Source organism: Pseudonaja textilis, chromosome 12 (assembly GCF_049901715.1).
Source record: "Pseudonaja textilis isolate UNSWEBS1 chromosome 12, rPseTex1.2, whole genome shotgun sequence".
Taxonomy (NCBI): Eukaryota; Metazoa; Chordata; class Lepidosauria; order Squamata; family Elapidae; genus Pseudonaja; species Pseudonaja textilis.
In genome coordinates this window covers 8504331-8575681 of record NC_142001.1, presented here as the reverse complement: position 1 = coordinate 8575681, position 71351 = coordinate 8504331, and the positions used below count along the sequence as shown (strand labels likewise).

Here is a 71351-nt window from a genome sequence, read left to right as displayed (position 1 = left end):
TATGCTTAATGCCTGCATGTCTCCATGGGCCACGCAGGAGGCCACGCAAGCCAGATTGAAGCACCCACCCCCACAGGCTGGATCCAGCCCATGAGCCTTGAGTTTGACACCCTTGACCTAACGGATCTGTGGAGTAGCAGACTGGAATAGCTGAATCTATCCATTGGCAAGTTTGACTTAGTCCCTCCTTTTTTTTTTTCCTGGTGTCCGTTTTGCCTCTAACTCCTTTCTGGTTTCCTGTTTTCTTTTTCCAAGGATGCAATTCAACGCTAAGGCTTTCTACTTGCCTTTGTGCATTTGAAAAGAAAAGAAAACATCTTAATCAAGAAGATAATAGCATGTTGATAAGGGTTCTGTTTCTTATAGCAACACAACTTCCTTCCTCTCCATGCAACATTCCCAGTTTCTACACATTAACCTTTTCAACCTCCTGGCATCTTGGAGCTAAGAGCAAAATACAGGGTGTTATAATAGTAACATTTCATTTTATCACCATTTAAAGGAGTCATGAATTCCTGACTCATGAATGAAACAAATGGTTTAGTTTACGTTGTCTCTTAGGTGGTTTTTTTTCTTCTTCCAAAGGCAACTGGATTGTTGTTGTTTTTCCCCTGAGAAAGAAGAAGAAAACATATCACTTCTCATCCAAGAAGCTTCATCAGTTGTGATTGCTGTGTGTGTGTGTGTGTGTGTGTATTTGTGTGTGTGTACTGAGAGTTGAGACTGGATGGTAGGGGGATAGAAGTATACCTTCTGATAGGGTTGTGGACGATGGAAGGGTTGTATTTCTTTGCAGTCATCTGGTCATTAATACTCTCCCTGGGAGCAGAGTAGAGTAGAGTAGAGTAGAGTAGAGTAGAGTAGAGTAGAGTAGAGTAGAGTAGAGTGGAGTGGAATGGAATAGAATAGAATAGAATAGAATAGAATAGAATAGAATAGAATAGAATAGAATAGAATAGAATAGAATAGAATAGAATAGCAGAGTTGGAAGGGACCTTGTAGGTCTTTTAGTACAATCCCCTGCTTTGACAGGAAACTCTACACCACTTCAGACAAATGGTTATCCAATATCAACTTCTGGAGGCAAGTTGTTCCGCTGATTAATTGTTCTAATTGTCAAGAAATTTCTTCTTAGTTCTAAGTTGCTTCTCTCCTTGATTAGTTTCCATCCATTGTTTCTTGTCTGCCTTCAGGTGTGTTGTGGTTAGCCAGCAGCAGGTGCAGATGGCTGGGGAGGAGCGATGAATCTGATGAGGGGCCAGGACCATCAGGGAGTGGACTGCTGCCTTCAGGGATTGTGGGGGCTGGCAGCAGTGACGAGGAGGTTCCCGAGGAGCCTGTGCCAAGTGCGCGTGAGCGCAGGATGATTCGTAGAAGAGAACAGCTGGAGCAGCACAGGCGACTCGGGAGTAAGAATTGCAACATAATGGCCCCTCCCTCCAGGGAATATAACCCTGGTTTTAAAAGGTTCTTGCTTTTGCAGAAAACAAAAACGTTCCAAGGATCCAGCATTGTGTGTAGAGACTCCTGCATATTTGAAGAATTCTGTCAAGGTTTTTCTGGTTGGACTAATTGGCTACAAGCCATCTTTTATCCACAAAGAAGTTTATTTGTAGATTAAAGCTGTGAAGGTTTGAGTTACTGAGTTTGTTTGAGATTTTCTTGCTGATAACAGGGTTGGGTCAGAACAAGGTGTTTTGGAAAAAAAAGCTTGAATCCTTCCTCTCTGTTGCAGCCCCTGAAATATTGAAAGACTGCTATCATGTCTTCCCTGGTCCTTTTCTTCACTAGACTATCCATGCCTAGTTCCTGCAACCGTTCTTCACATGTTTTAGTCTCCAGTCCCCTAATCACCCTGGTTGCTCTTCTCTGCACTTTTTCTAGAGTCTCAACATCTTTTTTTACATTGTGGCAACCAAAACTGGAAGCAGTATTCCAAGTTTGGTCCTACCAAAGCACTATAAAGTGGTATTAGCACTTCACGTGATTTTAATTCTATCCCTCTGTTAAAGGCCACTTTGGGGTTTATCTGTGTCCTCAGGGTCACCTGAAGCAAGGTACAGTTGGTTCTGGAATCTTCTTGAAACTGCTACAAGGGTTGCATTGTAGACTGGAGATGGGTGCTGTCTTATTCCTCCCTCTCTGTTGAGGGAGGGGTGTTTAATTCTAACATAGATGGTCCTCTCTGTCCAAAATGTGGACGTCTTTTCTCTTCTTCCTCAAGGCAAAAACAGTCTGGTTCAGGGGTGAAATTCAAAATTTTTCCCTACCGGCATTGTGGGCGTGGCTTGGTGGGACTCAATCTCCAAAAGGAAGAAGGCGGTAAGCGTGGGCGGGGCCAACCAATTCAAATCGTCCCTACCGCCTCTCCCAAGGTGGTACGAGGTGGTTGAATGTCACCCCTGGGCTGGTTGCCTTTGAGACAACTATGATCTGAATGACTGAGGATCTCCATAGAATTTAACTTGCGTTCTGTATTTCTTTCTGTATTGATTCCCCAGAACATTAAAGTTGCAAATACTCTAACACTGGAAGTTTTAAAGAAGATATCGGATAACAATGTATAGGGTTTCTTGCCTAAGCAGGGGGTTGGACTAGAAGACCTCCAAGGTCCCTTCCAACTCTGTTATTCTATTCTATTCTATTCTATTCTATTCTATTCTGTTCTATTCTATTCTATTCTATTCTATTCTATAGTGAGGGCTTTTTTTCTCTCTTTTTGCTAGCCATGGCAGTAAAACAGCAGAGTAGCCCATTTCATGTTCCCTAAATTCTTCAATCACACTGACCGTTTATAGATTTTCAGAAAATGTTTGCACTAGTGGTAGGATTCAATTTTTTTTTTACTACCAGTTTTGTGGGTGTGGCTTGGTGGGCATGGCTTGGTGGGTGTGGCAGGGGAAGGTTACTGCAAAATCCCCATTCCCTCCCCACCCCACTAACCTGCTTTCCAGCTCCATTCTCCTGAGCAGGGCAGCCAAAGAAGATCCAGCCGATCAGCTGGGACTCAATGGGAGGCAGAGAAGAGATGAGGTTGGCGGGCCAGTCAGAGGTGGCATTTGCCGGTTCTCCGAACTACTCAATTTCCACTGCTGGTTCTCCAGAAGTGGCCAGAACCTGATGAATGCCACCTCTGGTTTGCACACTGCTTTATGCATTCTGTGAATCTTTTTCTGAAGGTATATAGTTCTGCATGCTTGAATGCCTCCGGTGGATGGTGATAAGTTTTTTTTTCCCTTTAAATCCCCTCCCCTTATCTTTGCCGATCTGTATGCATTTCCTCAGATTGTTTTTTTCAAGTTACAAACTGTACCGCAAATTTTGACAAGTGTTGCAAATAAGCACCCTTCTACTTTGATCTCTCTTATCTGTCTGATGGATCTGAAAACATTAAATTCATGTAAGGAATTTGACAGAGCGGATTCCTTAAACTCTGTCTGTATTATAGGATGTTGTTCTTTTCCGTTCTTAATGCATTTGCCCCGTTTAAAACACATACACACCAGAGGTGGTATTCAATCGGTTCTGACAGAACCGGCAGTGGAAGTTTTGAGTAGTTCGGAGAACCGGCAAATCCCACCTCTGACTGGCCCCACCCCCATCTATTCTCTACCTCCCATTGAGTCCCAGCTTATCAGTTGGGTCTGCTTTGGTTGCCCTGCACAGGAGAACGGATCAGGAAAACAGGTTAGTGAGGTGGGGAGGAATGGGGATTTTGCAGTAACCTTTCCCTGCCACCCCACCAAGTCACACCACACCCACCAAGCCACATCACATGCACCAAGCCACGCCCACAGAACCGGTAGTAAAAAAATTTGAATGCCACCACTGACACACACCAACCTTCTTGAGGTTCAAGGAAATTAACGTTGTTCTTGGGATGTCTGCAAGCTCCAATGTGCTTATGGATTCCCGTTGAGGACCTCACAGCTTCTCTGACCCACCTGATTCATGTTTAAGATGTGTTGCAAAGCAAACCCCGGGGATCTCACGTAATCTGTGGCTGCAGCACACATATCATAAACTAGGTCCAAGAAACAGAGGTTGGTTCTAAAACTTAATTCATTGGATGTTCCATCAAGCAATGGCCACATGGAACCATCTGCTGTGAATCACCCTGAGTAGGACTTCCATCTCACCCATCAACAAACCAAATAAAATTCCTTTTCAACAGATCCAAATCCATATATCCCAGTGGTGGTATTCTACCGGTTCAGCCCAGTTCAGCCAGACCAGTAGTAAAAAAAATGCCATCTCTTCGGCCCAACCGGTATTTCCAACTATCAGCTGGGCAACCATCAGCTGTGTTGCATGATTTAGATCGGCTAGAAAGCCGGAAATCATCGGATTTCTGGCTTTCTAGCCAGGGGTGGGATTCAACCCATGTTACTACTGGAAAGAAAGAAAGAAAGAAAGAAAGAAAGAAAGAAAGAAAGAAAGAAAGAAAGAAAGAAAGAAAGAAAGAAAGAAAGAAAGAAAGAAAGAAAGAAAGAAAGAAAGAAAGAAAGAAGAAGAAGGAAGGACCACAAAACTTGGCACTAGATGCAGCTTCAGAGGATGCTGTGAAACAGCACAGAAAGAGGGAGGAATGGGAGAAAGAAAGGGGGAGGAGAGAAAGAGAAAGAAAAAAGAAAAGAGAGAGAGAAAGGAAAAGAAGGAAGGACCACACCTTGGCACTAGACGCAGCTTCAGAGGATGCTTTGAAACAGCACAAGAAACCAGGACTGGAAGGTGCCTGGAGGTCATCTAGTCCAACCCTCTGCTCCAGAAAGTGAGTTTCTATCTTTTGACCCCCAGTCATATAACATGTAGCCATGCCCACCAAGCCATGCCCACAGAACCGATAGTAAAAAAAATAATAATTGAATCCCACCACTGATATAGCCAGCCGAGAATCATCAAAATGCAAGGAATCAAATGACAGGAGCTCATCTGATGTGGACCCCTAGGCATCATTTATTAGCTAAGGAGACAGAGTGGGCACCGTGCTCTCATTTTCAAGTCTTTGAGGCCGAAAGGGTCGAAAATAGGCCATTAAAACATTCTCACTTCTCTTCCCATCCTCCTCGTTGTCCTCCTTGGCGGTGGAAGTGCTGTTGTCTAAGTGTTGTCTAACAGCCCTGCTGTTGTCTAAGTGGACGAACCGCTGCAGGAAGGCAGCCCCGTTGTGTCGGAACAGCCTTTGCTGAAATTCTGACGTCATGAAATAGTAGAGAATTGGATCCAAGCAGCAATTGAGGCTTGCAAGGCACAAAGAAACGGTGTGGATGTTCAGGACGCGGCGATGGACCAGGCAGCTTCCAAAGACACCTTGTTTGACCATCATAAAGATCGGGAGGTTGACGTGGTAGGGGGTGAAGCAGATGAAGAAGACGGCCGCGCAGCCCAGGATCAGGCGCCAAGCTTTCCGCCTCTCGTCGGCCTGCTGCAACGGAGCATGAGAATCCCGCAGTGACTGTCTCATCTTCCACGTGCAGTAAAGAATGATTGCAAGAGGCAGCAGGAACCCAGAGATTTCGGCTACCACCATCAGCGTCACAGAGGCTCCCCGCGTTAGCTGCTTCACTCCAAGGTCGGCAAAGCAGGTATTGGCATTGTTGGTTAAGCTCGGGCTTCTCAGGATGGGGAGGGGCAAGCAAGCAGCCCCCACCACGATCCAGACGATGGCACTGACAGCGACGTCGTGCCTGTAGTTCCAGCTCTTGGTTCGGAAAGGATGAAGGAGAAAGAGATACCTCTGGATGCTGATGCAGGTGAGAAAGCAAATGCTGGCGTACATGTTGAAGTACTTCAGGTAGAAGCAGGATTGGCAGAGGAAGCTCCCAAAGGGCCACGTGTGGTTGATATAGTAGTACATCCTCAAGGGCAAGGAGAGGACATGAGCCAGATCAGCCACGGCCAAATTCATCATGAAGACGACCGCTTTGCTTTCCCTCCTCATAAAGCAACACAAAACCCACAGAGCAAGGCTGTTGCCCACCAGACCGGGGATGAATATAATCACGTAAGTTGCTGCATATAAGGAGGCCTGGAAACCCATGGAAGGATCAGAACAGTTTTCAGAAGAATTGTCAGCCGGCATCTTGGGCCGGTCAGTTGACTTCCTGAACACAGTGGGCGGACGAAAAGATCCCTGTGAAGGACAGGAAAAACAGAGGCAAACACTTATTTCCTTCTACGGAAAGGCAGATTGGTCAGCATTCCAGTAACCCCCCCATTCCAACCAATAGCTCCGAGGCAGACATCTTCTCAAAAGTTCCTTTTATTTGGATAGTAACTGGCACGTCTGTGGAATCCTGAATCTGAAAGTTCCAGGCTTCCTTACAACAAGTAAAAACTACAAATCCATCCCCTGCACCCATCATCACATCACATGGCCCAATCACCATCCATCCTCTCACTATGCGCAACACGGCCTGACCTTGAACCAGCAAAAGAATTTTATTTTGTCTAACTAGATATACTCCAATGAATTCCCTTCTCTCACTTTCTCAGGCTCCATTGTGGCAGCGTGGAAGCAATGAATCTCAATATGGCTTCCAAAGCTGACATAGGTGACAGTGAGAAAGGAAGCCTTGAACCACACATACCAAATTTATTGGTCAGATCATAAAAGTAAAGGTTCCCCTCACACAAACATGTAGTCCTTTCCAGCTCTAGGGGGTATTGCTCAACTCCGTTACAAAGCTGAAGAGCCAGCGCTGTCCGAAGACGTCTCCATGGTCATGTGGCTGGCATGACTAAATGCTGAAGGCGCACGGAACGCAGTTCCCTTCCTACCAAAGGGGTCCCTATTTCTCTAATTGCATTTTTACATGCTTTCGAACTGCTAGGTTGGCAGAAGCTGGGACAAGTAACGGGAGCTCACTCCATTACGCGGTGCTAAGGATTCAAACTGCCGAACTGCCAACCTTTCTGATCACAAGCTTAGTGTCTTAGCCGCTGAGCCACCGCGTCCCTTGGTCAAATCATATGGTACCTAAAAGAAACATAGAATCCTAGGGCTAGAAGGAACCTTGGAGGTCTTCTAGTCCAAAGGCAGGACTCTGTCAGACCTGCTACAACTTAAACCTCTGAATAGAAATGATCCCTGGCTCCATTTGTTGAAACAGGTATGGTTTTTATTAGAAGTCAACTGTATTACAGTATTACAAAGCCAGAACTGAGACTCATGCACCAAAATCTCAAAGTTTTACTTTCCCTCCCTTAATTATCTCTCATTATCCACCCCATTGTAACCAAATAGGTTCAGGTAAGATGCTTTCATAACAGTCAGTCCAAGTGTGGTTTGGTACATGGCTCCCTCCTTCTTCCATCTGGGTGATCTTGAGGCAGCGTCTTCAGGAAATGCAGAATTTACTTTCATTTTCCCCAAGCCTTGCCACCTTCATCACCACTCCCTATGGTTCATGGCAGTCTATCACTGCATAGCAGTGAAGCACAAGGAAGCATAAGGTGGCAGCTGACATTATCCTTACACCATCAGCGAGACCAGGGGTGGGATCCTCCCAGTTTAACAACCGGTTCGGTGATTACATGCTTTGCACGTGTATGCAGCTTTCAAAATTACTTACCTTCTATGTTACTTCTAGGGAGTAACACAGCTAAGATGCAGTGATCCGCTTTGCTGCACGAATCAGCTTATATTGGTAAGTACAGCGCAGGGGCAGGTGGGAGCAATTCTGATTGTTGGAGAGAACTGGTTCACTCAACAGCTGATCGTCGGAGCTAGAGGTTCCCCCAAACTGGTCTGAACCAGGAGAATCCCACCCCTGAGCCAGACATACCTTATTACAATCTCCCAAGCTAGCTGGGATCTTCATATTATACCGCAAGTTGGAATCCAAGATATCTGAAAATCGAGAAAGCTATAATGCTTACCCAATTTTGTTTTGAAGGTGCAGTTTTCTGGCTTCTTTGCTTCTGCAGGCTCCATGGATTAAATCACACGGAGGAAGGGAAAGAGTGACTAACATAGGAAAAGGAACCTAAGTTATAATTATTTTTAACCAGGGAGTTTAAATCCTGCTCTATGTCAAGGGGTGGATTGACATGAATGGGAGGCACGGCCATTCATTTCCAGATGAGCCAGCTTTGAATGAGTTCTCTTCCTTCCTGTCTGCTGATTCTAAGCTGCTGTAATGATTTTTCCTCCTGGGGATACTTTAACTGTGAATATGGAAAGCAAACTCTCAACAGAAGCCAGCAGAAACTTCTCAGACCCTCCTTTGCCACTGAAAAGCTCCAATTTCTTTCCGCTTTCCTGCTTAAATGAGATTATTATTATATATCCTACGGCATGCTCACATCATATTTCAATCAAAACACAAGAGATAAAGATACAAAATATAAAATATAAATGTATGCCTAGTTTTTTTACCTGTTTCACTCCAGGCAAGCTGCATAGCTCAATATTGGCAGCTGGGAAATTATCACTCATCTTCAGGTCACTAAATGAATGGTTATAAGTCAAGGACTACCTGTATTTGTGTGCCTGCCTCTAGAATACAGAATAGTAGAGTTGGAAAGGACCCCAGAGGTCTTCTAGTCTTCTCCCCAGTGACATTTTGCCCTTCCCATAGGCCTGGCTGAAGGACAAGTTGCCCTTCCCATAGGCCAAGGAACTTCATTTGGCATGATTAAGAAAGAGAAACTTTCCTTGCCATGTCCTCCCTCTCTGGCACACTATTTCCCCCCCAAAGTATGAGTGGTCCCTACCCTGCCAGAACATGGACAGCATCTGGCCATGATGCAAACTGGGAAATTTGGAAATCACTAAATAGATTATGCCAGGGGTGAAATGCTACTGGTTTGGCCCAGTTCAACTGAATGGCTGAACTGATAATAAAAATAAACTACGACGATCAGCTGAGAGGAGAAAGAAGAGAAAAGCACAAGATCAGCCCTCCCACCTGCCCGTGCGCTTTTCTGTTCTTTATCCTCTCAGCTGATTGGTGAGGCAGATTGGTGCCTCAGCGGGTGTTTGGAAAATTGCATGCGTGCATTACATGAGCACTTTACACTTCACAAACGTGAAGTGCGCGATCAGCAAACCGGTAGGGAAACTGGTAGAATCTCACCACTGGATCGTGCACAGGAACAGCAAGATCAAAAGATACCTTGAATAAATGGGGACATTTGGTGACTTCTGCCTACTGTGAATAGGGAGATTTGTAGGCTACCACAAACCTGTCCTATCTGCCCTGCTCAATGTACTCTTGGGAGCCTCATAACAATGCAACAGAATGCAATCAACGTTGCGCGTTTCTGGGCAAACACCACCTAAATTAGGCTTTTACACATTTTAAAGTTCATGCTCTTATGTCTGTATTTAGAAAGGTAAAGGTTTCCCCTGTCCAATCATGTCCATCTTTAAAGGGCAGTGCTCATCTCCGTTTCCTAGCCAAGAGAGCCAACGTTGTCCAAAGATGCTTTCCGTGGTCGTGGCCAGCATGACTGTATTCCCAAGTGCACAAAACGCCGTTGCCTTCCCACCAAATTGGTACCTATTTATCTACTCACACTTTCATGCTTTCGAACTGCTAGTGGGCAGGAGCTGGAGCAAGGAACGGGAACTCCCTCCATCATGCAACACTCAAGTCTCAATCCTTTCCAACTAACGAACTCAGCGTCTTTAACCACTGAATCAACATGCCCGTCTGTTTGTATTTATACCTACGTTTAAAATTTTAAATTTTATTGATGCGTCTGACACAAATAAATTAAAAAATCCTCCAGCCTTTCAGAAGACCGTCAAAACTTGGATGTATCATCAGATCTGGGAATACGAAGGAAGTATGGAGACTATTAAATGGTTATATTATATATAGTTCAAGTGCACCATCCTCTGTCTTTTCATTATTGCAATTTTAAATGCAGCTTTTGACTTTTTAAACATTTGTTTATTAGTGGTCAAAAACTTGGGTTTTCTTTGTGTTTTAACAATGCATGCTGCCCAGAGTCCCGGGCAAATGAGATGGTTGGCCATATAAATTTAATAAATAAAATAATATGCAACTGGAAACAGAGGTTCTTCACATAGTATTTGTTGAAATCATCTAAGTCGATCCATTTCTATTTTGGGTCTGTTTGTTTACTTTTATACTTTCATATCTCAGCTGCTATGTGTGTATGGGAGAGGAATCTAATGGTTCAACATGTCCCCCTGTTCCTTTTCTTCCTCTTACTGCTGATTCATCCAAACCCTTCTAGAGGAAAGTAGCCAAAGTTGGGTGTTGGCTTAATGATTATTTAACTTAAAGGTCATCCACCCCTTTCCTGGTTGATAGCCCAACATTCTGATGTTTCCAAGCTGCTGTTTTAGCTTTGAAAGTTCTACGGATGGTTTTCATTTGTTTATATTTTTAGCAATGGGATGTTTTCCATTGTACCATTTGTAGGGCCTTTTCCCCTACATGCCTGCTCTGGGAGAGAACTTCTCTTCCGCAATGTGGGGTTATGATCCTTTCCAAAAATATGTAAATAAACAGTCATGTACCCCTTCCTCCAAGAAAACAAAAACAAAACATGACTCCCCTTCCAGGAAAACGATGGGAACTTGGTGGACCTTGACCTAAACTCAGAACTCATAAAACAGTGCAATTTCTATCTAAGCAAGCACGCAAGGAAAGATTTTTGAGTCTAAAACTACATTTATCAGAAGAAATGTTTATGGAGATTCTCAATCAACCAGTTCATGGTTGTCCCAAAGGTGCCTTTTTTTCAAGAGGGAATAGAACTTCCTTGGGGTTTTTTTCTTTAAAAACGTTTCGCTTCTTATCCAAGAAACTTCTTCAGTTCAGAATGGATGAGAAATGAAAGATTTTCAAGGAAAAAAACCTCAAACAGTTCAGTTGCCTTTGGGGTTTATCAGAATTACTACAGTAACAACGTCTTGTAAGTCTGAATTCCTTCTTCTTTCTTTACTCTTGATGAGAATTAAGAGTAATAGGGTGCTTTCCAAAGCGCAAACCACTTTCTTGATCTAGAGCCTAAGCCACGTTTATCTGATGATTGCCATGGAAACAGTTCTTGCCTCTGTCCTTCTACACTCTCTACAGCTCATTACAAAGGCAAAATGAGCATCAGCAGCGAAGGTGCCCCAAAGTACATGCCATAATTTTTTTTTTTTGCTGGTTCACAGGAGAAAAAGTCCTAACTCTGTAGTATTTCCGGGTACTTTCAGACTCCTTGATCATTCCAGAGCAAAAGAAACTCAAAAGAAAAAAAAAAGAGCATACTCAGAAGTGCCATTTTTGCACATTTGAGGAAGAAGCAAGCTGTGGGAGATATTCCAACGATACAGCAGCTCCTGGAGCATTTGAATTTAGGAGATCAAAGCAGTATGGCTTGTGGTATTTTTTACTTAAGGCTGTTATCCTCAGGGATCAACCTTGCAAGAATGAGAAGTCTTAGGGCAAAGAAACCACACCCGGACTACAAAAAAAATCCAGACAGCCACTAAAGGAGAAGGGGAGAAGAGAATACTCTTAACATTTGTTTCATTTTAGAGTTGTCTAATATTTTCTTCTGCAATTTTTGCACCCCAAATCTGGTAGACGTTAGATCAGAGGTCCCCAAACTTGGCAACTTTAAGATTTGTGGACTCCCAGAATTCTCCATCCGGATACAAGTCATAAAGTTGCCAGGTTTGGGGACCCCTGCCTTAGATGCTCACAGACACACATGCCCAAAGTTTAAATTAACACTGGCTGCCAAGAAAGGAATAAACCGGAATTTGACTCTGATTGTTTCTAGAATAAATGTCATTTTCCTTTCAGGTGTCACAATTAGCTATTCAGTCCAACAAAGGAAGGGATGGAAATCTTTCTAACGATTTGGTAAAGGTTTCTCTTTTATTTGGTTAAGTGCTTTTTTTCCACCCATTAGAAAAAAACTGAAAGAGATCTTAATGATTACAGTGATATAAAACAAGATATTTTGAAGTTAAAGAGTGAAATGTGGCAGTTACTAAAACAGGCAGTCTTTCTGAAGAAAAGAACTGAGCCTCGCTGCTGAATTGATTTTCCTCGGCAAGAAAACCTTGTTTTTCTCTTTACATCTATGATACGAGTGCAATTATTTAAAGGTGGGGCTAATTCGCAAAGCATTCAGAAGTGCCTGAAACCCGTTTCTGTATATTCCATAACTGAATTCTTTCATGCAAATTCACTTTGAAATCTGGATATAAGGGTGTCCCATTTTGCAGGTTTCCCCCCTCCCCACTCCAGATTTTAGGAAAACAGCCTTACCTCATAGCAGTTTGCATTCCTTCTAGAGATGATGACCACAGAAAGGCATAAACCATGGAAAGCCGCAGAAGCTTCCTTTGAACATTGATGTTCCCCTCATTTCAGTCACAAGATTTCTCATGCAGTTTCAACCTAATCTCGAAGGCTGAAGGTGGTCTTGAAATGTTCTTTCAGAAAGACGAGTGAAGGTCCAGATTTGTGACTGTACGGAAGGAAATTCTGGCTCTCTGTTTCTCTGCTCCACTTAAAATACAGCCACCGCTTTCTGGAGAGATGCCAAAACAACAGATGACATCACAATGAATAGTGTGGCCTTGAAAAACTGCCCACTTCCTCACACAGCGTCCAAGTGGGCCGTATCTGCCTATTAGCTTTATTTCTTTAACTTTTTAGTGCAAAATCAGGGGAAAGAGAACAAAACAAAACAAAACTCAGAAGTGCAGAAAGAAAGCACAAGAAGGAATAGTTTATTGATTGATTAGTGTTATGACCATGTCAAAAATATAACACAACAGTAAAATATAGATATTTCTTGACTTACAATCACAACTGAGCCCAAAATTTATGTCGCTAAGCGAGACAGTTGTTAAGTGAATGTCCCCCCATTTCATAAATATGTGTCAGTTATAAATTGACAATATCGACAGCATATAAAGAGAACTTGTTTAAGATGTTTTATAGATGGCACTTAGCGCCTGCAAAATTAGCAAAAACGTTTAAAGATAAATCAACCAAATGTTGGAAATGTCATCAAATACCAGGAACATATTACCATATGTGATAGACTTGCACAGAAGCTAAAAAGGTATTGGACTAAAATGCACACAGGGTTGGAAAAATGTTTAAACAACATATAGATTTGAAGCCTGAAATATTTCTACTAGGAATGGTACCAGAAGGCTATAGTAAAGAAAAGACCTACTTAATTATACATGTTTTAACAGCAGCTAGAATTGTATTTGCTCAGAATTGGAAAAGTGACAAGATACCGATAGAGGGAAAAGTAATTGAAAAAATATTTGAATGCGCAGAAATGAATAGATTGACATTAGAAATTAAAGGAAAAAAAAAGAATCTGAATATTATATGTATGAGATTTGTTTTATTAATGGTTAGAAAATAGAACAAATTAAAAGGGATTAGATGTATTTATAGAGCAATAAGAGAAACTAGTGTAATAGATATATTGGACCTCGTCTATACTATATATATGGGAATGCGATTATTGTTGTATTGTTAAGTTGTTAAGAAGATTATTAATAATTGTTAAGCAATTGAAATATGTTCCTAATCAATGCACGATTGAAATGGAATGGATTTCTTGTATATAAAAATTATATATATGTGTGTGTGTGTGTGTGTGTGTGTGTGTGTGTATGTATATATAAATAAATATGAGTCAGTTGCCAAGTGTCCAAATTTTGATCACGTGACCATGAGGATGCCTCAACAGACATAACTGTGAAAAATGGTCGTAAGTCACATTTTTCAGTGCTGTTGTAACTCTGAACTGTTGTAAACTGAGGACTACCTGTACAGGTTATAAGTCCAGGGTAAAATAGATAAAAGAAAAGTTCAGGGACAAAATACATTAGTGTTAAGCGGGGGTGGGAGTCTCTGCCTGGTTGCTGGGTGGGCGTGGCCATGGTGGGCATGGCCTAGCTGGCCTCCTGCACCATTGCGGGGGGGGGACATTTTTGCCCTCCCCGGGCTCCGGAGGCTTTCCTCGAGCCTCTGGGAGGGCAAAAATGGCCTCCCTGTGCTCCGGAGGCTCTCTGGAAGCCAGAAATGGGCCCATTTCCAGCCTTCCCAAACTTCCAGGAGGCCCGTTTTTCGCCCTCCCCAACCCTCCACATACCCCCTGCATTTACTTGCACCCAAAACGGGCCACGTGGGGACTCCTGGGAGGGGAGGGGAGGGGTAGGCAGGGCCATCTAAGAGTAGGATTTGGGCGTTCTCCAAACTGCACAGAATCTTAGGTAGGGGGCTCTTCCGAACCCCCGTGAAGCCCCAGCTGCCCAGCCCTGAGTGTTAAGTATAAAGAATCAGCATTCAGGTAAATACACTGTCTTTACAGAATACCTCATTCTGTTCATTACAACGGGTCCTTTGGTGATTATTGGAATTAATCTTAAAGCCCCAGGATAAATTGTCTTCCACATGGATGGCACTTTCTTTGACAACCTAAGGGTCTATATCACTGATACAAGTTTATTATATTTCTATATTTAGATATAGAATAACAGCAGAAGCTATAGGAACAAAGAAACGACTAAATACAGAAGGCATCTCAAATGTTTTCTGGAATATTTCAGATAGTCAATGTTACATATCTGCTTAGATTCTAGAAACCGAGAGAAGTAAAAGTAAAATAAGAAACTAGTTTTGAAAGCTGAACCGTTTCTCACTCTGCTGAAATGTCTATTTTGATCAGAATGTCAAAACAGAAATTTGAACATCCGGTAAGATGTGGTGGAAGTAGTCAAATTTAAAGAGAGACAGAGAAAGAGGTGCTTCTGAACTTTTGCTCATATTGTCATATTATGCTAAATTGATCGCTGGAGAAAATTTATGTTTGCTAAGGATCAACATTGACCGGATGGCACATAATCAACAAACCAGTCCATGCTTAATTTATATCTATAAGTTTAATTTATATGTTTCTTGTAACTGTGGAATAGTAAGAAGAACATCATCAGTATTTTAAAACTTCCCCAAACTTCTTTCTTTACCATGTCCTCATCCCGAGCAAGTAAAAAACATCAAAGTATCAGCAGGAAAAAAGAGAAACACCCCGCCCCGAAGTGTATAAACAATGATTTCCTTTGGCTGGGCTTTTATTTTCAGCGAGGACCAAGAAGAGGAGAAAAATCAGGAATATTAGGATTTTTTCCCAATGGTATAAAGGTAAGCTTTGATTAACAAGATCACACAAGGGTTTTAAAATATTTCTTAAATACAGGTAGTCCTCGACTTATAATAGTTCATTTAGTGACCATTATAACAGCACTGAAAAAAGTGACACAACCATTTTTCACACAACCGTTGTTGCATCCCCATGGTGAGGGGGTGGGATTCAGCCGGTTCAGGCCAATTCGGGCGAACCGGATGTTAGATTTACATCTGGTTGGCTGAACTGGTAGTTGAACTGACTGGCTGGCCCCACCCACTCTACCCTTCCCCTCCCAGGAGTCTCCACATGGCCCATTTTGGATGCAGGTAAGTGCAGAGTCCGTGTGGAGGGTCTGCCCCCCCCCCCCAAAAAGCAGCCCTCCTGGAAGCTCCAGAAGTTTGGAAATGGATCTTCGGAGCCTGGGGGACGCCATTTTTGCCCTCCCAGAGGCCTGAGGGAAGCCTCCGGACTCTGGGGAAAACAAAAAACAGCCCTCCCAGAAGTTCTGGAAGTCTGGAAATGGACCTTCGGAGCCTGGGGGATGCCATTTTTGCCCTCCCAGAGGCCTGAAGGAAGCCTTCAGACTCTGGTGAAGGCAAAAAACAGCCCTCCCAGAAGTTCTGGAAGTCTGGAAATGGACCTTCGGAGCCTGGGGGATGCCATTGTTGCCCTCCCAGAAGCCTGAGGGAAGCCTCCAGACTCTGGGGAAGGCAAAAAACAGCCCTCCCAGAAGTTCCACTAGGCCATGCCCACCATGGCCATGCCCACCCAGCAACTGGGCAGAGAACCAGTTGTTGGGATTTTTGAATCCCATCCCTGCCCATGATCAACAAGAAACAACTGCAAAACAAGAAGACTGGGACAAAGAAGAAGCCATCTTTAATGAACAAGCAATTTTATGTGGGGAAGAAAAAGGAAAGGCGGGGAAAGAGAATGGAGAATTTAAGACTTAAAAAAACAACCAAAGAAAAGAAAAATAATTTGAAAAATAAGTATAATACTGGAAAGCAACAGAAGAGGGGAATACAGAAGAGAGAAATAGAGGTAGAGAGACAAGGGGGTAAAAAGGGGAGAGAGAAGAAGAGAAGGAAGAAGGAAAGGAAAAGAAGTTACAAAGGACCAGAGCAAGATATAGAGAAAAAGGACCTATTTAGAGATAATGGGTGAAAATCTAACTGAAAAAGGGATTCTGTAAAGGTACATAAGATTGTATTGTTATATTTGTAATAGAAATAACTTTAGAAAATTGGAAACAATGTATGATTAAAATGAGGGATAAAATAGTTAGTGTAATTTAGTGAAATGTTTGTGAATAAAATAAGTGAAATAAAATAAGTGAGAAAATCGAATCAGGAAGGAACGGGAACGTTTTAATTAGTTAATGTTTCATAAAATATAAGTGATGGGGGGGGAATTAACTATGGAAAGCTTATAATTATACCATAGAAGTATGATATTTAATTGAAAAGTAATGTTAAGGATGTTAAGACTTTAATGAATATTAATATAGAATTGAATTTGAATGGAATGTTGTTTTAATTATATACAATTTTTAGTAAGAGTTATCAGTATCTATATTACTCTATTTTCTAAATATTTTTAATTGCAGAAATATTCTTGTTACCCCCTTGTCACCCTGCAGAATCCCCTTTTAAATTCATCAACCATTATCTCTGAAAAACCAATTTCTTTTCATCATTTTACTATTTTCGTATTTCTTTATTTCATGCACCTGTTTCTTACTGCCTCTCCTCCCCCTCTTTTTCCCGTATCTTTTCTCATTCCAGTTTATATCCCTCTCTTTCTTGATATCTTCCTTTCCCCTTTTCTGCTGCACCTTTCTACCTCTCCTGATTTCACAGGTATTCCCCTTTTTGATTGCCTTCTTAAATCTCAAATTTTTAACCTTCTTTCTTTCCCCACTTCTTTGTAATGTTCTTTATGTTAATTGTCTATTTAAAATGTCTTCTCCTTGAGTCGACTACTCCTCTGAAGCTCTTTCTTCATGTTCTTCAATTGCCATTGCCATTTTTTCTAACACAGAGAAAAGTGATTCGCCTCTTTCCTGTAGTAATTCTCTCATATTTTTAAGTTCCATTTTTAATTCCCGAAGAGATATCATCATTACACACTCTTATATTTTATGATTGTTAAAGTCCACACACAAAAAAACACCTCTTTTACTTTTCTTCTTTCTTCTTTCAATTTTCTAATGTTCTCAGTTATTCCCACAGTGGGTCTATATTAAAAACATCAATCAATCCCACAGTCAGTCTTTCCTTGCTTTTTTCTTTATTCTGGTTCTGCTTTCACTTTCTAAGATTCTTACTTTGTTTCAATATTTCTTTAAAGTTCATTCAGAAACAGGATGCTTTCCCTTTTGTTTGAGCTCAAGTTTTTGTCAGAAGGTGGCACTCTCCATTATACAAAGTCTTCACCTTTCCCCCCTATTTTTTTATTTAGGGTTTTTCGAACCTCAATATTCCAGCACAGTCCAGTCTCCAATTTGTAAACTTTATTATTATTATTTTTTGACCATCTTAAGTCCAGCTTTATTTTATGCCTGTTTATTGCCAAAATATTTTAGTCCAATTTAGTTAAATCTTTAGTTCCGGCTTCTTCCTTTCCCGGTTCGAAGCCCCGCTTAGCTGACAAAAATGTTTTCTTTTTTTTTCCTGTCCCTTTGTAATTTCGCCACTCACTTTTCTTTTCTTAAAAATTCCATGTTACCTTAAGCCCGGGGTACTTTTGTTTAGTTGTATTGCCCAGTTGTCCCGGTTCAGATGTTATCCACCTCTTTCTTCCCTCCTGCACAAATCTTAATCCAGCTGAGTCCTCCTGTTCAGGGTGGCCATTTTAAACCACCGCTGCAGTCATCTTCGGGGGGAAAAAGACCAAGCCCAGGGGGGGAGATGCAGCTCCCCTCAACCTGGCTTTCAGCTTCCCCTTACTCCGCCACCCCTCCAAGGCAGCTTCAGCCCCTTATCATAATGATTGGGGCTCTCCAACGAAAGAGCACGGACCATAGCCACAGAGAGTCGTGATCTACGGTCCGTCAGCAAAGAGGCTCCGCCTTCCCAGGAAATTGCTTTTGATATGCCAGATCTGTTCCTAATAAATCAATTGGAGAGAGAACGTCTCGGAGTGATTGATATCATGGATACTTTCTGGATGCTTGACATATATATTACATTAAGTGTATATAAATAATATTCAACCATTGTCACTCATTAGACTTGCTTGCTTTTTCAAATGTTTTGGCCACAGAAAGGGAGTGGAAGGCATAAAATATGACTCTTTTTCTTTGTAAAAGTAAAATAGCAAGTATTTCCTGTCAATGGCAGGCAGTAAAAAGATAAAAATAACCCACAGGATGCACCTGAAAGCAAAAAGGAGAAGAAAGAGAAAGAACCAAGCACCTCTGCATAAACATATGGAACCAGAACGTAGCTAGCTATGTACTTGGAAGTGCATAGTTACCCAGATCACACGATTAAGATAGGGATGAGTTGTTGTAGTGTGGGCTGTGATCTTTGAAAAGCAGTAAACATAACTGACAAAGAGAAGCCTTGTTTCCTGTCTCTTTCACAGCAGTTCTTTTATTTATTTTGTAACTGAGCAATTATTTTGTTTACTTGAGAGTATGTACATATTTGCAAAGATGTGCGCAGTCAACTCACTAATGAAATTATACCTTTGAATAGCACTCAAAAAAAAAAATCAGTTAATTTTTATGACCAATAAACTGAAATTTGTGGATCAAGAGAAGCCTGGAGAACTCGTGTTCCTATCTGTGGAATTTATTTCAATGTATTCTATTTTTTTTTTGCAAATGTTTAGAATGCTGTTTAGCTATCTGAAGGCTTAATGCAAGTAATACTCCTGATTCTCTCTTGAAATCAATCAGGAATTACATTCCCAAAGTAATTTCCCATTGCACATTAGTGGGATCAATATGTCTATGAAGACTCAATCTTCATAGATTAATACCATTTTATAAAGCCTTAGTAAGACTACACCTAGAGTACTGCATACAGTTTTGGTCGCCACATGATAAAAAAAGATGTTGAGACTCTAGAAAAAGTACAGAGAAGAGCAACCAAGATGATTAGGGGACTGGAGACTAAAACATATGAAGAACGGTTACAGGAATTGGGCATGGCTAGTCTAGTGAAGAGAAGGACCAGGGGAGACATGATAGCAGTCTTCCAATATTAATGAGGGGCTGCCACAGAGAGGAGAGGGGTCAAGCTATTTTCCAAGGCACCTGAAGGCCAGACAAGGAATAATGGATGGAAACTGAACAACGAGAGATTCAACCGGGTAATAAGGAGGGATTTTCTGACAGTGAGAACAATCAACCAATGGAACAGAAGTTGCCTTCAGAAGTTGTGGGAGCTTCATCAATGGAGGCTTTCATGAAGAGACTGGACAGCCATATGTCCGAAATGGTGTAGGGCAGTGGTGGCTAACGCTCGTGTGCCAGTATGCAGAAGGCAATGTGCGCTGGGCCCCCACGCCCCCTGTGCATGCGTGCATGATTCCCTCCGCTGCCCCCTTCCCTGCACTGTGCATATGCACGCCTCCCAGCTCCCTGGGCCCATTTCGTCACCTCCGATATTTCCAGAAATACAGGAAGTAACAAAATGGGCCTGTTGTTTGGCCTCCAAAGGCTGCAGAGGCTTCCCTCAAGCCTCTGGGAGGCTGAAAAAGGCCCGAAAATCACCTGGGAGGCACATGCACAGTGAGGTAAGTTTTCCTGGGCTTGCGTGCCCACACAAATGGCTCTGCATGCCACTTGTGGCACCCATGCCCTAGGTTCGCCATCATGGGTGTACGGTCTCCTGTTTGGGTTGGACTAGATGACCTACAAGCTACCTTCCAACTCTGAATCCCGGTCAAAGGTGTCTAAAGGTTGAAACATGGTAACTGATCAAACTTTGTTAATCTGAGACATTTCACTGCTCATCCAAGCAACTCCATCAGTCATAGCAAAATTAGTTAGACAGAGAATTTTGCTCTGACTGATAGAGTTGCTTGGATAGGATAAGCAACAGGGCATCTCAAATTAACAACGTTTGGTCCAGTTCAGTGGTGGTATTCGACTGATTTGGCCCAGTTCTGCTGAGTCAGTCGTGGCAATGAGCAGCAGAGACCGAACCAGTTCTCTCTACTGTTCTGCTGTTGGGCCCACCCCCCCACCTGGGGTCCTATACTCACCATTATCCAGGGATGGGATTCAAATATTTTAGCAACCGGTTCTGTGGGCGGGGCTTAGTTGGTGGGCATGGCTTGGTGGTCATGGCTTGGTGGTCATGTTATTGGCTGGGCGTGGCCAGCTCAATATCACTCACATCGAGGCACGCATCTCCTAGCCTGGCCTCTCGTGACTGTGGGAATGCTGCAACAGTCGTAAGTGTGAAAAATGATCATAAGTCACTTTTTTTCAGTGCCATTGTAACTTTGAATGGTCACTCCACACAAGCAAAGTACCAGCAAAGGAGGGGAAAAGAAACTCCAGAGAAGTTCCTGAGACAGGAAGTCTAGTCCTGCCAAGAATGTAATTGGGGTTAACGGAGAGGCAGTTTCTGTAAGCAACACCAGAATGTTTCCTTCCTGCCTTCCTTACAGGATTAGGCCAGTAATGTCTTCTAACAACCAGTTCTCTGAACTGCTTAGAATGTTAACAACCGGTTCTAGCGAATAGGTAGAATCCCACCCCTGCCTTTATCCTCTGTTTTTGAAGCACAGTTGCTTTGCGCGGCACAGCAGAGTGCTGCGCGGCAGCTGCTGAAGCGACAGGGAGAGTGCAAGCTTGCAGGAGGTGAGTTGGGATGCCTCTGCACCTGCACAAAGCGCGCTCATGTGTGCACTCGTGCAAAGCACGCTCACCAAGCCATGATCACCGAACTGGTGGTAGAACATTTTGAATCCCACCACTGGTCCAGTTGCCATTAATCAAACTTTAGTGGGATCAGCAAAAAGTGTTAGAACTTCCAAGAAAAACTATCAAGGGATGCGATAAAGCAAAATAAAGCACGTTGAGCCATTGCCCTCCTTAGGCAGGTCTGGGAAAAAAGAAATGCACATCTCTTTGGGTGTGTATAGCTTAGCATTTGCTCATCCCCACCCAATTTGAGATTCTTGACTGGAAATGATGAGTGTCAGGCTAAAGTCATAAGAAAAATTTAAACAAAACAGATCATCTGATGGCTTAGCTATGTGAAGCCCATCCTTGCGATTTGTAAAACACAGTGCTACATATCCCACCTTTTCTCCTCATGAGGAATTCTAGATTGTCACTGAATGTTTCTGAAGACCACAGAGTTCACTTAGATGTGTCATCTACCGCTGCTTTGACTCTGCAACTTCCCATTAAATGGTGCCATAAAACAGATTAGGAAACACTGATGTATCATGTTGTGCAAACCCAACCAACTACTGCGCCATCAGCCAACCAAAACTAAGCCAATTTTTCTCTAGTGTGATGTGTGAGCCCACCCTTATGTTACAGGATATCAGGAATGCAGTCTGGACCACAAGGACTTAGGGCAGTGGTCGCCAACCACTGGTCCAGGGACCACTGGTGGTCTATGAGAAAATTTTGGTGGTCTGCAGAGAAATGTCACTCCTAAAGCAATTAATCCAGGCTGCGTGGGAACATAAGGCTGTGCCATTCATATGGCCCGGGGGACCACAAGGCTTGCATTGCTCGCATTGTGAACAACATGAGGTAGTGAGGGGAGGGGGGAAAATGTGGAGGGGGAGAAATTGCTCCACGCGCCCCATGCGCCTCACCTGGCCACGGGGCTGCTCCTTTCCGCCTATTTCTTCTTCTGCTTTTGACTGCACACAAGGAAAGTCACAAAAGTCTTTCTTTCTCTCCCGCAAACTCCACCAGAAATGAGTCTTTGGGACCCTGCAAGGCCTCCTGTTCCAAGAGGCTGTGCCAGCAAAGACTCCTTTCCGGCAGAGTTTGGGGGAGAGAAAGAAAGATTTCTGCTGCTTCTGCTGCTTTCCTTGCATGAAGTCAAAAGTCCCCCCCTCTCTCTCTCATCCTGAAAACGGAGCTGGAGATGATATCCTGCGATTCCAAATAAAGAATGATTGATAGGTAGGATAATAGTGTGTGGAATTTTCCTGCAGACTTTTTTGGGGATTTTTTCCAGGGGCTCTGGTCTGCGGGATTTAAAATTATGAGTTGGTGGTCCCTGTGGTCAAAAGGTTGGTGACCCCTGGCTTAGGGCAACTCTTGTAAATCCTCCAATCCTTCACCCGACTTGAAGTCCAGCTAATTTTATTCCTTCATCGAAGCAGCGCTTTCTTTGCTTAACAAACGACTTCTGAAGGACAAGTTCTTATAGGTTGGTAACCGATCGTGGAATTCCGACGTCACAAAAAAGTACAAGAAGGGATCCAAGCAGCAGTTGAAGCTGGCAAGGCTTAAGAAAAGGGGGTGCAGGTACAAGATGCCTTGTTTTACAGCGCAGCTCTTCACCACATCCTCTTTTACCAACATGAAGAAGAAAAACATGAGGTGGTAGGGGGCAAAGCACACAAAAAACACGACGGCACACATGGACACCATCTTCAGCGCCTTCCGTTTCTCGCAGGTGTTTTGCAAAGGCATTTGGTTTTCCTGCAGGGAAGCTCTGGTCTTGGAAGTGCAGTAGACAATGATGGCCAGAGGGAAGAGGAACCCAACCAGTTCGGCCGCCACCAGCATTCCGATCAAAGCCTCCTTCTTCTCGAACTTTTCAATGTTGAGATCGGAGAAGCAAGCTTCGGAATCCGGGGTCTTTCTCAGCAATGGGAAGGTCAGGCAAGCCACACCAGCCACCAGCCAGACGGCTGCCGAGATGGCGACATCGTAGCCCTTCTTCCAGTTTTTGGCCTTGAAGGGATGGAGCAGGAAGAGGTACCTTTGCATGCTGATGCAGGTGAGGAAGCAAATACTGGCGTACATGTTCAGGTACTTCAAGTAGAAGCAAAGCTGGCAGAGGAAGAGTCCGAAGGGCCACCTGTAGTTGACGTAGTAATATATCCGCAGAGGCAAAGAGAGAACATGAATGAAGTCCGCGGTGGCCAGGTTTAGCAGGAAGATGATGGTTTTATTTTGCTTTCGGATGAAGAGGCAGAGCATCCACAGGGCGATGCTGTTGGTTAGGAGGCCTGGGATGAAAATGAGGGTGTAGGTGGCAGCATAAAAGGCATGTTGGAAATCTTTCCCGGGTTCTGAGCAATTCGTTCCCGGGCTTGCCGGCATTTTGGTTCCATTGAAGGGGAGAGGACTTGTGAACATCTCACCTTTGGAGGGATTCTGGACACTGTAAGGAAAAAATAGCACATTTATAAAGCAATGGGAGTAGCACTTAAGACTTATACGGTGGTGGCATTCAATTTTTTTTACTGCTGGTTCTGTGGGCCTGGCTTGGTGGGCATGGTTTTGTGGGCCTGGCTTGGTGGGCGTGCCAGGGGAAGGATACTGCAAAATCTCCATTCCCTCCCCACCCCACTAACCTGCTTTCCAGCTCCGTTCTCCTGTGCAGGGAAACAGAAGAACACCCAGCCGATCAACTGGGACTCAATGGGAGGCAGAGAAGAGGTGGGTTGGTGCGGCCAGTCAGAGGTGGGATTTGCCGGTTCTCCGAACTACTCAAAATTTCCACTACCGGTTCTGTTGGAACAGGCTGAATACCACCTCTGGACTTATATACCACCCCATAGTCCTTTACAGGACTCTCTCGGTGGTTGACAATGTCAGCATCTTGCCCCCATATAATCTGGATCCTCATTTCACCAACCTCAGAAGGACAGAAGGCTGAGTCAATCTTGAGCCCTGTCAGGATCGAACTTTAGACTGTGGGCAGAGTTTGCCTGCAATACTTCACTTTAACCACTGCACCACCAGGGCTCCTAATAGCACTAGTCATAGCACTTAGACCTGTATACTGCTTCATAATGTATACAAGCACTCGCTAAGCATTTTACAGAGTCAGCAATTTCCTCCAACAATCTGGGTTCTCATTTTACTGACCTCAGAAGTATAGAAGGCTAAGTCAACCTTGAGCCAGTTAGGATTGAACTCCTGGCTGTGGGCAGAGTTAGCCTACAATCCTGCACCACCGGGGCTCGTAATGCTAATTAAAGGAGAATATCTATAGCTCAGGGTTGAAATGAGGGGTCCTTGGTGCTCCCTGAGCTTTCCCTGAGTAGCACTGATTGTCAGGGTTCTGGCAGTTACCCCCCATTTAAATCATGAGTCTCGAGCCAAACTTCCAAAACTTCAAAAGGATTTATCGGGAGTTAACATGTCAGCACTACCTGGGTGTCGCTGACTCTGAGACACATCATTCACTGTCACCCTTGACCCTGTTTTTCCCCCACCTGTCTGGGTGTATCATAATTCATATTATTAAATGAGACACATCCATAGCCAAGAGTCATCCATCATGTTCTCCAGTTAGATTTTTGCACGGTCAAAACTTCAGTTACAATCTCTGAAAAACTATGCATGGAATGCACTTTCAGTTTCAAGCTGTTGCACTCCTCTTTCAAACCCCCTTTCCCCCACTTCCCTTTCTGTCGGCAACTATAAAACAGCCATAGAAATGTTTTATGAGTTGACACTGATGATGTTATATCTGCAAGAAAAACAACCAGGTTCAAAGGCCACCCTTCAGAGGGCACATTGTTTTGTAATGTTATATTGCAAAGTGTTTTTTGACACGGCATTGTGTTTGAGTAACCCAATTGCAGCTTTCCTCTCTTTTTATTGGAGGACCCAAAACTGTTAAGAAGAGAAGGAAAAAGGGAAAGAACAGCAGCAAATGTCTTAGTTTTTGGCTTCTTTTCAAATTTAGAAAGAAGGACGTTTAGGTGAGGGGAAAATGGGGAAGGGGGAAAAAGAAGGAAGACAGGTGTAGGTATATATATATATATGTATATATATATATATATATATATATATATATATATATATATATATATATATATATATATATAGAGAGAGAGAGAGAGAGAGAGAGAGAGAGAGAGAGAGAGAGAGAGAGAGAGAGAAAGATATTGACTTCCAACTTTTTTGATGCAGTAAAGAACAAAATAAAATTCCAAGCTTAACATTTTACTTTACTAGGTCAATAAATACTAGCCATTTCTGTGTCTAATCGGAAACCACTTTTGGACTTTATGCTTGGGGTGGGAAAAAAATGAAACTTTGATTTTGGATTTTGCTAATTGGATGGGTTTGTTGTTATAGAAATGGCTAGTATATATTACTATGTAAAGGTTAAAAAAGCCAAGGTTGTATGTTATTGCCGTATTCTATTGCATCGAAAGGAATAGGAAATTAATACTTTTCTTTTTCTTCTCCTCTTTAACCTATATTGTACTTTTTCATCTTCCTCTTTTCCCACTGATTTTTGTTTTTGTTGTATTTCTGTGCTTTATATTTTGATAACCTAACAAAATACTGCCTAAGCAGCGGGTTCGACTAGAAGACCTCCAAAGTCCCTTCCAGCTCTGTGATTCTACATTCTATTCTATACTTGAATTTTTTAAAAAAAACAAATACTAGTCATTTCTATGACAACAATCTCTATGAATCAGCAAAACCCAGCATCAAGAATTCATTTCTTTTCTATCTCCAGTACAAAATCTTCATGGGATTTGCAAGCAAAAAGAATTTCTTGCAGAGCTTAATTGCACGAAAAGTTCCTGCAGGTTGTGGTTTTTATTTTCTCCTTCTCGAAATTTGGAATTGTCGTTGACAATTTCATGAATATTTTTAAACTCTCAAGATGTCATGTAAGTGAAGCGGGCATCTTTGGGCACTGGTTTTTATTACAATTTTTCCGTTTCTGCACACTAGCCACCTACCCTATTAGCCTAACCTATGGAAAGCATACTTTCTTGAAAAACCCTGGTAATTTTAATAAAGTTCTTTCAAAAAGAAAGAGCTTGAGAATGGTGGAGCCATTTTGCCCAGCCTGTAAATTATTGTAACTCTCCTTCCACCTAACTGTTTGTTCATGCAGTTCTTAAATTGCTCTTGCATACCATTCATGAGTTTCCTGTTTACCATCTTTGCAAATTAATTCTTATGAAGGCAGCAGCTTCAACTTCATCATTCAGGCGGGAAGTCAATAAAAATCAAATTTCCATCTTCTGCTTTACATAATGATCCCTCTGGGGAAAATGATTCTTACTGCACATTGGTGAAAGAGCTTCTGTGATTTCTATCTCCCTGGAGCATTAAATTATAATGAATACACTCAAGATTGTCATTGACCACAAATGTATTCTGCTTGAGTTTCTTTTTAAGCTGGCTCTAACGGATAGCTGGCTGAATGCAAGCTCTATTATACAGCTAAGAGCTTAATCGAAGAGAATACTTGTAGCTCAGGAAACGTGATGTTCTCTGAGCTTGGTTATTTGCTTGCAGACATTTTATTACCAACTAGGTAACAGCATCAATGCTGGAAGAGAATGGAGTCTGCAAGGAGGAGGAGGAGGAGAGAATGCCGACAATGGCTGTGTGGTCTTGGTGCTCTCTGAGTTTGGTTGTTTTCTTGCAGATATTTCATTACCCAACTAGGTATCATCATCAGTGCTAGAAGGTAGTGGGCTTGCTTTCTCTTTGTATACTAGTGGCTTTCCCTGTTGTTGGTGGCAGTATTCTTAGTGGCTTCTTGATTTGGCTATTATTTACTGTTAGCTTGTTTGTCTGCAATGGTAGTTCCTTGATTGAGGTATTGTTTGTTGCTTGTTTGTTGGTTTTGTGTTAATCTGGGACTATTTCTCCTTGAGCAGCATGCAGGCAGCGGTGGCCTTATCTCACAAACAACCTACAGAGATTTTTTCATAAGATGTGACTTACAGGCAGGACATGCACCCAAAGGATGCTTGGTTTCCAGAACAGGAACAAACAAGAAACTGAAGTTGCACCTTAATTTCAAAAACTCTCTTTAGACCAGTTCATGCCTTATAAGGAAGGACATTAGAGCAATGATGCGATGTGTGTGTGTAACTTTTTTAGTTTTATTTCGCACATTGTCAGGCAACTACATTAACATGAACCCAAGATACATATAGTGAAGAAAAATAAAAAGTATATAAAAGGTCTACTACAACCTAAACAAAGAGAGGGGTACTATACATATAAACGTTACCATATTTAAAGAGCGTACTGAATTATAATCTATTGCTATTAGGTTAAAAAGACAGTTTGTAATATGATGGCTAGAAATTGGGAGAAGGTGAATTCTAGTCCTTCGTTAGAAACAAAGCCTTGAGCCAGTCACTTTCTCTCAGCCCCAAGAAGGAGATAATTGGAAACATCAAGGGGTCAGCTTCAAAATTTTTAGCAAAGGGTTCTCTGCCAGGTTGCTGGGTGAGCGTGGCCATGATGGGCATGGCCTAGCCAGCCTCCTGCACCATGGTGCAGGGGGGCATTTTCACCCTCCCTGTGCTACAGAGCAGGGGTCTCCAACCTTTTGGACCTCAAGGACCACCAAGCTCATAATTTAGATCCCAGGGACCACTAACCGATTCTGTGGGTGTGGCCTAATTTGTGGGTATGGCTTGGTGGTCATGTGACTGGCTAGGCATGGGTTGTATGTAAATATTATAAATATTTATATAAATATTGTTTTTTTTTATAAAACAGAGCAACTTTTACCCAAAATCAGGAAAATAGGCAGATTGAGTTCCTCACAGAATCACAGATTCATTCAGAGATCTATCTGCTATTGGCTAGCTCAGTCCGTCACATAAAATTTGCTTGCAAGCAAACTCACAAAATTAACTCACAACACACCATGCATGTAAATATTGAATTTTTTATTTTAAAAAAGAGCAACTTTTACCCCAAATCAGGCAAAGCAGGCAGATTGAGTTGCTCACAGAATCATTTAGTGATCTATCTATCTGCCATCGGCTAGCTCAATCTCTCAAATTTACTTGCTGTGAATCTGCACTGAATTTGCTTGCAAGCAAAGCCTTCAGTCCTAAGGGAGGTTCGGCTGTGCTGTGCTGAAGATCTAAAGACTAGCTAGAAAGCAAGAAATCCAACCATTTCCTGCTTCCTAGCTAATCTAAGTCTCCCAGAAAAGCAGAACAGATGATGGTCGGAAAAAGGAAAAATAGCAATTTAGCAGGCAAGTTTACCAGGTAAGGAGTGAGTGAGGAGGATTCCCGCTGGCCATGTGGGCGGTGCAGCCTTATGTTTCTGCACAGCCTGGATTAATTGCTTTGTGGGGGTGCTCTGGGGGTGAGATTTCTCTGCGGCACACCAAAATTTTCTCATGGCCCACGAATGTGCCGCGGCCCACCGGTTGGTGACCGCTGCTTTAGAAAACCTCTCTAGTATTTGGGAGAATAATTTTAATATATATAAGCCAGCCTAACAGGAGTCAAATACCATCTATGTTTAATTTTCCACTTCACTTCTTGTACTGAAACTGAAGTGAAGAAGTGAATCTGGTTTCTGTAAGCGCTGCCATTTTTTTTCTCCTGTACCAAGATCAATACCCCAAGCTTCCATCTGATAACTCTCCTATTTTAAATTACAATAATAATCCATAAACTTTTGAAATTCCTTTTGGGTGGTCTGAATAAGGAAGTATTCTCAAAATTTGTATAAGGCTTTATTGCCAACATTCTAATATTTCTATTGCCCAGAATTCAATTCAGTTCAGTTCAATTTATTATAGACATGGACCAGAGACCAGAACAAATAAAAACACTCGATAAATACACAATTAAAAATTCTAGAGTGAAATAATAAATAGCAATAAAATCTATGATAAAATCCAGTCTGTCAATTATACATGGTCTAACTATACTAAAATTACAGCCCATAAATTGCGTGGCCCATAGTTGATTTATTACTAAAAGGAAAAGGAATAAGCAGTGCAAAGAGTTTGCCACATTTGCTGTATTAAACAGCTATGGCAGGTTTGACGTGTGTTTCCCCAGTGTTTCCCCAGAAGAATCCCCAGTGCGATTGTAAAAAGAAACATTGAAGAAGTATGTGATGCCCAGTCTCCACCTCTGCCAAGAATACTATTATCTATCTTACCCTGAAATTAGACCCTGTGTTTTGTTTTATATTTTTTGATATGGTCATAAGACCAATCAGTTAATAAACTATCTATGTAGCTATTATACCCAGAAGAGATTTGAGCTGATATTGGAAAGGCTACCATAGCGTATCACCTCTTTGTTGTGGTATCTGGTCTTTATTGAGAGGCTCTGTGGCTATACAAATCTTTTAATCTATACAAATCCTGTGCTTCTTAGAGAGTTCATGTTAGTCAAAAGTGCATGTAACTTTTGCAGGTCGCTGATTTGCAATACAGCAAGATCTGAATGCAGCTTTTGGACAAAACCAATTTTGTGCCACATGCGATACGCCTTCTTTCGGTGGCCTGATAAATAAGTTTTCCTTATTTATGCAATTGAAATGCAAAGCACAATCCTGGTGAGCATCCATTCCAAAAAAAAAAAAAACAACCCTGGACTTCTTGATGCACCGGTTCTTCTCAAGAAGTGGGGACCGCTGTGGGTGGTGGCTGTATCTTTGCCCAAGTGTATCTTGTGTGCCAATGGCACCCATTCCTGGACTGGCAGGCCCTGCTCACAGTCAACCCTTGCCCATTTCCTAGTGGGATTATTACAATCTGCACTATATGGGGCTAGAAGTGGTCCAGAATGCGGTAGCTCATGCAGTGATGAGTGCCCCTTGGTTTGTCCATATTACACCGTTGTTGCATGAGCTGCACCGGCTCCTAATTTATTTCTGGGTGGAATTCAAGTCGTTAATAATCTTTAAAGACCTATACCAGTGTTTCTCAGCCTTGGCAGTTTGAAGGTGTGCAGATGGACTTCAACTCCCAGAATTCCCCATTCTGGGAGTTGAAGTCCACTTTTCTTCAAACTGCCAAGAAACACTGCCCTACATGGTTCAGGATCAGCTTATTTGGAGGACTGCTTCTCCCAGCTAAGATGGACATGCTCCAGGTCTCTTTCCTTAAGTGTTGTCAGTTGGACTTCAGAAACAGGCCTTTTCTATTAAAACAAACAAACAAACAAACCTCCCCTGTTCCACTGGACTCTAGAAACCAGATTCTCTCTTCTATATTTTTATCCTTTTGTATCTCAGTCAAACAGCAGTTTCGCTCATTGTGTTTCTCCAGTGATAATCTCCCCAAATTTTCAGGAGAGGCATAAACTGGTATATTTGCTCACTTCCAACTTTCCCAAGCACAGTCATTAGGTAGAGACCAACTTGATCGTATGAAAACAAGATCTTTATTACATTTTTTTTTTGCCTAACTAAAGAGGAACATTCTTTCAAGACTGCAGATGGGGAGGGATTAAAATCTACCCTGTCTGGAATTCCACACTTCAAATTCTGAAAATCTTACCTCATCTGGAGTATCAGCAAAAGCGAAGGGTGTAGAAAAAGTAACCTTTGGATAGCAAATACTTGCTTGGTTCTCTTTTGGAGAGTGACTCAGAGAGGAAAAGAAAGACCGTTGATTGGATCTTGTTATTGCAACTGTCTGAACAAGGTTCTCTTTGCAGGAAGTTAAGAAGAAGAAAATTTTGCATTTACTGTGGTTACAGAAATAAGGCTTATAGGCAAGAATTCTGTCACACAATGAAGTGTTGCGGTGTTTGAAAAGATACAAAGCCTGAATGGACACCTGGTTATAGTCGTTTTTGTAACCACAAGATACAGCAATCTGAGCTGAGAAGGCTTTGCCAAACAATAGATCTTCTGCTGGTGGCAGAAGTTCACTCAGGAAATCAGGCAGAGACAATGTAATATTTAACATGTAGATAGAACTTTTTTTTTTTTTCAATAACTTTCAGGAAGAAAAGTGTTTGGGGCAAAAGAAACAAGTCCTCTCTGAACTTTGGAACTGTTTTGGAAAACTAGACTTGGATGTCTAAATCAATTTGAACTGATGCTTCAAACACCTTCAATTCAGGCAGATTTGAGGTATGAAACCATCTAAATAAATTTGGACATGTTCCGTTCCAAGTGATACTTCCACAAGATTGTAACTCATGAAATATTACCACCAGCACAAAAAATAATTCTTGATACCAGCTACTAAGGAAGATGGATCTGCCTAAATCTAAGGAATCTCCACAAATTTTGTTCAGAATTGATTTAGTTCAGATTTCTTCAGATCCTCATCTAGAGAGTGTCAGAGTGTCTCCAACTTCTGTTTAGGACTGTCTAGAAGTTTCCATCCAGTCATATCAGCACTTTCAGGTTGTCCAGAACAGGAAACTGACTCCACAAGAAGACTAACAGAATAACAGAGTTGGAAGGGACCTTGGAAGTCTTCTAGTCCAACCCATGTTCAACAGGAGATACCATACCACATGGCTGTCCAAAATCTTCTTAAAAGCTCCCCTAGATGGAGCACCCATAACTCCTGAAGGCAAGCCGTTCCACTGATTAATTATTTTCACTGTCAGGAAATTTCTCCATTTTTTTCTTGGTTGCTTCTCTCTCCTTGGTGAGTTTCCACCCATCGCTTCTAGTTCTGCCTTCAAGTGCTTTGGAGAATAGCTTGACTCCCTCTTCTTTGTGGCAGCCCCATAGATATTAGAACAGCGCTGTCATATCACCCCTAGTCCTTCATTTCATTCAACTAAAATACCCCATTCCTGCAACCCTTCTTCATATGTTTTAGCCTCCAAGGCTTGATTAAGATCTGTTGTATAAACAGGTTCCTGGAAATTTGATTGTACTCTTCCTCCTTCTCATTTATACCTCACTGAGTTAGGGAAGAGTCACTTTGAGTCTCTTCCTAGCACTATTTCTTTTCCCGGGTCTCAAGCCACGTCTCTGCTCCCACTTTTTTGTGTGTGGGGTGAGAGGAGTAATGGCTTCTGAGTATTTCTCGTCTCATGGCCCTCTACAGGTAAATCTGAGAATATAAGCTTGTGAATATTTCTGGAAAGCTGTCTGCAACAACAGGAAGTTTTGACCAAGAGTTACATAATGCATATGTGGTTGTCTCTTCATCGATTCAAAACAGCATATTAAGTCACATTACAGCATGGCTGTTTTTGTATGAAGTTCCTGGAATGAATCCAATATGAATAAATACCAAATTCAGTTTCATTTTTGACCTGGAAATCAGATTAACAAGCAATTGTAGGACTCTTGCTGTGTGGTAGAGGCAGATAGGTCGATGAAATATTGCAGCAACAAACAATAACTCCACATTTTATTGTTATTCATCGTAATAATAATGACTCCGTTTCATATTGTTCCCGAGATTGTTATGTGGAGATATCCAGCGCTAGAGGGGTCTTTTGGGAAAGTGAGGGTCATCATCCCTTGTGTGAAAAAGTTATTTCAGTAGATTAAATGCAGGGATTACCAAATGTTTGATACATCACATTCCCTTTTTAAAACGTTTTTAGATGCCTGCAATGTCCTATCCAGGGGTGGGATTCTACGGGTTTGGATCGGTTCGGGTGAATCGGATGTTAAGTTGTCATCTGATTCACCGAACTGGTTTTTCACCCAACCGGCTGGCCCTGCCCATCCCACCCCTCCCAGAAGTGTCCACGTGATGCAGGTAAGTGCGGGGTCCACGTGGAGCCTCTGAAAGGGGGGAAATGGACCTTCTGGAAGTACCAGAAGTCCAGAAATGGGCCTGTTTCCAGCTTCCGGAGGTCCTCCGGAGCCCAAGGAGGCTGTTTTCACCCTCCCGGAGGCTGGGGGAAACCTCCGGACCCTTGGGAAGGTAAAAAATGGCCCTCCCAGAAGTTCTAGTAGGCCACGCTCACCATGGCCACGCCCACCCAGCAACCAGGTAGCAAACCGGTTGCTGGGATTTTTGTATCCCACCTGTCTCATTACATTCATCAACCATTTTGTACACACTGGGTCTTCACACACGCACACATCAGTCTCTCCCATCAGCCCGTTTCCAAATGAACAACCAAATACACACACACACACACACAGAGTATTTTGTGAGTAAGCTCTTCATAACATTCATTCCCCACAGAGATTAGAATGCCCCCCTCTCTAATACTCTTCCGGGAGGCACTGAAGACCTGGTTCTGCCAGCGGGCCTGGGGTGGGCGGGAGTTGGGGTATGTGTGATTTATTTCTTTATTTCCAGATTTTGTTCTATTGTACTTTATTAAATTATTTGATTCTTTTTGTTAGTTTTTATTGGGTTTTTTTGTTTTAAAAAGTATGATTTTACATTCTGTAAGCCGCCTCGAGTCTCCATGGCGAATAGGCGGCAATATATAAAATCAATAAATAATAAAATAAAATAAAATAAAATAATAAAATAAAATAAAATAAAATAAAATAATAAAATAAATAATAAAATAAAATAAAATAAAAAATAATAAAATAATAAAATAAAATAATAAAATAAAATAATAAAATAAAATAAATAATAAAATAAAATAAAATAATAAAATAAAATAAATAACACATGAGTAGTTTCCTAATCCTGGATGTGAAAGTTGGCAGGAAATTACTTTACCAAACTCACCTAAATTCTTGGTGTCTTCTTATAATGATATTACCTAGTTTGGAATGAAAAGTCTTCAAGGGAAGAATCCAGGAGATTCTCTGTCATCCAGGTCATGGTTGTCCCAAAGAGGCTTTTCCAAAGCCCAACTGGATTTTGTTTTTCTCTTTGTACTTACTATTTCGGCCACAAGATGGTGATCTATACCTTTAACGATTGTTGCATTTTTTCTTTTTTGCTCTCTCTCTCTCTCACACACACACACAAACTCCTCACCCCGAAATCAGATGTCAATCAAGGGGAAAGAACAGAGTACAATCCCTTGTAGAACTTTCAGCTTCAGAAAATTGTTCTTCCTTTACTCTATTTTCTTTGGAAATGGTTTTCGGAGCGAAGCGATTATTTACAGTACTGGGAGATATTTAAAACATTAATGCTCTCTACTCCACCCTGGAAGATTTCTGCCCTTGATTCAGGGGTGGGTTGCTGGGGGTTCTCAGGACTTCCGGAGAGCCCCTAGCTATGATTCTGTGCAGTTTGGAGAACCCCCAAATCCCACTCCCGGCTGGCCCCACCCACCCTGCCCCTCCCCTCCCAGGAGTCTCCACGCGGCCAGTTCTGGATGCAGGTAATTGTAGGGGGCACGTGGAGGGTTGGGGAGGGCGAAAAATGGCCTCCTGGAAGTTTGGGAAGGCTGGAAATGGGCCCGTTTCTGGCTTCCAGAGAGCCTCCGGAGTACGGGGAGGCCTTTTTGCCCTCCCAGAGGCTCGAGGAAAGCCTCCGGAGCCTGGGGAGGGCAAAAATGTCTCCCCCAATGATGCAGGAGGCCAGCTAGGCCATGCCCACCATGGCCACGCCCACCCAGCAACTGGGCAGAGACTCCTTTTTGAAGCCCACCCCCTGCCTGGATTCCAGAGTAATTAAAAACACGAAAGCCTTCAAAATTTGCAAGCTAATGATCCTTTTCTTTCTTTCTTTCTTTCTTTCTTTCTTTCTTTCTTTCTTTCTTTCTTTCTTTCTTTCTTTCTTTCTTTCTTTCTTTCTTTCTTTCATTCTCTGTATGGTCTTCACCATTTCTTTGTTCTTTTTTATGTAGTGCATTAATTTTCTACAGAAAATAAATATAACCAAAGAATGATTAAGGTAGAAAAAATAGGGAAGAGGAAGTGCAAAGGAAGAAAGAAAAACAAAAAGATAAGATAACTTTATTGTCATTTTTTTTTACTGCGAGTGCACTGGCCCACTTTAAAAATGAAATTCTGTTGCCGGCTCTCAAGAGAAAGTGTGTATCTATCCAAACACATACATAACACACATATACACATGCTATATACAGTACATACATAGATATGTCTGTATGTACATATTTACATACATAAATGTGTATGTATATTTGTAAGGTGCAAGTATAAATATATATCTGCACCATACATATAAATATATACTTGCACCATACATATATCTTCATCATCATACTCTTTTAATGACCCCATAATCCCTTGCAAGGTGGAATCTGGGCAGTTGAATGGAGCTAGTCTTTTAATGGCCGGATGCCCTTCCTGTCACCAATGCGGAGTTTTTTCAGCAGTGTGCCCAGAGAGAGAAATTTGTCAGAAATGGTTTAGGCCAGGGTCTTCTGCTTGGACAGGGGGTTGGACTAGAAGACCTACAATGTCCCTCCCAACTCTCTTGATCTGTTAAAACGATTACAGAAATAAAATACATTAACCTTTTGATCATAAATTCAATAATGCCCAGTGTTTCTGATCTCAAACATTTCTTAATCTTGCATTCCAAAATTAGCGGTTAGTCTTTCTGCCAGCTTCTAGAGAAAAAAGGCACAAAGTGATGTTCATGTAGAAACAAATTTAGACAAAGTCTTTCCTTTAGTCAAGGATGAGAATCAATTAGACAATCGGCTAATTAAAATCAGGCACGAGCTGGGAAAAACCCAAATCTTCACTTTGTGACTTGGAGTGCAGACTCCATGCTAAATATTTCTCAAGTGGTTAAGAATTCCATGGAAGGGAACAGGCTACCTGGGTGCCAAACCTTTAATTTCTACCAAACTTGTAGCTATTAAAGTTTAGATACACTAAAAGGAGAATTCCCTTTAAGTGCTGCTGAGGAGAGTTCAGGAGAGGAAGACATCTGTTTCATAGATTTTAAAAACTACTATTGGAAGAAATATCCATCTGGTTCAGTTCCAAGGCGGAGAAAGGCTCTGGAGATAAAATGGAGGCTGGAGGCCGATTGGAAAAACGGTTGAATGATGAAGCAGAACCACATAGGTTTATGCTTCTGGGCAGCTGACCACATGGAGTTGAGAGTGAGGGGTTTTATTACCTTCTCTTGGGCTTTGCACTTGAGCTTCTAATTCCTGTGCAAAAACATGTATTCTATTGGCTGTTGTCAGACTCCCATGGGGCCATGTAGCGGGTCATATTTGTCTGAGCTAAGTTTGATTGAAGTTCGTACTGCTGATGCAACGAAGGGGCCTTGGGCAATTCCTATTGTGGCTGTGGGCTAATCCTATCTTTGTTCAGTCCTTGCTGCAGGGAATTTTTGCCTATGAATAGAACTATCTGATACTGTGCTTCTTTCAATAAGCTCTTTGAGTTAGAGAGCTTAAGTGCTGACATCTGTTGAGGGCGATTAAGAAAGGTGAGGGCTGCTTTCTCCCTCTAAAAAAAGCATGTTTCTCAATTTCTCATCCAGGGAAATATAACATTCTGCCTTTTTAAACATTTCTCAGAATATTTCATTATTCTAGAAGAAAGGTGGGTGCTAACTTTCTACACCTTGGATGTGGTAGAAGGAGATGGACAGGCAGAAATTTGCCCATCTGGTTTCTTAATGAGCATCAGATCAAATTCTCCTCCTCTTTCTCTCTCCTCAGCAAGAAAGAAAGCCCATCTTCAAACAAAACTCCAAAAAGACTTGTTCTATTTGTTCTGGACCTGAGATTCTACAAATAAAATGACCCAATGTTGAACTTATGCCCCAAGTCCAGGATTCCTGACATGGGCTTTTCTCTATCCAATGATTCAATGGGTCCATAGAAGCTCGTGTTTCCCTTTGCATGACTAATCCTTTGCATTTCCAGCAGACTGAAAAACAAACAGACGCAAAGCAAAGGAAGGAAGGAGGTGGCAATTAAGACCCGTCTACCCTGAAGTGACTCCACCGGGGCAGGAAAAGGCTGTCTCTTGTCCCCTATTCACCCATTTTGTTTGAGAGATGTTTCTTTCCCAAACAGGATTTTCTGGCTTCCTTAGCTACGAAGATTTCTGCATCAAGGCCCAAAAATCAAAGACAAATTAGGAAAACACAAATCATTACTAATGCCACTCTATAAAGCCTTAGGAAGACCACACCTGGAATCCTGCATCCAGTTTTGGTCACCAGACTATAAAAAAGATGTTGAGGCTCTAGAAAAAGTGCAGAGAAGAACAACCAGGATGATCAGGGGACTGGAGACTAAAATATATGAAGAAAGGTTGCAGGAACTGGGCCTGGCTGGTCTAGGGAAGAGAAGGACCAGAGGAGACAGGATAGCAGTCTTCCAATATTTGAGGGGCTGCCATAGAGAGGAGGAGGGGGTCAAGCTATTTTCCATAGCACCCAAAGGCCAGACAAGGAATAATGGATGGAAACTGAACAAGGAGAGATTCAACCTGGAAATATGGAGAAACTTTCTGACAGCGAGAACAATCAACCCATGGAACAGTTTTCCCTCGGAAGTTGTGGGAGCGCCATCACTTGAGACCTTCAAGAAGAGATTTGTCAGAAATGGTGTAGTAGAGTCTCCTGCTTGGGTGTGTGTGTGGGGGCGGGTTGGACTAGCTTCTGCCAATCTAATAGTTCAAAAGCATGTAAAAAATGCAAGTAGAAAAATAGGGACCACTTTGGTGGGAAGGGAACAGTGTTCCGTGCACCTTTGGCGTCTAGTCCTGCCAGCCACATGACCACGGAGATGTCTTCGGACAGTGCTGGCTCTTTGGCTTTGTAACGGAGATGAGCACCGCCCCCTAGAGCTGGAAATGACTAGCACAGATGTGCAAGGGGAACCTTTGTCTTTAGCTGGCTATTAAGTCATTAATTATTGTTTCCTTTCGCCAAATACCTGATAGGTAGGTGGTAAATCAGCACTCCTATTGATTGACAGAATACAGAATGATAGACTTACAAAATAGTAGTCGGTGAGGGGGCCATTTAATGAGGAATTCCAGGCATAGGCACGACAGAGATGTGCCATCATTTGGGGCAATAAGGACAATCTAGGAAGAGTATGTCTCACATCCAGAATTGATGGTTAAAGACCTTGGTAAATATGACTGTGGGGTTTTCTCTGGCTCTGGTTTACTTGCACCATAGTCATCACGATATCGTCTTAATTTACTCTTAAATGCTTGCCATAGTTTACCTGCCATTGGTCTTAGGAAGGCTCATCAGAAAGATATGAAGGAAGGAAAGTAGATTCATGGTAAATCACTTTCCCAAGGTCCTTTCAACCTAGAAACTGTCTTTTTTTTTTTTAGCATCCAGGTTTTTCACAATTTGTCTAAAGTTTTTATATTCTAGATATATATGGCAAGGCCACTGAAAACCTATGCTCCCTAAGTACTAACAAAGGAGAATATTTGTAGCTCAGGGTTGACACGAGGGGTCCTTGGTGCTCTCTGAGCCCGCTTGTTTTCTTGCAGATGTTTCATTATCCCAACTAGGTAACATCAGGGCTGGTTAGGAGTGGAGTTTGCTGTCAGTTTATATTCTGGTGTCTTGTTTGTCAATGTTGGTGGAGTTGGTCTTAGAGTTTCTTTGGCTGGGCTGTTTCCTGTTGGCTCTTTGTCAGTTTCTTGATTGGGGTCTTGTGGAGTTGATTGTTCCTTTGCTTTGCATCTTTTGGCTGCCATAGTAACAGGGGGGAGGAGAGGTGAAATAATTGTGGGAAGTGAGCTGGAGGCTTTGAGAATAAACTGTGTAAGTTTGGGGGGTGGGGAGTTTTTTGTTTATGCTTCTTTGCTGTGCTATGCGCAAGCGCAACTCTTTATTAAAATAGGCCAAGGTCAACAGATGCCTGCATCACCACCTGAAGATGCCCCATATGACATAAATGCAACTTTCATTGGACGGACATTTTGAACTATTGTGGGTGGGAACGCTTCCATCACTTTGTATCCGTGATTTACGCGCCCATTTTCTCAGATTCTTTTGTTGCTACCACTTGACTTTCAGTAAAAGATATCTTTTCCCTAATCAACGGAGTCTAAGTGTTTCTTTCTTGGATTTTAAATGGACATTATTCTGAATCTGAGGAATTGAGCATGAAAATTAACCTTGGAGTTAATCTATCTATGCTGATCTGGGTGCTGCCCAAACAGGGAACCAATAGAGCCTGGCACCTCTCCACCATCAATCAGCACCCAGGTCACCATAGATTAACTCCAAGGTTAACATCAGGCCAACAATCAAGTAGACAAGACCCCAACCAATCAAGAAACTGCCAAAGAAGCCAGCAGCAAACAGCCCCACCAAAGAACCACTAAGATTGACCCCCACCAACACGGACAGAGCAAGACACCAGAATATAAACTGAGAGCAAATCCCACTTCCTACTAGCACTGATGATGTTACCTACTTTGGTAATGAAATGTCTGCAAGAAAACAAGCAAGCTCAGAGAGCACCAAGGACCACTCAGAACGTTCAGCAATTATTATACAAGGGTAGCTTCAAAGTGATGTTACACTTTTAAGAGAGATCAAGTTTAATCCAAGGATATGGCAGTTTCTTGAATGGGGGTATTGCAAGTAGAATTGGGTCCTTTCATCTGGGATGTTAGATGGCCAGTCGCTCAATTCATCTTGCAGTCTTCAAGAAATGGCTGTAAATGACCTTCTTTAGAAGCATCTTCATGAACAATTAACATGTCTTCTTTTCATCACAAAAGCTCTTTTTTAGATTGTGTGTCTATAACTTTGTGTGTCAACAGATGGCAGCACCAGACAATTTTGTCAGAAGCCAAGTCGGATTGGAACTGGTTAGAAAATTAATAAGGAAGTTCAGAAGTTGGAAAGTTGAAAAACCATTCTATTATGAAGGCAATGGGAAAGCACTTCCAAATGTTTGCCAAGAAAATGACATATCTCCATGCAGTCACCCCCCAAAAAAGAAAAGATATGTTGGAAAAACTCAATGGCAATACAATTTTTCTATTTTTTACTGATGCCAGAATTGCAAATGCCAAGAAAGTTAAGGTCTCCACTGACAATCTCGAGTTGAAATACACCTTTCAGCACATTTCCCTAATTTTATTCCTTCTAATTGTGTTGGGACTACAGTTTCTGGAGGACATCAAGCTGGAGAAGGTTGATTTAGAAGAGGATCCAAAGTTTGCAGGATATGATGTTGTAACAAGCGGTAGCTAGCATGGATCCGTATGTATAAGCAACACTCATCAGATGGAAAGAGAATGGGCAATAAAAAATCGCACCTTCAAGATGGGTGAAAACTTCGAGTCCTGTTCTTTCTTTTTCAATAACCCTGAAACTTGGGATACATTAAAAAAAAAAACTTCAGCGGAAATTCTGCTGAAAACCACACTGAGTGAAAGAAGCAGCGGCCAATCTGAACTACATTTCCAGATGGTTTGCTGGATGAAGATCAAAGCTACCATCTGACGGTTATGGTCTCATGATTCTAGAGATTAATTAGAAATTGCTACAATGCTAAGAACGACTTCAAATAAAAATAAGAGAGGATTCTGGGATCTTCTGGTGTGAGGTTGACGATAGTTTGCAAAAGAAAGAAATGTTGGCAGGGAGGGGTAGAAGGAAGCTATGAACTGCTCGGTAAGACAAACACAGGATTGTCAGAAAATGTTAAGCCACACAAACCCAGGAAAGTGTTCTTCCACTCCATTTATGAATGTGTGAAGCTGTTGTTTTTGGAAACAACAAGCAGAACAATTTCAGTCTTTTTCTAAACAGGTACTGATCACACCTCCACCTCGTTTTTCAAGGATTTGAAATGTTCACTTGTTTCACTTGTTCATTGTTAAAATTAGAATACTATGGCAATAGTAAGAGCGCTTAGACTTATATACCACTTTATAGTGCTTTACAGCCCCTTTCTAAGCATTTAGAGTCAGCATGTTGCCCTCAACAATCGGGGTCCTCATTTTACTGAACTTGCAAGGATGGAAGGCTAAGTCAACCTTTTTTTTCCCCAAAAAGTTTTTTATTTTTTTTTATTTTTACGCATCTCCTCACGTGAGCAACGTGATTCCGGATTATAACACTTGTACATAGTCATGTTTTCATTTCAGGCTGAGTCAACCCTGAGCAGGTCAGGATCTAAGTTCTAGCAGTGGGAATGCAATGTTAGCCTTCAATTCTGCATTCTAACCACTGAGCCACCACAGCTCTTTGCTCGATGGCTCTTAGAAAATTGTCTTATACGATGTTTCCAATCTTCTCCAAGATCAGAGGGAGGATTCCAGAGAGAAAGTTCCAATATTAAAAAAACAACAACAACCTTCTCTGCAGTCTCTCCAGAGACATCTGTAGGAGTTCCAAAAAGTGAAGATGGTAGCCAAAACCATGCATTTGAAGTCCTGCCCCTTTTTTATATGCATGGCCTAGCACTGATGATGTTACCTAGTTGGGTAATGAAACATCTTCAACAAAACGACCAAGCACAGCAAGGACGCCCAGTTCAACCCTGAGCTACAAGGATTTTCTTCTATTGGGACACAGCTTCTGTCATATAACTGGAGCTGCCATCAAGACTTTATTTTTAGATAGACACAGACAGACAGACAGACTTATCTCCCTTAGCTTCTAAAACTACCAATTTTTCTAACCTGGGGGAAATGAGTTTGCTAGGAAACGTGTTTCCATCACAACAAACTTCATCCTAGAAGCTCGAAGTGAGCTTTTATGTGATGATGCTCTTCTCTCACCCCCCCACCCCCCCACAAAAGAAAACCCCGTAAAGGAGATTATGAGATTGTATTCCAAAATGAGTTTATTGCGGAGCAGAATTCTCAGCTGCTCTGTTTAAATCCATTTTTCCCCACTTCTGAGCGAACTTCTATTCAGATAATGAGCGCAGCATCTGAAAGAAAAAACAGAGCCCCCTCGCCATGAATGCTAATTACTTGTGTGCGTGCCCATCAAACACACATTTATGCAGGCATTCGTCTTTATTTCAATTAATAAGAAAAGAAAAAAGACCTCCCCCCACCCGTCTTGCTATTTGCAATCCTCAGCAACCCGGTAGGATCTCTGGATAAATTTATTTAAGGCCTTAAAATGACAAAATAATGAATCTTTTCAGCTACACTTTTGGCAAATGAAAAGAACCTGGGATTATACGTGAGAAAACTGACCACAACTCTTGGCTTGTAAAACTGAAAAAAAGAAGGAAAAAAAAAAGAGGAACATTGTAAACTTTGGCAGGACCTTGAATTTAAAATAGAAAGCAAAATAAGAAAAAAAAAAAAAAGAGCAGGCATTATGCTAGGTTTTAAGAGTCCCTTTGGTCCAGTCCCAGCTAATTTTTTTTCCTTTGCTAGCTTTCTAGTTTCCGTTAGGGAGGCTAGGCTGTGGTCTCGGCTCCAAGTCTTTAAAGCAGAAGCTTCCCATTCCTCCCCTGTCCCCCTCCCACAATTAAAAATGAAATAAACTTGTCAGAAGTTCTGCTCACAAGGAACAACGTTAAAAGCCGCCCCAGAGATTGCATGAGAAGAGGCACTGGCTCCCTCCTCCTTCCTTGCTTTCAACTTTGGCCCACTTAAACGCTCTTCTTCTTCTTCTTTCATCCAAAGAGAGGTTTCTACTGTTTTCATTTCAACTCAGAATGAGGTTCTGGCACCAGGCATGGTGACCACGGAAGTTCAAAATCTTCTAAATCCCATCTGTGTGAAAGAAAAGGGAGGGGGAAGCCACTTCCCCAGCGATAGGAGAGTAGTGATGAGACGTTGCTGGAGATATTCTTATTTACTCCTCCTTTGTGTCCTGACCATCCTCCAGCCCAGGGAAGAAACTGGAAGGGGGTATTAAGTAATCCCACCTTGAGCTTCTGCAGGGAAATTAGGATAAACATCTAAGAAAAACAGGTTGGATGCAAATTGGAAGAATTTGAGAATTCAAGGAGGTTATTCAATGCTTGATTCTTATGAAGAACCATTTTGTGCCCACTTGCAATCTCCCTGAATTCACTAGATGACATATGTTGGGTATATGGATACACCAACCAGTTTTGGGTTGAATAAATATGTAAACCTAGGATTAAGTGTCTATGTAGCTTTAAACAAGAAACTGCAATGTCATTGTGGGTGCGGTTCCAGGCAGCCATATAGGTAGGAAGGGAAACATAATAGACCCCGGCTTCTGGATGCACCTGGTTCTGTTTCCTGGTCTGCTGCCTGCTGGAACGTCTGTCTGCTTACTATTGGAGGCTACTGTGCCAGATACCTTTTGGACTGTTTGCTTGGTGAGCTGTGGATTCAGCGTTGTCTTTGAGTGAAAGGTATCGGGAGGAGAAGATTTACAAGCAGATAAGGACATTGTATTTACTGTTAATGGACTTGATAACTGGATGGATATACTGGATAATGATATATGGACTGAATGACACTTCTTAATCTCTGTGTGAATTAAATAACTATTTTAAAACCACAAACAGTGTTTTTGTCTCCAGTGTGTGTATACTCTTGGGCCCACTCTCTCTCTCATTTGCCTGCCTGGCTTGACTGCTGCTGCATACTCTGCTTGGGGGTTTATCCCCAAACACTAACATTGGTTATGGGCCCAGCAGAGTGCACAGTCTAACTAACCAGGATATAGCAGTGAGAGCTGGTGGGAGTTGCACACTACTGTAAATACAAACTGTTTGTTAAATAGTTATTTTTCACAAGAGCAATGGCACAAGTAAATTTGCCACATCTGTCCATGATATCCAGACTAGATGGAACAAACTATGTTTCATGGTCAATGAAATGTAGTTTACTTCTACGAAGAGAAGGTTTGTGGAACATAATAACAAACCCACCAGATGTATCTAATTTAAATCCTAATAATGAAGAGGATTATAAACTGATACAGGACTATGAACAAAAGAATGAACAGGCTTTGTGCATCATAGGACTGACTCTCTCAGACCAGCAACTGATACATATTCGTGGAGTGGAAAGTGCTGCCAATTGCTGGGATAATCTCAAGAAGATTTATGTTCGAGACAGTGTAGGAGCTCATATCAATCTTACACAGAAGCTGTTTAGAACACATCTTGAGAGCAATGGAGACATGTTAACTCATTTAAACTGTATGAAAAGCATTTTTCTAGAATTGCAAGAAAAAGAGCTTATATTTAATGAGTTGCAACAAGTATACATTATATTGTCTTCTTTGGATCGAAGCTATGATGATTTCGTGACTGCATTAGAGGTATTGCCAAAAGACAGTTTATCAATAACTGAGATAACCGGCAGGCTATTAGAAGAAGCCAGAAGAAGGAGTGAACGTGACCAGCTGAGAGCAGATAAGCCTAATGAAGAGAAATTATCTTCAAAGCCTGAAAGAAACCAGCTATGCAAGGTAAAGCACCCGGAAGAAGAGAAGTTATCTTCAACGGCATACACAATTAAAAAGTGTTTTAATTGTGGAGGCAGAGGACATTTGGCAAGATTCTGCAGAAAAAGAAAAAGCCAGAATTTAAAGAAGCCAAAGAAATCCTTTGAACTGGCCATGTTTAGCAATTGTGATATGAAGAATAATAAGTGCATACTGGAAAGAGACGGCAAAAGGGTAACTGCAGCTTTAAATGGAGCATTATATGTCTTACATGATAGTAAGAAAGGGGAGGCACAGACTGTATTTAATAATATCAAGCCTCATGATGAATGTATCCATTTATTGCATAGGCGTTTGGGGCATGTAAATTTTAAAATGCTAAAACGTACAGCAGAGTTATCTGAAGGAATAAGGTTAAAGCCCTGTGATAAGTATTTGCATTGTAATGTCTGTTGTGAAGATAAGAGTAAAATAATGCCTGCAAATAGGCTAAATGGTTTCAAAACTAAAGAACCTTTAGAAGTAGTATTTGCAGACATTATAGGTCCAAAGAAACCCAGTATGGGGGGTGCTCGATATATACTGAGCATTATGGACCATTACTCTAGGTATGGGTTTTGCTACTTAATGAAAAGCAAAACTGAAACATATCAACATTTCTTCAACTGGTTAAAGTTTGCTGAAAGAAAGACTAAACGGCAACTGATAACCTTGGTGACAGATAATGGTACGGAATTTGTTAACAACAAATTCCAGGATAGATTAAAGGCAGCTGGTATAGAGCATAAGAAATCTGTACCATACAGACCACAACACAACGCATTTATAGAGAGAAGAGGCCAGACACTACAGGCAATGGTTAGAACAATGTTAACTGATTCTGGATTACCTGATTCTTTGTGGGGGGAGGCTGCAATGTGTGCTAATAACTTATTGAACAACGTGGTTAACTCAACTACTGGTGAAATACCATTCACCATGTGGCATGGTAGGAAGCCTGATCTGAGTTACCTGCACACATTTGGTGCACCAGCATGGGTGCATATCCCTACACAACTCAGGCGTAAAGGGCAACATAGAGCTAAACAATTTTTCTTCGTTGGTTACCAAGCTAACCATAGGGCATATAGATTTTGGGAGAAAGGCACATCTAAGGTGTTATGTAGTGCCAATGCCCAATTTCTAGAGCACGTAGGATGGGATAAGTTAGAGCAGGATAGCAATAACGAGGTGATTATTGAATCATACAGAAATCCCATTAAGTATCCCTGTAACTTTAAGAAAGAAGTAAAGCAAGAAGTACAGGAAGAACTAGAGCCCCTAGAGGAAGAAATAGCTGAGGATGAGGAACAGGTAGTAACTCAACCAAGCCCAGTAATACCCAGAAGAACTACACGTATTTCTAGACCGCCTGATAGATACCAGGCTAATACAGTGTGCCATGAAAATAGAATCCCAAATACTGTGGATGAGATTAAAAGATATCCTTCTAAAGAGAAAGAAAATTGGTATGCAGCAATTAATAAAGAATTGAAATCCTTGAAGGATATGAAAGTGTATGAAAACGTGAGATTACCTAGTAATGAAAAACCCATTGGCTGCAGATGGATTTTTAAAATAAAGACAGATAAGGATGGAAACACAATCCATAAGGCAAGGTTAGTAGCCCAAGGCTTTAGACAAAGTGCAAAAGACTATGATGAAGTATTTGCACCTAGTCTGAAAGCAGCAACTTTAAGGGCAGCATTAGTTTGGGCAGCAAGCAAGCAATATATAGTTAACCATTTAGATGTGGAAACTGCTTACTTGCATGCTCCACTAAGACATACTGTTTATATGAAAAGGCCTAATGGATTTAAAGGAGACAATAATAATGATAATGATTGTTGGTTGTTAAAGAAGAGCCTCTATGGTCTTAAACAATCAGGCTATGAATGGAACCAGTATATTGTAAAGGAACTGACCAATATAGGGTTTAAAGCTGGTTTAGCCGACCCATGTCTATTTAAGAGAGAAAAGAATGGGAAAATATCATTATTATTGTTGTTTACTGATGATATTGCTCTGATAACTAAAACTAATGATGAAGCAAATGAAATAATAACATCATTAGCCAAGAAAATAAAAATCAAGCAATTAGGGGAGATAAAGAGATATCTAGGATTGAATATATTGAAAACACAGAAAGGTTTTAAGATATCTCAGGAAGATAAGATATCTAAATTGCTAATAGATTATAAGATGGAACTTTGTAAGCCTGCAAAGACTCCAATGAGTCAGGATATTTGCAAAATGGATACACAAAGTCCCAAATGTGATAAGGAACTGTATCAATCTTTGATTGGTAGCTTATCATATATTAGCAATTGGTCAAGGCCAGATATTGCTTTTAGTATTAATCAGCTGGCTCGACACAATAATGATCCGCTTCAATGTCACTGGATAGCATTGAAAAGAATCCTAAGATATCTTAAAGGTACATTACACCATGCACTGTATTTAGAACCAAAAGGTGATCTCATATTGAGTGCTTATGCAGATGCTAGTTTTGCAGCAGAAAGAGATACTAGAAAGTTGACTTCAGGAACAGCCATAATGCTGGGTAAGACGTTAATAGGCTGGAAGTCTATAAGGCAACAGCATATAAGTTTGTCTACTATGGAGGCAGAATTCTCCTGTTTATCTTTATTGTGTACTGAGTTAATAATGTACAAACAAATGTTGAAGGATATGGGTATAACTGTAAATTACCCTATAGTTGTACATGAAGATAATCAGGCAGCAATTCAAATGGCTACTAATATTGCAGTTAAAACGAGAAGTAAACATACAGATTTGAGGTATCTTAATGTAAGACAATCTGTACAGAGTAAATTGATACAGCTGGAGTACTGCATGTCGGAGGACAATGTAGCTGATCATTTTACTAAAGCCCAAGGTGCTATTAAGCATTTAGAGAGTTGTGAAAAATATGGGTTTAGAATGTAAAGGCATTACATATTTATGTCACCCAAAAGGGGAGAATGTTGGGTATATGGATACACCAACCAGTTTTGGGTTGAATAAATATGTAAACCTAGGATTAAGTGTCTATGTAGCTTTAAACAAGAAACTGCAATGTCATTGTGGGTGCGGTTCCAGGCAGCAATATAGGTAGGAAGGGAAATGTAATAGACCCCGGCTTCTGGATGCACCTGGTTCTGTTTCCTGGTCTGCTGCCTGCTGGAACGTCTGTCTGCTTACTATTGGAGGCTACTGTGCCAGATACCTTTTGGACTGTTTGCTTGGTGAGCTGTGGATTCAGCGTTGTCTTTGAGTGAAAGGTATCAGGAGGAGAAGATTTACAAGCAGATAAGGACATTGTATTTACTGTTAATGGACTTGATAACTGGATGGATATACTGGATAATGATATATGGACTGAATGACACTTCTTAATCTCTGTGTGAATTAAATAACTATTTTAAAACCACAAACAGTGTTTACAGTGTGTGTATACTCTTGGGCCCACTCTCTCTCTCATTTGCCTGCCTGGCTTGACTGCTGCTGCATACTCTGCTTGGGGGTTTATCCCCAAACACTAACAACATTTTTTCCAGGCTTCTTTCTGTTGGGGAAGAGCAGAAAGAGTTGGGGGGGGGTGTGGAGTTAAGCATGTCACCTGCTTAGAAGCATTACGTTCCCAGAAATGGCCCAAGCGCAACTCCTCCTGAATTCTGTCTGGCACCAATTTAGGACTGAACTTGTCTAGATTCTTGTACCAATAAAGGACAATATTTGTAGCTTGGGGCTGAAATGAGGAGGTTCTCGGTGCTCTCTGAGCTTGGTTGCATTCTTCACGTTGGAGAAAGCGCCCTCCCTTCAGTGTAACGGATGGGGTTCTATATCAAACTAGATATAGTGTATATGCGTAGATCACATTGTAACCAGCTGCAAGATGTGAGCATATACCAATTCAGTATCTGATTTTTTTTAAACATAAATGATGCTACGCTTTGATGGTTAGATGGCCTAGACACTGGTATTTGAACGTAGATCTTTTTAAAATTTATATTATTGGATTCTACTAGTCCAGGTGGATGGATGAATGAATATATGTATGTATGTATGTGTGTGTGTGTGTGTGTGTGTGTGTGTATGTATGTATATATATATATTTTCTGAGGTTCTCACGGGTGTTTGTATGTGGATCTTCGGCGAAGACACAAGCCTGAAGATGATGAATGAGACTTCATCGAAACGTTGCCTAGATACTTCCAATCTCACGCGGGAGAAAACCCAAATAACCAAAGATACACACACACACACACACACACATATATATACACACATACATATATATATATTCTTCTATATGTTTTCTTCTATATATGTTTTCGAACAAAGCTGAATGCTATATATATATATATATATATATATATATATATATATATATATATATATATATATATATATATATTTGTTTTCTGAGGTTCTCGCGGTATTTGTATGTGGATCTTTGGTTGTTCGGGTTTTCTCCCGCGGGAGAAAACCTGAACAACCAAAGATCCATATATATGGACAAAATCTCCAGAACCGTAAAGCCTACAAACTTGAAATATGGCACATATGTTCCTCTTGGCTTCTTGATGCTTACTAAGAAAGGATTTTTTGATATATTATTATTAATATGCTCTGATGCTAAGGAGATCTACTCCCTCTCCCCACCTGAAAAGAATCTGTTCCGAATGCAAAACACAAGCAGAGGAGAGAAGGTTCAGTTTCAGTTTTAGAGCATTAAGCATCTTTAGTTCAGAACAATTGAACTAAGCCATGCCCAGGCTCCTTGTTGACAAGGAAGTACTGGAAGGCTCAAGGCAGAGCAAATACTTTTTCAGTTTCCAAACAGCCCTCAACACTCTCACACACTGTCAGGATGCTAGCCAGATGAATACCAATGGATGTCGGCATAAGCCCCCCCAACAACCTGGGTCCTCATTTGACCGACCTTGGAAGGATGGAAGGCGGAGTCAACCTTGAGCCTGGTGAGATTCGATCTGCCAAACAGCAGTCAGCTGGCAATCAGCAGAAGTAGCCTGTAGTACTGCACTCTAACCAACTGTGCCACTGCGGAAAGGGGGATGAAAACCTCCCCCTAGAGCAGGGGTGGGCAAACTACGGCCCACGGGCCACATCCGGCCCGTTGGTCTTTTTAATCTGGCCTGCCGAAGATTGGTACAGAATTAAGGTTTGATGTGAATGATTGAATGATTGCATTCATTGGATTTTGACTTGTAATGACAGGCATTTCGACACCAGGTGGTGGCCCGTCTGTCAAATTTTAAGTCAGTGAGGCCCCCGAGCCAAAAAGTTTGCCCAACCCTTTCCCTAGAGGTAGTCACGACTAGAGAGGGGACTACCTTTTTTTTGAACAGTAATCAGCAGGGGAGGGAATAAATAAGGACAAGATGAAATGTTTTATTATTCTGATGCTTCAAAAGCCAAATGTGCATATAGGCAACATTACTGGAGTTAAAACATGAGGGTGTTTTCAGAAGGAAGAGCATCTGCTTGGCTGTTCATACATACATGTTCTACATAATTCCCACCTACTGGGTTAATACCAAGTTCTCTGCAGTTCAGTGCCTATCCTACTGTTAGTGCAGAAAGTTTCAGGATTAAAAATTGGATTCACAGGCCAGCTCTCCCCCATTCGTAATCATTTGGTCACTCATCTCCTCCTGTATTGGTGGCAGGGGAACTTTCGTTAGAGGGGTCTCTGTTTTAAAAAGGGAATCTGTTTTGAGATGAGGAATGATGTAGAACGACTTCTGGAAGGATTCCGAAGTGAAGTAGTAGACGAAAGGGTCAAAGCAACAGTTGAGAGTGGCAATACACAAGGTGATTGGGTAGAAGGTTTTGGCGAACGTCTCCAGAGAACAGTTGGCTACAGCTTGAGAACGTACAAGGGCATAAAGGAAAAGGATGGAATTGTAAGGGACAAAGCATACCACGAAAATGGTGACGTGCACAACTATCATCTTGAGCACCTTTTCTTTGTTTGTGCCAATCTGGGAGAGAGTGGCTGGCTTCCTGAGAGTCCTCAGAAGCAGCGATGAACATGTAAGGTTGAGCAGAAGGGGAATGATGAAGCCAACCACTTCAATAAATATTGTAATCTTGGACAAATAGGTCTTCCATACGTCTTTGGGAAACCCTTCGAAACACGTTGTTATGCCATTGGTGGTATTCGTTGTGGAAAACAAGGATGCCAGGATCCCTCCACTGAGTACTAAAACCCACACTCCTGCACACACAATTGCTGAATTACGTCTTGTCCTGACCAAGCGAGACCGGAAGGGGTAGACAATAGCGAGGAAGCGGTCCACGCTGATGCAAGTGAGAAATAGCATACTTCCGTAGATGTTGGTTAAGAAGGCTGTTCCTGAGATCTTGCACAGAGGGTCTCCAAAGGGCCAGTTCCTGTTGAAATTGTAAAAGATCTTGAATGGAAGAGTGAAGACAAACAGCAAGTCTGAGACTGCCAGGTTGGTCATGAAAATAGTTGTTTCGCTCCGCATTTTGATGCGGAACCAGAAGACAAACAAAGAGGCACAGTTGGTGATTAAGCCAAGGATGAAGACCACACTGTAGACAGCTCCATAGAGGTTGTACTTGAAGGAATCGTCGATCATGCAGGTATGGTTGTTGCTGTGGTTTCCCATTCCAGCACTGCACTTGGTGAAGCAAAATTAAGTGGCATCCATGTACTGAAGTTCAGGATTCCCCCACTGCTTCAAGAAGCACCTTCTGTTGGGTGAAAGAAGCACCTTCTGTTGGCCAGAGAGTCATGGTGTGAACCTTTCTCCTGAAAAACACAAAAAGGTTGGGAAAAAGATGAGATCTCAGAGCCGCTATTTAGTCCGAGACAACTAAAAGAACAAAAATAGAAGAGAATATCTGCAGCTTAAGGTTGAATTTGGGGTCCTTAGTGCTTTCTGAACATGGCTGTTTTCTAGCAGATGTTTCATTATCAACCTAGATAACATCACCCAGCACATTACCTGGCTTTGGCAATGAACATCTGGAAGAATCCAACAAAGTTCAGGGACCATCAAGGATCTCACAGAAAACACGTTTTATGATGTCTAGTTACAATGTTCAGATTAAATGAAAATCATTTTTTCTCTTATCTCTAAGGAACAGAGTTGATGTTGAGAATAGAATTATTTATTGGCCAAGTATGATTGGACACACAAGGAATTTGTCTTGGTGCAAATGCTCTCAGTGTACATAAAAGAATTGTCAAGAATCAGAAGGTTCAACACTTAATAATAATCTTATGTATATCATAGAATATATAGTAAATAGAATATAATCATAGGGTACAATAAGCAATCAAATCATACCAGGAAGCAGTCAATAAAAATTGTAACAGTACAAGCATCAAAGTTACAGTCATAAATGGGAGATGAGTAAAAGGAAGGATGGGAAGATTAATAATAATAATAATAATAATAATAATAATAATAATAATAATAATAATAATAATAATAATAATAATAATGATGCAGACTTAGTAAACAGTTTGACAGTGTTGAGGGAATTATTTATTTAGCAGAGTGATGATGTTCAGGAAAAAACTGTCCTTGTGTCTAGTTGTTCTGGTGTGCAGTGCTCTATAGCGTCGTTTTGAGGGTAGGAGTTGAAACAGTTTATGTCCGGGATGTGAGGGGTTTGTAAATATTTTCATAGTCCTCTTTTTGACTCCAGGATACAGGTCCTCGATGGAAGGGAGGTTGGTAGTAATTATTTTTTTCTGCATTCCTAATTATCCTCTGGAGTCTGTGTCTGTCCTGTTGGGTTGCAGAACCAAACCAGTCAGTTATAGAGGTACAGATGACAGACTCAATAATGCCTCTGTAAAACTGTATCAGCAGCTCCTTGGGCAGTTTGAGCTGAGTTGGTGTACTAGAGGAATTCATTCACATTTTATGTCTGCTGCAAGAGTAACTCTCTTAGACATAACTTTGTTTATTTTTTTTGTAAGTTTTTATGGTTTTGTTTTTACTTGTAAACTGCTTAGAGACATTTAGACTCTGAGATGAATGGCGTATAAATTTGATAAATAAATATAAAGCTAAGCTCACATAACAAACTACGTTAGGCTAAAATGTCGTTGATTAAAATATGTTGGTTCAATTGATATGGCAACCCAACTATGGGCTTAACATGCTGTGTGAATCAAACCAAAACATTAACCCATGGTACTTGTTTACTAGTTATGTAAGCAGAGCAACTGTGTTTTATTAACAGGTATCTAGTTTGTAGTGTGAACTCAACCAGACCATCGGTAGGCCAATCCCTCAATTGCAGCCAGACCTCAGCCTGTTCATGTTTACTATACAAAATGTACATGGATTATTTTGAATGTATTTGAATAGAATCACTCTGGCTGACTCAGTTTCAGGTTGCCATGTTATTTGCTATAGAGCAGGGGTGTCAAACTTGATTTCACTGAGGGCTGCATCAGGGCTGACCTTGAGGGGGTAGCTCGATGTCAGTCATATCGGGGGCACCTGTGGTGGCCAAGTGTTAAGGCAGGACTTCCCTCAGACTCTCCCTCCTTCTCATTATAATCTTCCTTCCTTCCTTTTTCCTTCTCTCTTCCTTCTCCTTTTTTCTTCCTTCCCCTCTTTCCTTATTTTTCCTTTCTTGTTCTCTCCCCATCTTTCCTTCCTTTTCTTTCCCTTTCCTCTTCCCCTTTCTCCTTTCCTTTTTTTTAAAAAAACAATTTTATTTGGGTTTTCACAAAAACAAAAGAAAAAGAAAACATATTTTTTTAGTGAACAGCTTGGTTCCAGGTTTTCACATCCCCATACAGATATAATCTCAGTTACATATTCATCTTTCTTATTCAATTTCATATCTTATCACTACTTTATATATTCTTTATTAATTTTTCGCTCAAAAACTTCCCCCGGGCTTATTTTATAGCTTTCTCATTCATTTCTAAATCTATTACATATCCTTTTCAAAATTTCCATATCTTCCTAATAATTATACTTGTACTTTTATCCGTCCTGTTTACAATTTCATTACATATCCACATTTCAAACATTACAGAACAGGGTTTCCCCTGGTTGCCAATTAGAGGGTGTCACCTTTATATCTTATAGTTAGTTCCCTTTCAAATCCCATTAAACATTCTACTTTTAAATTATCCCATTAAACAATTATAACATTCATCACCTAACAGCTATAATATAACATAAATCCCTTTTTGATCAGATTCCGCATGGTACTTCCCCTTTAAATTACTTCTAAACAATTTTAAATTCCAATGAAAAATATAAAAAAAGAAAGAAAATAATTAATCAATTCAAATTCATCCTAGAAACGGGTATTAATCTCCTTACAATCCTTCTCATAATTCTCCCTTTCTCCTTTCCTGTCCCTTCTTGGATGCTCAAATGCAAAAGGGGAAACATTTATCCTTTGGTTTTGTTTTTAGTTTTGTTTTGCTAGCTCTCCGCCAGCGAAAACGGGTCGCAGGAGCATGCACACGGCCCTCCCGAGCTCCGTTTTCACTGGCAGAGGCACCGCAGGCCGGTCCTTTACTGTGTCTAGGGTGAGCATGTGGGCCAGCTCTAAGCACCCTGCGGGCCAGATCTGGCTCACGGGCCTTGAGTTTGACACCCCTGCTATAGAGCTGAGACCGAACAATCTCCATTAGGATATCTGAAGAAGCTTCTTTGGATGAGAAGCGAAGCAAGCAAGAAAGAAAAAAACTCCAGTTGCCTTTTGAAAAACACCTTTGGGACTCCGTGTTCTGACCAAGGCTTCCTGAGACTGTAATTCAGCACATGCTTAGTCAAAATAACTCTTGTTTTATTTCAACGCTGGGAATTATGTTCATTCCCAGCCTGTAATGAGTCCCAAACAGCCCCTCAAGATAAGCACCCACCTTTCTTTCTTTTGAATTGCTGCCAACAACTAAAATGCCAAATGAATTATAAAAAACCAACCGAAGTACAAAGTCCACACATAGCTTCAAGGATTAATCCAAACAGAACGAATGACTTTGCTTCCTGAAAAGGTTTCTTCACCTTTGCCTGTCCTTTATACCTTATGGGAGGGGCAATTACCTCCCAGCCTTACTCCCAACTCACCCCTTTTGTTTCAGCTGCTCTGGCCTTCTAGCAGCTCTGCACACACGCGCACTGGGAACAGGCTCCCCTTGTTCCTCTGCCTCGTTGCTGTCAGACTCCGGAGGCTACGGAGTCAGCACCCCACTCCCCGATGGTCCTGGCCCCATCTCTGCATCGGACACAGGACCCTCATCCGAGTCCTCTCCAGACTCCCAGACTGGTTCCCCTTCTTTCCCACTGTCCAATTCCGCTGCCATCTGCACAGGCTGCCGGCGAACCACAACATTCCGTTACGATAAGAAAACTTCTCATCTTATTTATCCTACTGCTAGGTAAACATCTGGATCATAACTGAAGGAGGCAGCCTTTTTTTCCTGGGGAAACAGACCTTTTCGCCACCAAGAGTGCAGAATGTATTCTTCTCGTGGGCATATAACCCCCATCTAATTCCCCTCCCCGTGTCAATGACAAAAATGCACAAAGCCTCTGAAGACAATGCTAGCAAAAGATTTGGGCAAGTGGCAGAAGGGAAGCAAACATCTGGCGCACAAGAGCAGAACAGACATTGCAGCTGCTTGTTTCCTGTTGTAAGACAGGCTCTAACATCTGACCCAGTATGTAAAGAAGCAGAAGAGAGGAGGGGGGGAAGAATCACGTCAGTTGCCATCTGTAGGGATTTGAGGAGCAAACGTTAAGACAGTGCAGGACACACAACTTCTCCAAAAGAATTTGAACCATGAAGGGTTTGTTTGTAGTACTTAAGCCCAGGAAGAAGCAAAAAAAGAGAGAGAGAGACCACAACTGAGATGTATTCAGTTAAATCTGACCTACGGGGCATAACTTTAACTTTATTTAAAAATGGTATTAGAATAAGTGAGTCTCAAAAGCCCAGATTTTTTTTTTAAAAAACCTTGTATCGTTTAATTATTTCTGTTTTTACACTTCTATGATCTTCTTAAAGATCATGGCATTTTGATAATTGTGAGTATTGCTTTTTTAAAATATGCCAGTTTAGTTTGCAAAATGATGGATACAATAGATAGATATAGAGATAAAGATAGATAAATAGATGGATGGAGGAGGGGGATATATATATATATATATACACATATACATACATACATACATACATACATACATTACATATACTAATATATATATATTAGATAGATAGATAGATGTGGGATTCAGCAGGTTCTGACCAGTTCTGGAGAACTGGTAGCGGAAATTTTGAGTAGTTAGGAGAACCGGCAAATGCCACCTCTGATTGGCAATTTTACAGTATCCTTCCCAAGCCACGCCCGCAGAACTGGTAGTAAAAAAATTTGAATCCCATCACTGGATAGATAGATAGCTATACAGATTATCTATCTATCATCTATCTATCTATCTGTCTACCTATCTATCTACAGATATACAGATAGTTAAATAGACAGATTAGATACAGATTCAGATACAGTACAGATACAGATAGACAGACAATCTTGTATGTATAACTTTCACAAAAAAGAAAAGACTAGATTCTGGAGCAAGGGTGAGTCATTTCTATCCCAAACCACATCAAGATCCAGAACTCTTGTTTTGTAAACCAAATCATGACCTCTGGCCGCAGTGACAGCACAGAATCTCTAGAGGAACCTTAAAAAAATACATACGGTATGCTGAAAATAAGTTTAATGTAACTCCTGCCCAGGCAACAAGCAAGAAGAAAGTTCTTTTCCTGTGAAGTACATCTCACCCAACTCTTGAGCTCTGAGAAAGAGACAAATGTTCCTGTGTTCCATTGTATTTTATTTTTGGAAATACACCCGAATGAGCCATAAAACATTAACCAATGATAATAAACTCAAAAGCTTTTTTTATGCTTTTTCAATCTTTTGTCGTTGTTATTACATTTGTATCCCAGAAGTGCTTTTCCAGGAGGCAAGTGGACTTTCTTGTTTTTTCTTTGAAGATGTTCCTCTGAGACAAGCATGGATGACTGAGAATCTCTACAGACTATTAAATTTATATATCCCACCTTTGTGCTTGTACAAGTCCTCAGAGGCTCACAAAAACAGAAAATAACAACGATAAAATGCAACTAAAATGACTTTTAAATAGTCCCTATAAAAGCAGAGATATTTCCAATGGCCCAATAAGATAGATAAAACAAATTTAACACATTAAAATACCTAAATCTATTTGAACAAAGAAAAGAAGAGCATTGAAAAAAGGAGAAATAATTTTTTACTTCCCTTTATACATTTGCTAATCTGAAATATTTAGGGCCATATATGACCCCTTAAAAGCTGGACTAACAAGTGATTGTATTTATATTTCTGCATGGTGTGTTTTAAGTCTGAGAAGAGTTCTTATTTAAATTTAGTTAAATTTCTACTGTTAATTTTGCCATTGCTGCAGATTCTCTAAGTTTAGGTTCCCAATCAAATATTGTCAGCATTGTGATTGTCTTCCAGTGTTTTTTTAAAGTTTTTTTTATAGAACTTAAAGTTAAAAACCAACAAGCATAAATAGTAAGAGGGATAGAGAGAGAGAAAGAACAAAGAGAAAAAGAGTGGATAGCAGAAAACAAAAACTATAGAAAGATATAAATAAAACTTGAATTCAACCCTTAGTTATCGAAACCAGAAATCTATATTTCTATAATATTCACTTTTCAAACAGACAATAGTTTTTTTTATCATTCATCAAATCCTTATGTTATAACTTGATTTTTCTTCCCCTGTTTCTTTCAAAAAGTCTATTGAAAGCTTCCATTTAAAGTTCAATTTTGCCAGCACCTTTTCTCTAATGAGAACTGTTAATTTTGCCATCTCAAGCAGTTGTATCCTTTCTGCCTTTCTTCCAACATTTATTCTCGCTGCTGTAAGCACGGATCTCATTAAATTACAATGCTTCTTGTTGAGCATTAACACGCTTTCAAATCAACTTCACATGTATCACAATTAATAAAGATGCCCCTTAATTACATATAACATTCCATGTTGAATCCGTGGGGCTCATATTTCTGTTTTCTATGTTCAAAACCAGCCAACACGCAAATGCTGGTTAGCAGGTTTCTGTTTACAAACCACTTTATATTTGCTACCTACAGACATACAAAAGCCTATTCTTTCATTTTTGGTTCCTTTTGTGAGAGAGCTAGCACAATAACCATCCCTTGTCTGTATGCATGTCTCCCTTATTCTCTGTTGCCCTAGCAACTGAAAACATTCACAAAGAAATTTAGTGGCGATGGTAAAGCACAATGCGCACCCTATTAGAACTCAATTTGTCTACTCCATATATAAGTTCAGCGTGGTCGTTTTCAGGTACTTTGTATTTAAACTCAGGAAAAGAACGTGTTTATGCAAAGTTTTAGGTTTGCTGGTTGTGCATCTACAATTCTAATTTTTTTAAGCATCCAAGTGAAATTATCACCCAAGTCTCTTCTGATTTGGACATATGCATAAAGTCTCCAAGAATTGACTTGTCTTGAGGATTTTTCCTTTCCCTTCCAATTGCCTCTGTCTTGGAGGAGAGGGGAGGTGAACCATAGGAACTATTATTATTTTTGCAAATAATTCAAGGCAGTGAAGATATCCAAATACATATCCAAATAAATGTTTCGTATTAAATCAAAGGTTCATAGGTCCTGCCTTCTATGCGCTCCACAAAAGCCTTGGGAATGGAGACCAGACACTCAGAAAATCTAATTATTCATGCAACCGAATAGGGAGGTCATTAATTGTACGATTGGAGAACAATGTTTAATTTTAATTGAGCAAGAACAACTCAAATCCCCTATTGAAGTCCAGGGCAAAACATCTATTGAAACTGGGAAGGAGAAGAAGGAAATCAGCTCTTAGATGTGGCTTTGTGTTTAGTTTGGAAGTGAAACGTGTCCAGCTATGCTGTGTTCGGTCTTTAAGAAATTTCAGCTGTAGTCAGAACCAGCTATTGGTGAAGGCACCAGGATAGAAAGGCTATGAGTTCTACTTCAGCTACAGCCATGAAAGTCAGCTGGGTGACTTTGGGCCAGTCCCTCTCTCTCAGCTCAACCCACCTCACAGGATTGTTGTGGTGGGGAAAATGGGAGGAGGAGGGTATATTGGGTATGTTTGCCAACTTATTTGTAAAAATAATAAAGGCGGGAGATGACAGATAATAAGATTTAAGATAAGATAAAAGACAAGAGATAAGATAAGAGACAAGAGACAACTAGATAGTCATCTCTCTATATAAAAGCGAAATACCATTCATGCATCATCTCAAAATTTCCAGAACTGTAAAACCTACAAACTTGAAATTTGGCACCTATGTTCCTCTTGGCTTCTAGGTGCTCACTAAGAAAGGATTTTTCAAAATGACCATCAGAGCATTAGTATTTCCTATATTATTATTATTAACACACTCTGATGCTAAGGAGTTCTACTGCCCCTCCCCACCTGAAAACAAATCTGTTCCAAATGCAAAACACAAGCAGAGGAGAGGAGTTTCAGTTTCAAAGCACCAAGCAGCTTCAGTACAGAACAGTTGAGCTAAGCCACACCCAGGCTCCTTGCTGTCTCCTTGCTGACACAGCAAAAACTGTTTCAGTTTCCAAACAGCCCTCAACTCTCTCTCACACACTGACAGGATGCTAGCCAAATGAATGCCAATGGATGCTGGTAGGCAGAGGCAGAATTTCCCCCCCTTATTTTCCTCCCCCCAAACTAAGCCCGATCACATAGTTTCATAGTGAAGCACAGGTATCGAGCTAATATATTGATATGATAGATGCCTTGAGTTATTTGTAAAAATAATAAAGATGGGAGATGATGATAGATAAATACATAGATAGAAGGTAGATAGATAGATAGATAGATAGATAGATAGATAGATAGATAGATAGATAGATAGATAGATAGATAGATAGGATATGTCATGTGAACCAGAGAACCCTAATCCAAAATATGAAATGTTTTGGGAAGAGGAAATGGTTGTTATAATGTAGATAAAAGTTTGTTTTCCATGTTGGATGGGCTCACCTATCATGCTAGGCTGGGCATGATTTGTTTAAAAAATTAGAACTGGTTGAGTCATCTAGATCACGATTCCTGGCTTAAGTATCTCAGTGCTTTCATGCGCTGTGCAACTGGACCAGCTCTAATTTGTTTGCAAAATGCTAAGTCAAAAGCAAACAGAAACAACATTATTGCACAGGTAACAAGCATATCCAATGGCCGTATTTTTCCTGAACAGAAGGGATTTATTTGCAAGAGCTATCTCTGCAAACTGTTCTGGAAAAGGAACTTTGATCAGCTCTATTCCAATATCAGATTTGTCTTCATGTCTCACATAAATCAACATAATTATGAAACCAAGTAGAAAAAGATTATTGCTTTTTACCACAGCCAATTTCAAAATTTAAAACTATTAAAAAAACTAATTGAGTAGTTCTTGAATGACTCGCATATGTAAAAATTTGATTTTCTGCTTCTCCATCTATTCATGACATGATTATGTACCATCAAGTATTTTCAATTTCTAGCGACCACATAAATAGATAGATTGCGCATTAAACATGGTATTAAAACCCTTGATTTGGGTATTATACCATGATTCCATAACTATGCCAACAATATTATAAAGACCGTATTAATTTTAATCTCTTTAGATGCATTGTATTAATAATATAATATGGGTTGGGTTTACATAATCCATTGTCCTATTTAAAGAAGGAAGAGACAGACAGGTTTGTGCAAACATACAGGGTGTTTAACAATTCTCTTCTTTATGAAAAACTCTGAATGTTAAAACAATTGCAAAGGATTATTTTTTACTGAAAGAGAACAGTTAAAAATTAAAATACACGGTTTGTTTTGAGTTAAAACTTATTACGGTCACAGGCTGGGATCTGGTTTCTTTTGAGAAACAAGGAGAGCAACAAGGAAGATAGAGAAGGAAAACTGGTACAGCTTCCTAATGAATATCAGATTCTGCATGCAGATGGTCCCAAATTGATTCCTTGGCCTTATGACATGGAAGGAAAACCCAGGTCATGAAATTCTTGAGCTCCACTACAGTTAGTCCTCAACTTAAGACCATTTCTTTCACCACCATTCCAAATTATGTCCGCGTTAAAAAAAAGTGGCTTACAATTGATCTTTACCAGCCCATCTTAGGAACACAACACAAAGACAAAGGAGACCAAACTTGGACCAATAAAAATACAATTCATAAAACAAAAAACACAAAATGATCCTCAAACAACAGGATGTTTTTGTGGGTGACGCTGAGACATAATGTAACTGCATTTTTGCCACTTCGAGAGAAATACATTTATCTTGATTAACTTTTACAGCTAAAAGTTATCGGAATCTTTTTTTTTTTTTTTAAAAAAAAGAGGTGTTAATGAATTCTCTCTGAAAGTTCCTGGCTACGCAGGACATGGCTTATGGTTTCTATGGCAGCCATATCACAACTCACAACAGCAAAAGCCAAAAAACACAGCTATAAAACCAAAACAACAACAACAGCCCAACTCCAACTATCCTGTGCCACAGCTATCATCTTAAGAGGCATCTGACAGAACCATTCTCAGATGTCCACTCATTCTAAGCCACCAACTCGGAGAAAAAAGCAAGTCTTTATGGAAGGCTAATCGGTTGGGGACAGAGGTGGGCCTCAAAAATTTTAGCAAAGAGTTTTCTGCCCGGTTGCTGGGTAGGCGTGGCCATGGTGGGCGTGGCCTGGTTGGCCTCCTGCACCACGGTGGGGTGGGGGCATTTTTGCCCTCCCTGGACTCCGGGAACTCTCTGGAAGCCAGAAACGGGCCTATTTCCTGCCTTCCCGAACTTCCAGGACGCCCGTTTTTCGCCTTCTCCGAGCCTCCGTGCTCACCCTGCACTTACCTATATCCAAAACGGGCCACGTGGGGACTCCTGGGAGGGGCGGGGTGGGATGGGTCAGCCAGGACTGGGATTTGGGGGTTCTCCAAACTGCACATAATCTTAGCTTAGGGCCGTGGTGGCGAACCGATGGCACGCAGAGCCGTTACTGCTGGCACACGAGCACTCGCCCAGAAAAGGTCTACTGTGCCCGCCCAACAGCTGATTGTCAGGTATCTGGCATGCATGGGGCCATGCGCAGGAGGCATGGGGGGATGCTCCTTGCCTTCTGGGTGATGGCATGCGAGTACGAGCAGGCAAGTGTGCACGCAATTATCAGCATGAGAGCCCAAAAAGGTTAGCCATCACTGGCCTAGGGGGTCTCCCAACCTCCCGCGAAGTCCAGGGCGAAACCAGATTCGTGCAACCACCATGTTACTAATTGAACAACCGTGGTGGTTCACTTAACAAATGTGGCCAAAAAAAGGTCGTACAATGGGGCAAAACTCACTTAAACCATTTTTCTCTTAACAACATACATTTTGGGGGCTCAGTTGTGGTCATAAGGACTACCTGCATTGGGGGTTTGGTCACCTGAACATCTGGTTTAATTCAGAGCGATTGCAATTATTCTTAGCTGGTTTGGTTTACATGAGAAAACTTGGCTCTGCTATAGCAACTTAAGGCAGATTAAAAACAGAGTTGGAAGGGAACTTGTAGGTCATCTAGTCCAATCTCCCAACCTTAAACCAGTTCTCACAAATGGCAGTCCAATATCCCCTTGAAAGTCTCCAGCGATGAAGCTCCCACAACTTCTGAAGGCAACTTTTGTTCAATGAGTTGATTGTTCTCACTGTCAGAAAATTTCTCCTTATTTGTAGGTTGAATCTCTCCTTGATCAGTTTCCATCCATTATTCCTTGTCTGGCCTTCAGGTGCTTTGGGACATAGATTGACCCCTTTCTCCTCTCTGTGGCAGCCCCTCAAATATTGGAAGACTGCTATCATGTCTCTCCTGGTCCTTCTCTTCCCTAGACTAGCCAAGCCCAATTCCTGCAACTGTTCATCGTATGTTTCAGCCTCCGGTCCCCTAATCACCCTGGTTGCTCTTCTCGGCACTTTTTCTAGAGTCTCAAATCATTTTTTATAGTGTGGTGACCAAACCTGGATGGAGTACTCCAGGTGTGGCCTTACTAAGGTTTTATAGAGTGGTATTAGTACCTCATTGATCTTGATTGTTAATGCAATTTAGGATTGCGTTGGCTTTTTTGGCTTTTTACCACAACGGAGCCCAACATTTCTGTTGCTAAGTAAGACAGCTGCCAAGCTCTTTCCTTCAGAGAGGGATGGTCTATGCAAAATTTGAATGGAATCTGATACAAGTAGTCCTCAACATACAACAGTTCCATTTAGTGAGCATTCAAGGTTTACAACGGTGCTGCAAAAAGCGACTCATCACTGTGTTTCGAATCGAGCCCCATGGATTAATAGCAATTAATTGTGAGTAAATCTTTAGTAAATGTTCAGTTTTCTCCAGCTGGAATGAAAAAAAGAGCCCAAAATCCATGCACATCTTCTATATTTTAATGGGGAAGAAGTCTCAAATGAACAGTGCCTTGATTGAACTAGACTCTGGCCCAGTATTAGATTTCAAAACATCTGGAACCTGGATCCAATTTTAGCCTCCACTCATTTTATTCGACCTTTTAAAAAACGGCAGAAGATCAGTAGCTTTTATCTATACAACAGCTCATAGAGGAAAATAATAATAGCCAACCGAAACATTGACTCATGAATACACAAAAAAGACTACTTCAGAAAAACAAAAATAAGTTTCCCACAATATTGTTTCTTCTTTCTAGGTTTTTTTTTTAAAGAAAAAAACTTTGTTATAGTATCTTAAGAGAGAAATTGAACATTCTGTGGCCCAGGATGATTTCTGTGTGGCAAAAAAAGCCCCATTATTCTTATGGAGCTAAGAACTTAAAATGTAGCATTTAAAGACTCCGGGAAAGGGAGGTTCATCAGAGAGACTAACCAGCCCAAGGCCTTATGCAAATATGGGGCCATGCCACTATTTGGATTTGCAGTGGGAAATTGGAAAAGTAGATCACTTAAGAGTCTAACTTTTGTGAACTATTTCCAGATGTAGAGTTTCTCAAAAGGTTTATGGGAGCATTCAACTTATCGGGGATACTATTAGAATGTGCAGAAATAAACAGGCTAACACTTGCAATTACAGAAAAGGAACAAACATTGGAAAAGTAGTAATGTTAGATCACTTAAGGGTCTAACTTCTGTGAACTTTTTCCAGATGTAGAATTTCTCAAAAGGTTTATGGGAGCATTCAACTTATTGGGGATAATATTAGAATGTGCAGAAATGAACAGGCTAACACTTGCAATTAAAGAAAAGGAACAAACTGAATATTATATGATATGTGAACTATTTTATCAATGGCTGGAAAATAAATATGGAAACTAGAAATTAAAGAGGATTAGCAAAAGTAAGTAAGCATGTGAATAAGAATTAAATATGCTAAGATGGGGATTGTTATACTAATTAAATATATTATGGATAGTAGTATAAAGTAAGAATAGAACAGAGGTCTCCCAAACTTTAAGGCAACTTTAAGACATGTGGACTTCAACTCCCAGAATTCTCCAGCCAGGAGTTGAAGTCCACAAGCCTTAAAGTTGCCAAGTTTTGAGACCCCTGGAATAGAGTATTAATACTATAGTAATGAATATCTAGTAACTGTAATTGTTATTGCACAAGATATTTGTACCTAGATGACACACTGTTTAAATGGAAGATGGATTATTAGCACCAAATAAAATATTTTTTAAAAAAACTTATTGGGGATAAAATTTTGGAGGGCTGCTCTAGAATCTGGAATCTAGTGGATCCCTCTTGAAATGGATTTCAAGAGTAAAATACCTTAAGGAGACAAGACGGCCACTATTCTGTCCTCTAAGCTAAGCAGCTTTAGAAACATTCAGCATGATTAGAATATACACTATTTTCTTGGGAGGGGGAAATAACTGTTTGGCAGATACAAACACAAAAAGACGAAAAGCACAAGAGAGAGAGAGAGAAAATGAAAGAGACAGAGAGAAATAAAAAGAGAGAATGAAAAAAGAGAGAAAGAGAGAATGGAGAGAGAGAATGAAAAGAGAGAGAATGAAAGAGATAAATAAAGAAAGAGAATGAAAAGAGAAAGAGAATGAAAAGAGAGAGAGAATGAAGAGAAAAAGAGAATGAAAAGAGAGAATGAAAAGAGAGAGAAATAGAGAATGAAAAAGAGAAAGAGAATGAAAAGAGAAAATGAAAGAGAGAAATAAAGAGAGAATGAAAAGAAAGAGAGAATGAAGAGAGAAACAGAGAGAATGAAAAGAGAGAGAATGAAAGAGAGAAATAAAGAGGGAGAATAAAAAGAGAGAGAGAATGGAGAGAGAGAGAGAACGAAAAGAGAGAGAAATAAAGAGAGAGAATGAAAAAAGAGAGAAATAAAGAGAGAGAGTGTGAAAAAAGAGAGAGGATGAAGAGAGAGGATGAAAGAGAGGGAAATAAAAAGAGAGAATGAAAAAAGAGAAAGAGAGAAAATGAAGAGAGAGAAATAAAGAGAGAGAGAATTAAAAGAGAGAGAGAGACTCTGCTGCTTAGTTTTGCCAGTTCCACAGCTAACATGATCCCCTTTTCCTTCCTACTACCCCCGCCCCCCCACCTCCTTGCTCGGATCCCGACCCTCACCGGGGTCCCGCAGTCGATGGAAGGGCCCGGGGCTAGGAAAGCGCAGCGGAGTTTTGTTTCTTGTTTGTTTTGTTTAAAAAGAAGGACTATCGGGAAGGGCAAGAGAGGCAGAAAGAATCCTCCCCCCTCTCCACGTTTTCGGGACCCCCACCTCCCCAAAGGGGACTTCTCCAAGAAAGCCTCGGCGAAGAAAGCTTTCGCCGAGCGTCTCGGGGCCGCGGAGGCTCTCCAAGCGCGCGCGCGCTCGCCAGGCCGCCCACTAGATCCCAGCCGACCGCTCGATCGCCTTACCCAACAAAGGGAAGCCGCTCAAGATGGGATTCCCGGACTCCTCGCTCCGGGTCGGCTGCAAAGAGGCTTCATGCCAGGCGGCGCCATCCCTCGATCCGCCCGCCCCCGACGCCCACCCCGCGGCTCTCCTGCTCGGATCCTCCGGCCAGGCGGCTCCCGGCTCGCTCTCTCTCGGCGCTCCGTCCCGTCGGCGGCTTGGCTGGCTAGGGCGGGGAGCGCTTCATCCCGGGACGCCCACCCGCTCCGAGCTCCACTCCTTTGTTCCCCAACCGGGCTGGAAGGAGCCTCGGAGGGCGCAACCGACCCGGATTCGCCTGGGCGCCGCCGCGGGGACGGACGGAGGGAGGCGAGGCGGCGAGAGGACGAGAGGCTGCAGCCGGGCTCGGAGGGGTTGGGGGTTGGGTAGGTTGGGGGGGGGAGAAACGGGGTCTTGGAAGCGGATTGGACGGCGGGCGGGTCGTCGCAGGATCCGGGGGACTGGCCCGTCCTTTCGATTTTGCCTTCTTGCCCCCGCCCCCATTCGGGGCTGGGGAGGGGGGAGGAAGCTCGCGGAGGAGGAGGAGGAGGAAAAAGAAGGAGGAGGAGAAGAAGAAGAAGAAGTGGAAGAGGAAAAAGAAGAAGTGGAAGAGGAAAAAGAAGAGGAGGAGGTAGACGAGGAGGAGGAGGAAGAAGAAGAAGAAGGAGGAGGAGGAGGAGGAGGAGGAGGAGGAAAAAGAAGAAGTGGAAGAGGAAAAGAAGAGGAGGAGGTAGACAAGGAGGGGAGGAGGAGGAGGAAAAGAAGGAGAAGAAGGAGAAGAAGAAGAGGAGGAGGAGGAGGAGGGAGGAGGAAGTGGAAAAAGAAGAAGTGGAAGAGGAAAAAGAAGAGGAGGAGGTAGAGGAAGAGGAGGAGGAGGAGGAGGAAAAAGAAGAAGAGGAAGAGGAAAAGAAGAAGAGGGGATAGAGGAGGAGGAGGAAGAAGAAGAAGAAGAAGAGGAGAAGGAAGAAGAAGAAGAGGAGGAGGAGGAAGAAGAAGATCGCCTTTCTCTTTCACCACCCGCTCTGGCAATTGACTCCAAGGTTGAGTCTGAAATGGGGAGGGGGGGAATCCTTGGCCAGATCCATTGCAAAGGGAGGGGAAATGGGAGGGTGCTCCACGGACTGATGGCGCTTCAGTGACTTGGTTTAAGACAGAAGAATGGTTCGGGATTGGTCTTCTTAGCCTAGTGCTTTTCAACCTCCTTGGGAACTCAACTTGGGGACTTGAACTATTACCATCTGGCAGACGGTAATAATAAAGACAAGGACAAATAGGTTGAAAAACAGCTTCTATCCCAGGGCAGTAACTCTATTGAATTCTACTGTATTGTGCAATATTAATGCAATATCAGGGGTTTTCAATTCAATGTACAGAATGGGAAGGATGTGTATTTGTGTTTATTTTCATAGTCATAATGTACACTGAAAGTGGCATTTAATTTCATTGTACGAGGTGCAATGACAATAAACTAAACTAAACTTCATTTCCCAGAATCCGCCAGCCAGCCACCCTAGTTGGGGAATGCTGGGCGTTGAAGTCCACCCATCTTAAAGTTGCCAAGATTGACAAACTCCACTCTGTCCAGATACACACACACACACACACACACACACACACTTGCTTCCTTCCCTGATATTCATTTTTTCACCTGACCCCACAAAGCAATTGCACTTCCTTTCTCTTGAGTGATGGATTAGAAGCACCAGATGGTTTAGGGGTGCTTGGCACGGGACAGAGCCATTTAACCTTCCCCCTTAAACATTCAGGATAGTGGTGAAGAGGGTTTTTTTTTTTGCCACCCCCTTTTCCTAGGACAGTCTGCCCCACCCAACTCAGAAAATATTGAGGGTGTGGCAAAGAGTTGCGAAAGACTGCAATGTTCAGGCTGCCCAATTCCATAAGTCGTCTCTCCCACTAGACCTGTTGGCAGAGTTTGCATCACAACAACACACTAAGCCTTAAAACTGTGGTTGGGTGGGTTCAAGCATCACACAAAGTCTTTCTAACCCAAAGCTAGGTCTTCTCTAGAGTCAAGTGCATCAGTAGATTCATCAGTCCAAGCTTTGGTTGATCGGTCTACTAATAACATTGGCTCTAAGGAGGAGTATCTATTACATCGCACCATGCTAAACTCTAAACTGTGGTTAACAATCCATGTTGGAAGGCTTCAGACATCTCACCAAGTCATTCTGATCCAAAGCTGGATCTTCTCTAGCATCAATTGCATCCGTAAATTAATCAACCCAAGCTTGGTTGATTTATCTACTAATGCCATTGGGTGGGATTCTTTTTTTTTTTTTTTACTACTGGCTCTATAGGCATGGCTTGGTGGGCATGGCAGGGGAAGGATACTGTAAAATCTCCACTCAGAGGTGGTATTTCTATGAAGTACTCAAAATTTCTGCTACCGGTTCTCCAGAACTGGTCAGAACCTGCTGAATACCACCTCTGCCATTGGCTCTAAGGAAGAATTGCCATCAAATAACCCAGGGGTCCCCAAACTTGGCAACTTTAAGACTTATGGACTTCCAACTCCCAGAATTCTCCAGCCAACTATGCTGGCTGGAGAATTCTGGGAGTTGAAGTCCACAAGTCTTACAGTTGCCAAGTTTGAAGAACTCTGAAGTAACCAAAAGGAGCAATTGTTTTTAAGGTTTAGTTGAAAAGAGACCCCCTTTCTCCAATCCCTTCAGATGTAGACAACCTTCAGGAGCTCTGGGTGTGTATATGTGTGTACTATATCCCTGTGGCGAGGAGAGAGAGAGAGAGAGAGAGAGCTGAAGACTCCAGACTAACAAACAAGCTCCTTGTCCTCAGGAACCGTTGTGTGTCTTTTCCTCAAGAACCTTGGAGCTTGCCTCACTGTTTTCCAGCAGCTCCAAGTAATTTCCTGATCCTGGTTTACAGGAATAGCTTGGCTCTTTCCTGTTCCTCCCCGTCCTGTAAGGCCATCTCCTTAAATGGGAGCAGTTTGTTGACTGTGTTTGTTTCTCTACACTAAAGACGTATTTCTTATACAGTGTTATATGTTTAATATAATCTTTCATAAAACTATTCGGAGGAGCAAAAGAGAGAGGTCCCTCAAGCCTGAGACGAATAAAGGAGAATATTTGTGGCTCAGCGTTGAAATGAGGGGTCCTTGGTGGTTTTCTTGAAGATATTTCATAACCAAACTACCATAGATAGTATTAGTACTAGAAGGGAGTGGGGTTTGGGAAGAGGAGGAGGAGGAGGAGGAGGAGGAAGAAGAAGAAGAGGAGGGGTACTGTCTGGTCCTTGTTGCTCTCTGAGCTTGGTTGTTTTCTTGCAGACATTTCATTACCCAAACAAGGTAACATCATCAGTGCTAGAAGGGAGTGGGTGAGGAAGAGGACGAGGAGAAGAAGAGGAAGAGGAGGAAGAGGAGGAGGAGGAGGAGGAGAAGAGGAAGAGGAGGAGGAAGAAGAGGGAGAGGAAGAAGAGGAAGAGGAAGAGGAAAAGAAGAAGAGGGGGTGGAGGAGGAGGAGGAAGAAGAAGAGGAAGAGGAGAAGGAAGAAGAAGAAGAAGAAGACTGTGGGGCTCTTGATGCTCTCTGAGCTTAGTAGCTTTCTTGCAGGTGGTTCATGACCCTGATGATGTTCCCTAAGCTGGATAATGAAATTTTAGGAGACTTATGAAGGACGTTGGACCAATGGGCTGACCTCAGGCACAAAGGAAGTCACGGATTAAAAATGAGCTTGGTCGGAAACGGTGGTCAAACCACAGGGCCGTTTCCCTTCCCCCTTTCTCTTTAGCTTTGGCATCGTTTGCTAGCCGTTCCAACCTTTGTGGAATTGGGTGGGATCATCCGTGCTGCAGAAATAAAGGCCTGCTGGGTTCAGGCTAGCCTCCGCGTGCTCATTTCCTTTTCAGATTAGTGAAGAGTCATTTAGTCTTGCTCAAACTAAACAGGTATGACTCTATCTATACAGAGCAAGGTCAGGATGGGATTAGGTTACGGGTGATCCACAAGGGAGAGATAATTTGCTTTACTGTACTTGTTGGTTCCTTCTTGGTGTTAAGTCATGTGTTTCTCTTAATCAACTCAAGGAGGGAGACTCAGTAAAAAATACCGTGCAAGCAAGGGTCAGAATGGGACAGAAGGCAAGGTTGCTTTTCTGCACGGTAGATTAATCACCTCCCCTGCTCCACAAAAAAAATGCAGCGTGTTAGTCTTCTTATTCCCAACAACATGAAAACCTACTTTATGCCAAGCTCGAGACGATAGTCACATGGTGTGTTTAATTTAAGTCACGTGTGTTTAATTTAAAAAGCGGCAGGTTGTACCAAAAGTGAAAGACCACTCATGCACGGGGGTGGGTTTCTACCATTTCTGTCCACCTCTGTAGAACCGGTAGCTCTGAAGAGCAGCAGACATAGAATTGGTTCTATGTCTGCTAATGTTTTTGCTGGCCCGCCCACCCGGGCTCTTACCTGATCTTTATTTCCTGCTTTTTCAACTTCAGCTGCCAAACGCGGCACAGCTGCAGTTGAAAAAGCAGGAAAAGAGGGCTGTTTCAAAGGCTGCGTCTCTGCACACAGCCTGCTGATGACGATTTACAGGCACACAGCTCACAGCGTTTGCAGGGAAGCTCGTAAATCACCCTGTCGTATCCCACCCTCATGGATCATCACAAAATCTCCAGAACCATAAAGGCTACAAACTTGAAATTTGGCACATATGTTCCTCTTGGCTTCTAGGTGCTCACTAAGAAAGGATTTTTTTCGAAATGACCATCGGAGCATTAGTATTTCCTATATTATTATTATTAACATGCTCTGATGCGAAGGAGTTCTACTCCTCCTTCCCATCTGAAAAGAAACCTGTTCCAAATGCAAAACACAAACAGAGGAGAGGAGTTTCAGTTTTAGTTTCACAGCAGCGACCAGCTTTAGTACAGAACAGTTGAGCTAAGCCAGGCCCAGGCTCCTTGCTGTCTCCTTCTTACTCACACAGCAAATACTGCTTCAGTTTCCAAAGAGCCCTCAATTCTCTTACAGACTGACAGGATGCTAGCCAGATGAATACCGATGGATGCTGGTAGGCAGAGGCAGAATTTTTTCTCGTTATTTTCCTCCCCAAAAACCACATAGTTTCATGGCGAAGTACGGATATCGAGCTAGTAATTCAATGAAGAATATTTGTAGCTCAGGATTGAAACGATGCAGACGTTTCATTACCCAAACTAGGTAACATCATCAGTGCTAGAAGGGAGTGGGAGAGGAGGAGGAGGAGGAGGGGTACTGTCTGGTTTTTGGTGCTTGGTTGTTTTCTTGCAGATGTTTCATTACCCAAACTAGATATTTTGGGCAATGAAACATCTGCAAGGAAACAAGTAAACTCAGAGAACCCCAAGCGGTTGTATAATCCTTGAATTATACTCCATGCCCATCACAACAGTGCAGCCATGTTTTTTCTGACCATCTTACACCCCATTGCGGAATAAGAAAAATATTAGTATCTTTTGACTCTTAGGAGTTTTCTTTGTATGTAGCAAACAGCTGGCGGCTGAATTCGGTTCAAAATGGTTCGGCTTTCAGCATGCCTCCTTAAAACACAGTTTGCCAGGATACAACGCCGGGTGGCAATAACCCTTTGTTTTATTGATCCTACATTTTATATGGTTTATTTTAGAAACTTCAGATGTTTTGCATAAACAGCCTTGGCAGAGGCTTCTTTTGTGAAACCACTAATTCCTACTGATGCAACCAGGAGGGTGTCGGTCAAAAAAAAATACGTCTCCAGCACAGTTGCATTTATTAAACATGGCGTTCAACAGCAATGTTGCACGATCCTTGCTTTGAAACGGAGGAGGGGGAGGTTTTCTTTAAAGACGGACAAACAAATGGCGGATGTTTTTTCCCCCCTTTTTTTCCCAACTTCTCTCTGTAACTTTCATCTGGGATCTTTGTCACAGAGCTGGACAAAATTGGAAACTTGTGGACCTCATTAGTTCTTCAAATGTTAGTTGTACGCCTTCTGAAAACAAGGAGGGAAAAAAATCATGACATTAAATTTGCTTAGCCAGGAAGTTGCC

The 71351-nt window shown here is 41.6% G+C and overlaps 3 protein-coding genes and 1 long non-coding RNA gene across 7 annotated transcripts; all 4 read right to left on the bottom strand.

Moving 5' to 3' along the window:
* Nucleotides 1-4933: 4933 nt before the first annotated feature.
* On the bottom strand, nucleotides 4934-12508 carry LOC113437856 (putative P2Y purinoceptor 10). 3 transcript variants are annotated; one of them, XM_026703038.2, is made up of 2 exons: nucleotides 12252-12508; nucleotides 4934-6133 (listed from the first exon to the last, which is right to left on the bottom strand). In XM_026703038.2, the coding sequence occupies exon 2, from the start codon at nucleotides 6080-6082 to the stop codon at nucleotides 4964-4966; it is 1119 nt and encodes a 372-aa protein (XP_026558823.1). In that variant the 5' UTR covers nucleotides 6083-6133; nucleotides 12252-12508; the 3' UTR covers nucleotides 4934-4963. The 3 variants fall into 3 exon arrangements, 2 of the variants coding, with proteins under 2 accessions (XP_026558823.1, XP_087797082.1); XM_087940956.1 differs by having other exon boundaries at nucleotides 4934-6104; XR_015745051.1 differs by lacking the exon at nucleotides 4934-6133 and adding an exon at nucleotides 6665-11460.
* Nucleotides 12509-18372: 5864 nt separating this feature from the next.
* Nucleotides 18373-30773, bottom strand: LOC113437859 (putative P2Y purinoceptor 10). The gene is made up of 2 exons (XM_026703043.2): nucleotides 30573-30773; nucleotides 18373-23471 (listed from the first exon to the last, which is right to left on the bottom strand). Exons 1-2 carry the CDS (start codon nucleotides 30575-30577, stop codon nucleotides 22442-22444), a joined length of 1035 nt encoding a protein of 344 aa, XP_026558828.1. The 5' UTR covers nucleotides 30578-30773; the 3' UTR covers nucleotides 18373-22441.
* An 11089-nt stretch (nucleotides 30774-41862) lies between these two features.
* LOC148124775 (uncharacterized) lies at nucleotides 41863-48289 on the bottom strand. The gene is made up of 2 exons (XR_015745052.1): nucleotides 47832-48289; nucleotides 41863-42898 (listed from the first exon to the last, which is right to left on the bottom strand). It is a non-coding gene; the product is annotated as an uncharacterized LOC148124775 (long non-coding RNA).
* A 1400-nt stretch (nucleotides 48290-49689) lies between these two features.
* Nucleotides 49690-65796, bottom strand: LPAR4 (lysophosphatidic acid receptor 4). Of its 2 annotated transcripts, XM_087940957.1 has the most exons (3): nucleotides 65280-65791; nucleotides 54404-54648; nucleotides 49690-51099 (listed from the first exon to the last, which is right to left on the bottom strand). In XM_087940957.1, exon 3 carries the CDS (start codon nucleotides 50954-50956, stop codon nucleotides 49910-49912), a length of 1047 nt encoding a protein of 348 aa, XP_087797083.1. In that variant the 5' UTR covers nucleotides 50957-51099; nucleotides 54404-54648; nucleotides 65280-65791; the 3' UTR covers nucleotides 49690-49909. The 2 variants fall into 2 exon arrangements, with proteins under 2 accessions (XP_087797083.1, XP_026558827.1); XM_026703042.2 differs by lacking the exon at nucleotides 54404-54648 and having other exon boundaries at nucleotides 65280-65796.
* Nucleotides 65797-71351: the final 5555 nt, after the last annotated feature.

What these genes read in the sequence shown, in the direction of transcription:
- LOC113437856 (XM_087940956.1), bottom strand. Translation starts at nt 12,307, where the DNA reads ATGGTTTATGCCTTTCTGTGGTCATCATCTCTAGAAGGAATGCAAACT. An exon ending in GGAATGCAAACTGCTATGAG is followed by an intron (nt 6,105 to 12,251) that starts GTAAGGCTGTTT and finishes CACTGTGTTCAG; the next exon opens with GAAGTCAACTGACCGGCCCA.
- LPAR4 (XM_026703042.2), bottom strand. Translation starts at nt 50,956, where the DNA reads ATGGGAAACCACAGCAACAACCATACCTGCATGATCGACGATTCCTTC.